This window comes from Oncorhynchus nerka, linkage group LG15, assembly GCF_034236695.1.
Source record: "Oncorhynchus nerka isolate Pitt River linkage group LG15, Oner_Uvic_2.0, whole genome shotgun sequence".
Lineage (NCBI taxonomy): Eukaryota > Metazoa > Chordata > Actinopteri > Salmoniformes > Salmonidae > Oncorhynchus > Oncorhynchus nerka.
This window is the reverse complement of record NC_088410.1, coordinates 46,943,526-47,004,473: the sequence shown is the minus strand read 5'-3', so window position 1 is coordinate 47,004,473 and position 60,948 is coordinate 46,943,526. Positions and strand designations below refer to the sequence as shown.

Here is a 60,948-nt window from a genome sequence, read left to right as displayed (position 1 = left end):
TAAGTTTAACCTTCTCATGGAACTAGGCTTGACAGACATAAACTATATGCTGCTTACAATCCCCTTTGCCCATTCAAGTGTTTTGTGACCGTGTTTGCTTACAAGTATACCTAATGTAAATATATCGTAGTTCATGTACAGAATATTATGTGATCTGTCTTCCTCCTGATTTTCTTTCTATAATGATTCTGTAAATGTATATCTATGTTATTCCTTACCTGCTTGTGTTGGTCAAAACCTATTTGTAAATTTGCCCATTTGTTTTATATATCTTATCTTAGAAATCAAATAAAGATATATTATTAAGACTTATCTCACTATTGAAGTTGGCAGATTATGTTTGTTCTTGGAGTTAACAAAATCATGCATGCTTTAAGAAAGGTAATTGCCCTGGACAGTGCATCTCATTCCCCTAAAATAGATCATCATATTCATTACTAATGTGCATGGTGGATGTCTGCCTGGACTGTAGTCTGTAACTATTTATGTGTATGCTTAATAGGCCTACATGGAAATCTGTGAATCTTAAGAGAAAGATTTCTGCCTTACAGTGAATTACTAATCCTGAAAGACTTTCATACAAAATAAAATACACTATTTAAAAAGTTAGAAAAAAAAGTTAGAATTTTGTTTCAACTATGTAACATCGTTTGGACAGTAAAGAGCTTATAGTGCCACCTAATGGTCCTCAATAATAACAATCTCCCGTAACCCATTAATATTTTTAGACCACATACAATGCAAAACTAAGTTTGCTTTCAAAAAAGATTCAATACAATAATAACATGAATGTAACGAGTATTTATTACGGCGCCGCAGGTCGTTTGAATGGTTTGAACTTTGCAATAAAGATACAAATAGTTCCATTCCATCGGTTTGTTATCCATCCATTCCGGCCACGGTTTACGATAAACTTTGGCGTTGCTTACCGACTCGCCTTCCCCATTTGTGGGAAGGGCGGGCCTTGTTTGCACTGCAGCCTGCTACAGGGATACCAAGATGGAAATCCAGGGGCTTTCTGATGCCCAAAACATTTACTATCAACATGGCGCCCCACGTAGAACAGGCTCGTCTCAGTTTAGGACAACGCCACTTTCTCGCTCCATTTCGAACGAGAACGAAGCAGAGGAGAATTTGGAATCGCACGAACTGCAAAGCAACAACAACAATAGGCAGAGGACATCTCCATTTCGCCTGCTGGTAGAAAATGGCAGCGGTGTTTGCCTGCCCGTCTGCAAGCAGAACGGTAAAAATAATAGCCCTCTTCAAGCCCAAACAGCGAGTGTGGGACTCCGTAACGTGAATACTTTGAAAGAAAGGGAGCTAAACACACAACTGCCTCCACAAGATTTGAGGACGGGTTACAAATATGATGTTGAAAGTGGGGATAGCATATTGCAAATGGCGTTGCCTTTCTTTGAGGGGGAAGAGGAACATTCGCAGCAACTGCAAACTGCGGTTTTACGGCAGCAACATGAAGACGGCGCCTCCCTGTTGCAGTCATTGGCGAGCGAGAGCACGGCGGCCTACAGGAGCAACACCACGGTTAGCGCGAATAAAAACACCGAGGGATTGTATGTGGTCCAAGAGGATGGAAATGACACAAATAAAGACAGACTGGGGAATCCATCCAAAGATGGAGATACAATAATCGGTAAGAAGCCTGAAGATTCCAAAATCATTCCATGTAATTCGATGGAGGTTCAAAACACCAATGCCCTTATTGAATCAGACGAGAATTTGAACAATTTAGCAGGCAGGGCCTTGAAAATAACTGCTCCTCAGTGTAGTGCATTCATTTCAAGTTCAAATAGTGAGGGTGAGGCAACTGTACGGAATGAAAAACACTCTATGTGTTATGAAACGGAGAATGAAAACGCTGTTTTGACAAACGAATATGGCGATAACATATGCGGCCACCTTGACAACATTGACAGTGGCGCGGCAGACGAATTACTTTCTCAGCCCGAAGCTAGAGAACGCAGTGCCTTGATTTCAGAAAACACCTATATCGTGGAAATGAGCGACACGATGGACACTTCCGACTTCATTTCCGACCCTGGAACGAGCCTCTCTGCTTGCGCCAATGCAGATGGGGCCTCTGCCAATGAGACTTTCTCTGGAACCATCATGATAAACAACCAAAGCATCATAGTAACCATAGAAAACGGGATACTGACTCTAGCAGCACCTCCAGAGGGTTACACCCACAAAGATGACGGAATGGTCGGCTTGAAGGAACACCTTGGAATGAAAGACAATGAGGACATAGTGCTTCTCAACTATGACAGCGGGACCAAATCCATTGGGAAAATAAGCAACGTGGCAGTTATTCGGACTGGTCACCACGAAGAGCCTAGGCTTGGCATGTCCGTAAGCGACTCCGAACTGGCTCTGGCTGACCACTGTTCATTGTCAGAGTTTGGCGCCTCTATGGACTCGTGCCCAGTCATCAAGCAGGAGAGTGGGACACTGTGTGCCATAAGCGAGGGTGACTTGGTGTCCCTGCGCCCAGAGGGTTCTTTCGTCGACTGTGTCGACAACGACGACTTCCAGCCTGTCAGCTTCATCGGTGCTTCAGGACTCTCCAGGAAAGGTGCCTTAGTCACAACGTACCGCTGCCCCCAGCCTGGCTGCCTCAGCACCTTCGACGCGCGCCAAAAGGTCAAGATGCACCTTCTCAACCACACTGAGGACCAGAGGCCCTTCAAATGCACCTTTGAGGGTTGCAGCTGGGCCTTCACCACCTCCTACAAGCTCAAACGCCACCTCCAGTCTCACGACAAGGTGCGTCCACACAAGTGCGAGTGGGAGGGCTGCGGCCGCCGCTTCACCACGGTCTACAACCTGAAGGCGCACGTGAAGCAGCACGACCAAGAGAACTCCTTCGTGTGCCAAATCTGCAGTGAGCGCTTCCGCAGTGCCACCCGGCTGACCAATCACCAGCGGGCCCATTTTGAACCCGAGAGGCCGCACAAGTGCGAGTTTCCAGGTGAGGCGAACGTTGTTCAGGTGAAATGAATGTTCAGAATGAGGTTTCAAGTTTCAATGTCCTATGCGCTTGTGGAGTCAAATGCCTTCAACTCGAAAGGCATTTCACTGTACTTGTGCATGTTACATTGAAACTTGAATCAACATTCTGAACATTCATTTCACCTGAACAACTATTTAATGGGCAATTCCTTGGTAACAGAATGATGTTGAGACTCACATTTTCACATTCACTTTAAACAGTCTATATGCACATGTATTCATATATATTGTCACAGAATGTATTAATTTTTTCTGTGCGTGGGTATTTATCCTCTGTGTGTGTGTGTGTGTGTGTGTGTGTGTGTGTGTGTGTGTGTGTGTCTCTCCTCAGGTTGTGAGAAGACCTTCATCACCTACAGTGCCCTATTCTCCCACAACCGCACACACTTCCGCGAGACGGGCCAGTTTACCTGCACCTATCCGGGCTGTGACAAGCGCTATGACAAGGCCTGCCGCCTCAAGATCCACATGCGCAGCCACACAGGTACTTCATAGTGATTGATATGTTTATATAGCCTTAACACTTTTCCAAAGGTCTGAGTGCACTTTACATTGTCATGAGTAGCATCCACCGGAAATGTTCCCATACTACATCACGTTCAATTGTAACATTTAAGGTTGCTTAACGCTTTTTATAAGCTGAGCGAAAACTGCCACAGATGAATTTTGATCCAAAGTGACAAAACTGTCAACACAAACTGCATGACCAAAAGTATGTGGACACCTGTTGTCGACCATCTCATTCCAATATTGTGGGTATTGATATGGAGTTGGTCCCTCCTTTGTTGCTTTAACAGCCTCCACTCTTCTGGGAAGGCTTTTCACTGGATGTTGGAACACTGCTTCATGGGCTTGCTTCCAATTAGCAAGAGCGTTAGTGAGGTCGGGCACTGATGTTGGGCGATTAGGCCTGACTCGCAGTCGGTGTGCCAATTCATCCCAAAGGTGCTCGATGGGGTTAAGGTCAGGGCTCTGTGCATGCCAGTCAAGTTCTTCCACACTGATCTCAACAAACCATTTCTGTATGGATGTTGCTTTGTGCATAGGGGCATTGACATGCTGAAACAGCAAAGGGCCTTCGACAAATTTTGAATGTCATTCTAGGCTGTAGTGTTGATTTCCCTTCACTGGAACTAAGCGGCATAGTTCAAACCATGAAAAACAGCCCCAGACCATTATTCTTCTTCCACCAAACTTTAGAGTTGGCACTATGCATTGAGGCAGGTAGTGTTCTCATGGCATCCCCAAAACCCAGATTCGTCGGTCGGACTGCCAGATGGTGAAGCGGTATTCAAAACTCCAGAGAACGCGTTTCCACTGCTCCAGCCAACATTTGGCATGGTGATCTTAGGCTTGTGTGCGGCTGCTCGGCCATGGAAACCCCATTTCATGAAGCTCCCGACGACCAGTTCTTGTGCTGATGTTGCTTCCAGTGGCAGTTTGAAACTCGGTAGTGAGTGTTGCAATCGAGGACAGACGATTTTTACGCTCTTCAGCACTCGGTGGTCCCGTTCTGTGAGCTTGTGTGGCCTACCACTTTGCGGCTGAGCAGTAACAGCAGTTACAGTTTACTGGGGCAGCTCTAGCAGGAAAGAAGTTTTGACGAACTGACTTGTTACAAAGGAGTAATCTATGACGGTGCCACGTTGAAAGCCACTGAGCTCTTCAGTATGGCCACTCTACTGCCAATATTTTTCTTTGGAGGTTGTGTGCTCAAATTTGTACACCTTTCCGCCACAGTTGTGGCTGAAATAGCCAAATCCACTGCTTTGAAGGCATATCCACATACTTTTGTATATATAGTGTATATTCTACTGCACTGTTGTAGCTAGTAACATAAGCATTTAGCTGTACTTGCTATAACACCTGCAAGTCTGTGTACATGACCAATAAATGCTCATATGATATTGATATCAAAACATAGACACAAATCCATATTATGTTGTCCGTGTTTCACCAGTAGTATAGTTACTCATGCCTAGGCTAAGTCTCCTCTTTCGGTTTCAGGCGAGAGGCCATTCATCTGCGATTCAGAGGCCTGTGGCTGGTCCTTCACCAGCATGTCCAAGTTACTTAGGCACAAAAGGTAACTTACTCAACGTTCCATCCCTGAGTTGTTTAGGTATTGTGATGGTGTGGGTCCTCTGTTCTAGTTTAGGGCCTCTCATAACTGTCCTACCAAATTGTCACTCTTGTTTGAAAGTGTTGGATTTTTAGTTCAGAGTCATACACTTCCCTAATTGATAATGCGGTAATAATAAAAAGGTAATTTATCATAAGTTTTATCCAAAGCATCTTGCCATTACAAAACACATCCAGTTTTATGTGTTCCTTTCTGGAATGCCAGCAAACTCATAGCTCAAACTCCCTGAGCCATAGGAGTAAGCATTCCATTATATTTGTATACATATGACGAAAGAATTTAACCTTGGACCACATAGACCGCACCAACCCCCCCCCCACCGCCCTCTGTTATTTCAGGAAGCATGATGACGACAGGCGCTTCACCTGCCCAGAGGAGGGCTGTGGAAAGTCCTTCACCCGGGCAGAGCACCTCAAGGGCCACAGCATCACCCACCTGGGCACCAAGCCATTTGAGTGCCACGTAGACGGTAGGTGTCATCATGAGATAATCTAGGATCAGCGTTTGCCATAGTGAATAAGATTAGCCGACATGGACAGGGGAGGCCCGATCCTAGTTCATCACTGCTATGGTCTATTCTGAGACGCTTTATGAATACGGGCCTTGTTCTCTTACCGTTGGATTCGTCCTTTTATCCATGTAGGGTTAATCAAAAAATAAATTTCCCCCTTTTAAAGTATTTTTGGACTGAACTGCTTTTGGTTGATCGTTGGATATGCCCTGCTCTCTAAAGCGCCTCTGATAAATGTGTCTTACGTATGTGTGTCTGTGTAGGCTGCAGTGCCAAGTTCTCAGCACGGAGCAGCCTGTATATCCACTCGAAGAAGCACAAGCAAGACGCGGGCAGCCTGAGGACGTGTTGCCCTGTGGCCAACTGCAGCAAGCACTTTTCCTCCCGCAGTAGCCTCAAGAGCCACATGCTCAAACACCACCACCTCAGCCCTGGTACGGATCACACACACATACTCTGTTCCTCAAGAAACACATACTCAAACACCCCCACTGCCTGTGTAATGACTTTGTCTCTTTCGTCCAATCAGACGTGCTAAGCCAGCTGGAGGCCACACCCACGCTGACCCCCAGCAGCGAGCTGGTCAGCGGAGCAACTGCCACAGGAACTGGTTCGGGAGTCACCGGAAGCGACCAGCTTGCCAACCTGGACCTCAGCTCCCTGTTCTCTGCTGTGCTTGGGGGTCCTGCGCCCACCACCCACGGGGTCGGGGTGCCCGTGGGCAGCGCAGGGCCAGCAGGCTCCTTCGCCATGGACTTGTCCCTGGTCAGCTCAGGCATCCTCACCATCGACCCAGCCTCGGTTGGCACCGCCCTGGGCACGTCTGGGCACGGTGCTACCATGGCCAAAGCCTCCGTGGACCCGCTAATACTGGCGGCAGGGGCGGACATGGGCCACCTGGAGGGGACAGTTGGAGTCCTCCCCCCGCAGGGCACACTCAACCTGGACGACGTGCAGACAGTCACCCCCGAAGCCCTCAGCTCCCTTACGGCCCTCACCATGCAGGCTGCCACATCCACCGCAGACCACCATACACTCACACACACCCTCAGTTCCTCTAGCACATTGGCTGCCGAGCCCTCACCCCTGGCTGCGCCCCCTGGGCCCAAGCTCCTCTCGTCCCCCTCTAAGGTGACTGAGGCTGGAGGGAGCAGGGGTGGCAGCGGGCCTCTCTTGGGCTGTGTGGAGGTGCTGGGGCAGCAGGAGGGGGGCAAGGTGCTGACCCAGTTTGTGTTCCCTGGCAGTGGCTGCACGTTCAGCCCACAGAAAGAGCCTGAGCTCAGCCACAGCTCGGCAGTCTCGCCCTGCTCCTTCCTGGTGAGTGGCTTACTAACTAACGCTCTGGTTACAGCATTTGAAGAATGAAATTCAAATAACCGTGTTTTCCCTTAATTTGACATTCAGTTGAGATAAGATGTTGTTTGTCCTCGTTTCTATACATGTTCCGAGTCACGGCAGTTGTTTCGTGTGTCACGTTTTTCCCCCATCTGCCTTGTAGGAAAGTAGTGGCTCAGCGCGGACTGACTACAGAGCTATCCAGCTGGCCAAGAAGAGGAAACAGAGAGGCCCCACCGCCTGCTCAGGTAAATTTATAGCCCACATTCCACTCACAATTTGGCTCATTGTTATTCATAGTCCTAAATAAAGAGCATCAGAGGAACTAGAGGTCGACCGATTATGATTTTTCAACGCCGATACCGATAATTGGAGGACCAAAAAAGCCGATACTGATTAATCGGACAATTTTTATTTTATTTTTAAAAATGTATTTATTTGTAATAATGACAATTACAACAATACTGAATGAACACTTATTTTAACTTAATATAATACATCAATAAAATAAATGTAGCCTCAAGTAAATAATGAAACATGTTCAATTTGGTTTAAATAATGCAAAAACAAAGTGTTGGAGAAGAAAGTAAAAGTGCAATATGTGCTATGTAAGAAAGCTAACGTTTCAGTTCCTTGCTCAGAACATGAGAACATATGAAAGCTGATGGTTCCTTTTAACATGAGTCTTCAATATTTCCAGGTAAGAAGTTTTAGGTTGTAGTTATTATAGGAATGATAGGACTATTTCCCTCAATTCCATTTGTATTTCATCAACCTTTGACTATTGGATGTTCTTATAGGCACTTTAATATTGCCAGTGTAACAGTATAGCTTCCGTCCCTCTCCTCGCTCCTCCCTAGGCTCGAACCAGGAACACAACGACAACAGCCACCCTCGAAGCAGCGTTACCCATGTAGAGCAAGGGAAACAACCACTGCAACGCTATTAGCGCGCTAACTAGCTAGCCATTTCACTTCAGTTACACCAGCCTCATCTCGGGAGTTGATAGGCTTGAAGTCATAAACAGCGCAATGCTTGACGCACAACAAAGAGCTCCTGGCAAAACGCACAAAAGTGCTGTTTGAATGAATGTTTGTGCGGTGGTAGGCAGAAGCAGGCGCGTAGTCAGATACTTAGATACTTGTATGCTTGTATGCTCAGTCAGATTATACGCAACGCAGGAAACGCTAGATAATATCTAGTAATATCATCAACCATGTGTAGTTAACTTCTTATGGTATAGGTGACGCTTGCCTCCCACTTGGCCAAAAGCCAGGGAAAATGCAGCCCGGCAAATTCAAATAAAATGATATAAATATCTAACTTTAATTAAATCACACATGTAAGACACTAAATTAAAGCTACACTCGTTGTGAATCCAGCCAACATGTCAGATTTCTAAAAGGCTTTTCGGCGAAAACATAAGAAGCTATTATCTGATGATAGCACAACAATAAACAAAGAGGGTAGAATATTTCAACCATGCAGGCGCTACACAAAAAGCAGAAATACAATATAAAACATGCCTTTGACGAGCTTCTTTTGTTGGCAGTCAATATGTCCCATAAACATTGCAATTGGTCCTTTTTGTTCGATTAATTCCATCCATATATATCCAAAATGTCCATTTATTTGGCACGTTTGATCCAGAAAAAAACAGCTTCCAAATTCCGCAACATCACTACAAAATATTTCAAAAGTTGCCTGTAAACTTTGCCAAAACATTTCAAACAACTTTTGTAATACAACTTTAGGTATTTTTAAACATTAATAATCGATCAAATTGAAGACGGGATTATCTGTGTTCAATACAGGAAGACAACAAACCAGCTACTTTTCAAGTCTTGCGTAACTCTCAACAGTGTTACGCAGATCCTAGATGGCCGTACTACTTCATTGCACAAATTAATAACCTCAACCAAATCCCAAAGACTGGTGACATCCAGTGGAAGCGGTAGGAACTGAAAACAAGTTCCTAAGAAATGTCGTTTCCCAATGAGAACTCAGTGAACAGAGACCTAAAAAAAAAAAAATGTTAGTCCTCGGTGTTTTTCCTGCTACATAAGTTCTGTTATACTCACAGACATGATTCAAACAGTTTTAGAAACTTCAGAGTTTTCTATCCAAATCTACTAATAATACGCATATCTTATATTCTTGGCATGAGTAGCAGGAAGTTGAAATTGGGCACGCTATTTATCCAAAAGTGAAAATGCTGCCCCCTATACCTTAAGAAGATAACCCACCGTTCCTAGGCCGTCATTGAAAATAAGAATGTGTTCTTAACTGACTTGCCTATTTAAATAAAGGTATATATTATTTTTTTTATCTGCGCCAAAAAATACCGATTTCCGATTGTTATGAAAACTTGAAATCGGCCCTAATTAATCGGCCATTCCGATTTAATCGGTCAACCTCTAATAGGAACTTCTCATATGATTATGCTCCTGTTTTATCTGTCGTAGAGAAAGAGAGCATCATTAAAGATACGGTGCTAGTCTCATATGATTTAGCCCCTAGTAGTAATAGTTTGAACTATTTCATCCTTTCTTGTTACAGGGAGCTCAGGATTGGGTCAGAGGAAGAGTAAAGGAGGGAAGGCCAGCAGTGCCTCAGCGCCATTGGTTCCCACAAGCGCCCGTTTTGGGGAAGGTTCTGCAACTGCCAATGGGGGGCTGACTATCCGTGACCCTGTCACCGGAGCCCAGTATGTGCAGATCCAACTCTTGCAGGTGAGAAGGTTCTCCTACCAGGACATTTGGAACGTTTAATTTTTTTAATTTATAATGCACAGACAAGAATACTGATGAGGAAGGCATGTAATTACAGACCAAAATAAAATATACGAGTGTGTCCATGCATGACCATTGGAATGTTTGAATCCTTTTTAATGTGATTTGTGGATTCAAATTAAGTATTTAAAGTGTGTGTGTGTGTAAGGACGACCCTCCCAGCGATGGGGATCTAGCCTTCCAGCTGAGCTCCCAGCCCTCCAGCTCCCACTCCCAACTCACCGTGGACCTTCCCGTCAACATCCTACAGGTGGGCTTTTTTTGCAGATAGAATTAGTAATACATTTGATTTTTGACTCGGGTTTTCAAAAAACCCAAAATGCCAATGACTGTGCAGCCAAATTGCCGCGGACTGAAGCAATGTCAATCTAAGCTGCGCGCGTGCTCTGCAACTCACTTCCTCCGAGACTGCTGCGCAGAAGAAATGCGCCAGATGCAATGTTTTTTTTGTGATTGAATCAACATTATATCAGCCCCTTTTCAATGCAACAAAACAAATCTAACTTTGCAAGACTGGGTCTGATTTTTGTTTCAGGGCCAGAGCACAACAGAGTGAATGTGTCACCCATGAGTGGCCAATGGTGTTATAGACCAAGTACAAAATCATGAATTAATGTCAACCCCTTTATAATGTAAAAACGTTTTTAAGCCTCATGCATTGTAGGCTTGCATTGAACACCACATACAGGCTATATCATAGAAATCAAATACTATTTCCATATGAAAAGGTTATGGGATTTGCGCCATTGGTTTTGTTGGTAGGCCTACATTATGCCCAAATAGCCACAATAGCCCATTGGCTACTGTCTAAAACTGTAAGGGTACAGCCTCAATGTTCACTGTAAACATGTCCCAGAAGTTGCTAAAAATTCTCACTATGTTCAAGTTTCTGCTCACAAGACCTCAAATTTGCTCAGTGCCTCAAAAAAATGGAGGGAACACCGGTCTGAGGGCCTGTGCCCATTCTCTTTTGATTTACTTAACTGGACAAGACAAACTAATTTCTCATAGCTAGTCAGATATCAAATTTTATTTATCACAAGCTTCGTTAACAGTAACAGCAAAATGCTTACATAAGGCCCCTCCCAACAATGCAGAGAGAAAAATATCAATAATAAAAATAACAGAAGGAATAAATACACAATGAGTAACGATAACTTGGCTGTATACACTGGGTACAGAGTCGGGGGTAATTGAGGTGGATATGTACATGGAAGTATGGATAAAGTGACTAAACAACAGGATAGATAATAAACGGTAACAGCAGCGTATATGATAACTCAAGAGTCAATGCAGATAGTCCGGGTAGTTATTGCTTAACTAAACACAAATATAAACGTAATATGTAAATTGTTGGTCCCATGTTTCATGAACTGAAATAAAAAATAATCCCAGAAAATTCCATAAGCACAGAAAGTTTATTTTTCTCAAATTTTGTGCACAAATTTGTTTGCATCCCTGTTAGTGTGCATTTCTCATTTGCCAAGATAATCCATTTAACTGACAAGTGTGGCATATCAAGAAGAAGATTATACAGCATGATCGTTACACAGTTGCACCTTGTGCTGGGGACAAAAGGCAGCTCTAAAATGTGCATTTCTGTCACAAAACACAATGCCACAGATGTCTCATGTTTTGAGATGGTGTGCAATTGGCATGCTGACTGCAGGAATGTCGACCAGAGATTTGCCAGAGAATTTAATGTTAATTTCTCTACCAAAAGCCGCCTCCGTCGTTTTAGAGAATTTGGCAGTACATCCAACCAGCCTCGCAACCGCAGATCACGTATAACCATGCCAGCCAAGGGCCTCCACTTCCGGCTTCTTTACCTGCGGGATGGTCTGAGACCAGACACCCGGACTGCTGATGAAACTGGTGCTCACACCAGATACTGACTGGTATTCTGATCCAGGCCCCTCTTTTTATTTTTTTATTTTAGGTACACTACATGACAATGTATGTGGACACCTGCTTATCGAACGTATTGTTCTAAAATCAAGGCCATTAATCTGGAGTTGGTTCCCCCCTATGCTGCTTTTACAGCCTCCACTCTTCTGAGAAGGTGTTCCACTAGATGTTGGAACATTACTGTGGGGACTTGCTTCCATTCAGCCACGAGCATTAGTGAGGTCGGACTCTGATGTTGGGCGATGAGGTTCATCTGCCACACCTAAAGCCTATTATCGTAGGAAGTTGCTATAGACCGCCAAGGTGCTAAAAGTCAGTATTTGGACTGTGTGAAATGTTGAATGTGATATCAACAGAGGTACAGTGGGGCAAAAATGTATTTAGTCAGCCACCAATTGTGCAAGTTCTCCCACTTAAAAAGATAAGTGGCCTGTAATTTTCATCATAGGTACACTTCAACTATGACAGACAAAATGAGAAAAATAGATCCAGAAAATCACATTGTAGGTTTTTTAATGAATTTATTTGCAAATGATGGTGGGAAAAAGTATTTGGTCACCTACAAACAAGCAAGATTTCTGGCTCTCAAACACCTGTAACTTCTTCTTTAAGAGGCTCCTCTGTCCTCCACTCGTTACCTGTATTAATGGCACCTGTTTGAACTTGTTATCAGTATAAAAGACACCTGTCGACAACTTCAAACAATCACACTCCAAACTCCACTATGGCCAAGACCAAAGAGCTGTCAACGGACACCAGAAACAAATTGTAGACCTGCACCAGGCTGGGAAGACTGAATCTGCAATAGGTAAGCAGCTTGGTTTGAAGAAATCAACTGTGGGAGCAATTATTATGAAATGGAAGACATATAAGACCACTGATAATCTCCCTCGATCTGGGGCTCCACGCAAGATCTCACCCCGTGGGGTCAAAATGATCACAAGAACGGCGAGCAAAAATACCAGAACCACACAGGGGGACCTAGTGAATGACCTGCAGAAAGCTGGGACCAAAGTAACAAAGCCTACCATCAGTAACACACTACGCCGCCACTACATGTCCAAGCCCGTCTGAAGTTTGCTAGAGAGCATTTGGATGATCCAGAAGAAGATTGGGAGAATGTCATATGGTCAGATGAAACGAAAATATAACTTTTTGGTAAAAACTCAACTCGTCGTGTTTGGAGGATAAAGAATGCCATACCTACTGTGAAGCATGGGGGTGGAAACATCATGCTTTGGGGCTGTTTTTCTGTAAAGGGACCAGGACGACTGATCCGTGTAAAGGAAAGAATGAATGGGGCCATGTATCGTGAGATTTTGAGTGAAAACCTCCTTCCATCAGCAAGGGTATTGAAGATGAAACGTGGCTGGGTCTTTCAGCATGACAATGATCCCAAACACACCGCCCAGGCAACAAAGGAGTGGCTTCGTCAGAAGCATTTCAAGGTCCTGGAGTGGCCTAGCCAGTCTCCAGATCTCAACCCCATAGAAAATCTTTGGAGGGAGTTGAAAGTCTGTGTTGCCCAGCAACAGCCCCAAAACACCACTGCTGTAGAGGAGATCTGCATGGAGGAATGGGCCAAAATACCAGCAACAGTGTGTGAAAACCTTGTGAAGACTTACAGAAAACGTTTGACCTCTGTCATTGCCAACAAAGGGTATATAACACAGTATTGAGATAAACTTTTGTTATTGACCAAATACTTATTTTCCACCATAATTTGCAAATAAATTCATTAAAAATCCTACAATGTGATTTTCTGGGGGGTTTTTTTCTCATTTTGTCTGTCATAGTTGAAGTGTACCTATGATGAAAATTACAGGCCTCTCGTCTTTTTAAGTGGGAGAACTTGCACAATTGGTGGCTGACTAAATACTTTTTTGCCCCACTGTATATTATATGGGTAACCTAAATATTGACTGCTTGTCATCAAGCTGCCCACTCAAAAATAATCTTCAAGCTGTAACCACTGCCTGCAATATGCTTCAAGGCATCAGTCAACCTCCCGGGGTATTTACAAACAGGAACTAAATCACCCAGGTGTATTGATCACACCTTTACTAATGTTGCAGAAATTGCCTCTATAGCAGTATCCACACCAATTGGATGTAATGATTACAATATCCATATCTAGCCCAAAGTTCCAAAGAATGGATCTAAAATTGTGTGTAAAAGATCATACGAGGTTTTGCTGGGATTCCTATATCGAAGATGTGAAAATGAATGTGTAATGAATGAGGAACATCCGGATGCTGCACTTGAAGCATTTATGAAACGGCTTCTTCCGGTTACTGCTAGGCAAGCGCCCGTCAAGAAACTGTTAGAACTGCCAAATCCCCATGGATAGATGATTCATTGATAAACTGTATGGTTGAGAGGGATGAGGCCAAGGAAATGGCAAATACAGTGCCTTCGGAAAGTACTCAGACCCGTTGACTTTTTCCACATTTTGTTATATTACAGCCTTATTCTAAAATTGATTAACAACAATTCCTCAGCAATCTACACACAATAACCCATAACGACTAAGCAAAAACAGGTTTTTAGACAGTTTTGCAAATGTATTAAAAAATAAACATACCTTATTTACTTAAGTATTCAGACCCTTTACTATGAGACTTGAAATTGAGCTAAGGTGCATCCTGTTTCCATTGATTATCCTTGATGTTTCTACAACTTGATTGGAGGCCACCTGTGGTAAATTCAATTGATTGGACATGATTTGGAAATTCACACACCTGTCTTGTTAGGTTCTAAATATCAGAGTAAGAACTCGACGGACACTATTGAAAGCTTAAACCAAGTTTATTCATCCCAGAGGATTGAACAGCTGAACAGACAGACTTGGTTCTATGGTTCTACCATTGGTGGCGGAGTCTCCGCTGTCTTGCTAAACATTGGATCTTTATTGCTAGGCAGAAAATAAAGAGATACAGGCAATAAATGGTTCATTCTCCATTAATGTGACTTCACCTCGACCCTCTTCATCACTAATCCATGGCTCTCCCCCCTTATCAGTGCTGCCACGTGATTGTTTTCCCTACACTCAGTAAATTCCAAGCTTAATTGCATTGATCATATGCATTCCTCCTACAGATACCCATTAACTTCTGGTGTAGACCATAGACTATGGCACACCTCATGTCTCTAGCATAACAAATTATTAATATTTAAAGTTTAGAAATCTGATCCATCACTATGAATTGCCCCACAGTTGACAGTGCATGTCAGAGCAAAATCCAAGCCATGAGGTCAAAGGAATTGTCCGTAGAGCTCCGACACAGGATTGTGTCGAGACACAGATTTGGGAAAGGATACCAAAATATGTTTGAAGCATTGAAGAACACAGTGGCCTCCATCATTCTTAAATGGAAGAAGTTTGGAACCACCAAGACTCTTCCTAGAGCTGGCCGCCCTGCCAAACTGAGCAAACGGGTGAGAAGGGCCTTGGTCAGGGAGGTGACCAAGAACCCAATGGTCACACTGACAGAGCTCAAGAGTTCCTCTGTGAAGATAGGAGAACCTTCCAGAAGGACAATCATCTCTGCAGCACTCCACCTATTAGGCCTTTATGGTAGTGGCCAGACGGAAGCCAGTCCTCAGTAAAAGACACATGACAGCCCACTTGGAGTTTGCCAAAAGGCACCTAAAAGACTCTCAGACCATGAGAAACTAGATTTGCTGGTCTGATGAAACCAAGATTGATCTCTTTGGCCTGTATGCCAAAGGTCACGTCTCGAGGAAACCTGGCACCATCCCTACGGGGAAGCATGGTGGTGGCATCATGCTGTAGGGATGTTTTTCAACAGTTGGGACTGGGAGACTAGTCAGGATTGAGGGGAAAAGATTAACAGGGTAAAGTACAGAGATCCTTGATGAGAACCTGCTCCAGAGTGCTCAGGACCTCAGACTGAGGTGAAGGTTCATCTTCCTACAGGACAATGCCAAGACAACGCAGGAGTGGCTTCGGAACAAGTCTCTGAATGTCCTTGAGTGGCCCAGCCAGAGCCCGGACTTGAACCTGATCAAACATCTCTGGAGAGACCTGAAAATAGCTGTGCAGCAACGCAATCACTGCCAAAGGTGCTTCAAAGTACTGAGTAAAGGGTCTGAATACTTATATTAAAAATAAAATAATCACAATTATGTATTTGCAAAAATGTCTTTGCTTTGTCATTATGGGGTATTGTGTGTAGATTGAGGTGGGAGAGAAATTATTTTAGTACATTTTTGAATAAGGCTGTAACGTAACAAAATGTGGAAAAAGTCAAGGGGTCTGTATACTTTCCGATGGCACTATAAGTCTGACAAAACAGCCGACTGGCAAACGTACAGAAAAATCAGAAATCACTTAGCTAAACAAAAAAGAAGAAACTATACTTTGGAACAAAGATGAATGATAGTAAAAAGCTCTGGAGTGCTTTAAATTAAATTCTAGGCAAAAAAATCCCAACTGCTCCATCCTCCATTGAGGCAGATGGCTTGTTGCCAACCATTTTAATAACTTGTTTGTTGATAAGATTAGCAGACTTAGGTATGACCTGCAAAAATCAAATGCTGAGCCTTTACATTCATGCATAATAGACCAAATAATGAAAGACAAGCATTGTAGTTTTGCGTTCCACAAAGTGGGACTCTATAAGGACAAACCACCTGGTACCAACAATCTGGATGGTACCTTTCTGAGGTTGGTAGTAGAATAGATTGTGAATCCTGTTTGCCACATATTCGATTTTAAGCCTATAAGACAGTGTGTGCCTTCAGACCTGGTGGAAGGCAAAGGGCATTCTGCTACATAAAAATAGAAGAGCACCCTTTAATGGTACAATCAGTCTGTTACAAGTGCTTAGCAAACGTTTTGAAAAAATTGTTTGATGAAATAGTTATTTTACAGAAAACAGACTTCCAGTATGCTTATAGGGAAGGGCACTCAACATGCTCGGCACTGACAAAAATGACTCCTAATTGGCTGAAAGAAATTGATAGTAAGGAGATTGTGGGAGCTGTTTTGTTAGACTTCAGTGCAGCTTTCGATGTCATTGATCATAACCTATTGCTGACAAAATGTGGGCGTTATAGATTTGCATCCTCTGCCTTATTATGGATCGAGAGTTACTTATCTAGTAGAACACAGGGTCTTCATTTAATCGAAGCCTCTCATGCAAATTCGGTTGTGTGGTGTTCCGCAGGGCAGTACAAATGACCTTCCTCTGACCTTGAATAAAGTGTGTGTGTGCGCTGACAACTCGAACAGTATACGCGTCGGCTGCAACAGTAAGACACGGAGACACTCAACAGTCAGTTTTGGAATGTGTAATTAGCAATAGGCTGGTTCTAAATATCTCGTACCAAAAGCATCATTTATGGGACAAGTCACTCAATGCTGAACCTAATTTAGAGCTATTGAATAATGTGGCGATTGAGCAAGTTGAGATTAAACTGCTGGGTGTAACCCTAGATAGCAAGCTTTCATTGTCAAAACAGCTGTGTGGTCATGTGCGGCAAAGAAGGACATGCTGTAGGTGAATTGCAGTTGGCCATGACTGCATGGAACTCTCTGCCACCCCAGGTAACTAACTCAAGTTAGCAATAAAACCTTCTTTTTTTTAACCAAAAAACAGCAAAAGAACACCTTACTGCACAAAGGGGGCTGTGAAGAGACACAGCCATTTTATATATCTTGTATTGTAATTTGCACTGTACAATGTATTAGACCTAGATATTGTGTGTGTATATACTGATATGTAGGCTGTGTGATGTTTTAATGTCAGTGAATGAATGTCAGTGATTGGTGTGTGTGTTTGTACTGTAGTTAACATAAGTAAATGAGTCATTTCTTTCTGCCTTTCCTCAGGAACCTCCTGCTTTGACCGAGGATGACAATGGCTCAGACAACTCCCAGTTCACAGGAAGCACCATCAACCTGCAGGACCTGGAGTGAGTAGAAGGGAGGAGATGGTCAGCCCAGAGCCAGGGATCAATGTCCTCTGAGAAAGATGAGGGCTAGTGGGGCGCTAGAGAAAATGGTGGATAATTGGGAGGCAGTGTTTTAACACAAGACATCCACCGTCCCCTGCCAACTCAACAGAGAAAACAACCTCACTCTCTCCAACAATGTTATGAGACTGATGTTAAAACAACATATTCCCCTACAAGAAGATGGTTTCTTAATCTTTCCTGCATTCAATGTTTCTGATTATCTCTGGTGTGGGGAAACGCGAGATGAGAAAGTTCTGTATATCTGGGGTGTGGATGAAGTGGAACCCAGAACCAAATGCACCTTGGGATGAATTGAATCATAAATAAGGGAAAGTTACATTTGGGGACTTTATTTCTCTCACTTTATACTGTATTTCAGAAATCCTGTTTTGTACCACAATCATTATTGCGAGAGACTGTTGTGTTATTGCACATCCAGTAGGTCCCTCGTCAAACTGACGTTTTGTCAGTCGCCGCTACGGTGCCATATTCTAGCCACTCAGTGTGCTGTTGTCAGAGCTTCTGTCTAGGAGGCCTTATAGACATGACATACTTTACTCCCAGAACCATTGAGCATATGCTTTTTGTTAGACTTTTATTTTGTTCTTACTATTTTCTTTTGGGGGGGGGGTAGATTTATTTTTCTACTGCTGTGTCTTATATGAACTACGGTTGAGTGAGACTTGAGCGGTCCTTGTTGAAAACATGTTGCCGGTCCACTTGTTTATAATGTCTAATGCTTATCAATATGTCATGACTTCCATCTACTTGTTATTTATTATCTTTGGTTTACCAAATGGCTGAATCCAAACGCCAAGAGTTTGAATAAAGGATCAAAGCACAATTATATTTATTTTGTACTGTCTTTTTTTTGGTGTGTTTTATAGTATTTCTGTAGAACTTAGCTAAATCTAGACTTGATTAAGATTTCTATCTGGCTTTCCTGGTTTCACTCTGAGGTTATAGATTATAGGTTTACATTGACTCCAAAGAGGCAAGAGCAGAACTTTTTATTGTGAAATGTTTATTAATTTGTTCATCACATGCATGCAGTCCATCTAACTGCTATTCAGATATGATCAGGTAAAGAAGCACAATAGATTATCAATAATATAACGGATAAGAAATGTCATAAAACAATCTGGTATGGCAAAATATTGTAAATCTGGTAACACAAAATAATCCAAGCCTATAAAATGTGTGGGGAGAGTACTGTTCACCTGCCCCAGAAAGCTCTCCACCAAAACAGTCCACATGCTCCCCACTGAGTCAATATAAACAACCACCCAGCACCAAAAAAGTAGGACCTATCCCATCATGTGACATCACCAGTGTCCAATGGAGACATTTGAAAAGTCTTACTTATACCTGTCATGTCATATCCAATTATTGGTCAGTATTTACAGTGAGTCAGTCACAGCCCCACAATAGGCCAAAACATATTGAATGAGTTCTGGTCAGTACTGTGACTGACTCTGCCCATTAGGTGAAGAAGTAAAGCTGCTCTTCTTTCTCCTTGTCTGAGATGTCATACACCTGGCTGGTCTTCAGCTTGCCGGCAGGGGGCTGTGATCTGGCCATCAATTTCTTGCCAGTCTGGAGAAAAGCATCGTCAAATAAAGGGAACACAATGGTATGGTTTCTGTAGTACAATTAATTATATGACATAAACTCCGGATATTTATCAAACGTCATGGTTATTCTCCATTTCTACCATATATTATAATAGAACAGTCGCCCAGGTAACTAAACCAATGGCTTAGGGCTGCATTCAATCCATATCGTGGAAGTATCGCAGAAGATCCACGGCATAGCTCGATTTAAATTTAAAGGTAATATTCCTGCATTCACCGTAAAATCTGCATATGCCGGCTCAATCAGAAATGACCTTACATTTTTTCATGCGGATCTTCTGCGATACAGACTGAATCCAGCCCATAGTTACGCAATGTAATCTGGGTTGTAGGCGTCTAATGAAAATGTCATGTTTCACACAGATTTTTTGGCGGATTGTAATGGTGTGGTGTTGAGGCAGATTGTGTGACTGACTGTTTTCTTGATGTCGGCCTGGGCTCTCTCCAGGGCCCTCTTCAGCCTCTCCTCCTGGTGCTGCTTCGCCTGATGCATCTTCTCATCACGCAGCCTAGGGAAAGGAAGCAAAGGATCATGGGCGGGAAAGGAGGAGAAGGGTCGATTAATTTAATCTAAACGGCTAAATCTCCAGTCTAGTTGTCAACTTCACAGAGATGTGCTTTAAACTGAAAGAAACTCAGCTCTGGCACCCAGCTACCACATGGAACAGGCAAAGCCTAAAGCTTAGATCCTTAAGACGTGTAGGTTGAAATGGAATGGGGCCAACCTGACTAGCCTATATGATGGTCCTACGAGGCTGTGTTCCAACTCTCCCCTACCTGAGCCTCCTTTCCTTCTCCTTGGTCCTCTCGGCCATCAGCAGTCGCTCCTTGGGGATCATCTCCACGTTCTCCAGCAGCTCGCCCAGGCGGCTCTCGATAACCGTCAGCATCTGCAGCGTGTTCAGGTTGGCCTCTGTGTCGCCCACGCAGCTCCGGTACACCTCCTCCACCTTAGCGCCCAGGGAGTCCAACATAAACTCCTACAGTGGAGGAACAAAGGTGAGAGAGAAAGATCTATATGATCTAAGGCCAATGACGGGCTCACTACTGACATTAGCATGTCCTCTGTGTGACCTGTCCCATTTCTCACTGTGAGTAGAAGTGTCATTAGGCACAGATGTAGGATTTGCTTACCTTCCCCAAATCTGAACATTGACCATTAGGGACGGACAGACTCTAAACTGACTTTAGATCACTGTCTCAAGGGTAGTCTTCTCTCTCCTACCTGGTCGGCAGATTTGTACTTCCCAAAGTTGAAGAGGCGGGCCCTCAGCTCCAGCTCGGCAGCCCGGTCCCTCTCCCTCTGGATGGTGTGGGTCATGATGTCTATCTGCTGGGTCAGCTGGACGGTTTCCAGCTCCCTGCAGAGAGGGGGGGAGCCGCGCAACACATAGAAACGAATGCAGGCGAGGAAAGAGAGAAAAGGAACTATGAAGGGACCTCATGACATAAAACATCCTAGCACTTGTCAATGTCAGTCAAAATAATTTACTTTCTACAATAACTTGGAATTTTTATCGCTAAAATCATGCTATTCTAAACATTTTGCCATGAGGCAGAGAGAAAATGTTGCTGTTTTAAAGCAAATTTCACACAATTCTACACATATTGCCATGGGGCAATAAGAGATAAACTTTTGCAGTTTTATAGCTAATCTCATGCTATTCTATACATTTTGCAATGAGGCTGAGAGAATTTTGCATTTTTAAAGCTAATTTCCTGCAATTCTACACATATTTACCCTTTTTGTTGGAACATCTGCCAAGTGCCTAAACAGGCTATTTCCTAAATTGTGCTGCACGTGTCCTCACCCACACCTCCCCCGCGAGCACATCACTCCAGTGCTGTTCAACCTCCACTGTTCAACCTCCACTACAAAATCCTGGTTCACACCTACCAAGCTACGAACAACTCTGGACCAAAGTACCTGTCTGACCTCATTCCACCCTTTGCTCCTCCAGGTCCATCTCCCTTCCGCAGCCCTTCAGCAGACTATAAACTATGGGTGACAGGGCTTTCAGTTACGCGGCTCTGTGGCTGTGGAACGCACTTCCAGACACTATTAGGACTGCAGAGTCTCTGTTCTCATTTAAGGCACAGCTCAAGACCGTGCTGTTCAGTAAAGCTTTCTAGGACCTCTGCTAATTCTGTTCTCATGTCCTCCGGATCCGACCACACCTGCATATAGCGTTGATTGTTGTCTGTGTTCTGGATTGTTTTTATTATCATTTAATCATTCTGTATTGTTATTATTTATCTTTTCGCCTCTGGTCTGAGAAAAGCACTTTACAAATTAAATTAATTATTAATATGAATTATATTGCTATTCTGCCCATTTTGCAATAAGGCTGAGAGAATGTTGTATTTTAAAAGCTAATCTCCTGCAATTCTACACATTTTGTCATGGAGCAGAGAGGAACATGTGCAGTTTTATAGCTAATCTCATGCTATTTTACACATTTTGCAATGATGTTGAGATAATTTAGAATTTTAAAACTAATTTCCTGCTATTCTACAAATTTTGCCATGAGGCTGGGAGAACATTTTGCCGTTTTACAGCTAATGTCCTGTAATTCTAAACATTTTGTTCATATTCTATCTGGAGATCCTATTACATTACCAGAAGGGCTTTGACATAAACCCTCAAAGTTCCCGAATGGAGTGAAAATGGCAGCCATATTGGTCAGGGAGAAATCCAAACCAGTGTAACTGGAATGAGAGGCATAATCCAGTGGTCCGAGCCACTGTGTGAATCTCTACATTCACTTCCATCTGTAGTACTCACTTCACTCTCTATCTACCTCTCACCTCTAACCCCAGCAGGTCTTACTTACATTTTCTTTCTTGAATGGTCCATGACCTTACTGAACACCTCCAGGGCCTCCTCCGTCTCCCTGGAGTTCTGGATCAGAGAGAGGTTCTGCTCCTCCAGCTCTGAAAGCAACTCCAGAAGCTGCCTGGGGTCTGTGAAATACAGCTCTGGGTGTTCCTGCAGGGGGCGACAATCACCACACACAGATAAGCATAGGGACATACAGAGAATCTCAATAGCATTTCCTTGATTCATCACGTCATCTCTCCTCACCTCCTTCTCAAAACCCATTGGATTAGAAGGTCAGAGGGGCGAGTTTTGAGAAGGAGGCGAGGAGAGTGGACGTGAGGAATCGAGGAAACGCTATTGATATTCTCTCATAGACTTAATCCAGGGCAAATTGAAAAGTAGGCAAAAGTTTATAAAAATGTACAGGGAAAGATATCCTTTAGCAGGAAGCTAGGTTGCCTGGATGGGCTAGTGGGGTTGAAGTTCAACATAATCAGATTTTGCTTGGTTTTCCCAGATCAATCCTAGTCATGGGGCTCGTTTAAGTAGTCAGGCTGAAGCAACCAACTGCAGACGAAAGTCGAGGAGTGAAGTCGGGGGAGGTGCATCTGCGACAGCCGAAAGTCGGACACAAATCAAATCAAATTTGTTACATGCGCCCGAATACAACAGGAATGGTTTTTCAACAGGAAGGCTCAGTTCAACATGGCAGTGTTGCCATTGTTTATACAAGCTTTTCTTTGTAATGTCGAAATAAACATGTCTCCGACCTCCATATTACACACTCACAAACTGTAAATATATGTGTGTACATTGTACTATCAATTAGTGATTGAGAGCCCCAAATATCACATTAATTTGTACATATCCACTGTATACATGAATCGCGGCAAAGTTGGTTTCGGTTTCAGTCACGTGTTTGGTCACTTTCGCGTGGAGCAAACAAAAACACCCTAATGATTGGTTGACAATAGAACCTCCCACAATCCAGGCTATGGCTGTAGGATGAAGTTGGTGAAGAGCAACTGCAGAAACTTGCAGTTGACTGCATTCAAAGGTTCATGAGTTCATGCAGTCGTCGTGTAGGCGCAAGTCGAAAATGTTTATTCCCTTAATGCGACACACTTTGGAAGGCAGCGACCAACGACGGTCAAAAGTGATCTGCTTGAACGCGCCCTTGGAGTATAGGTATTTTAGTCGAGACTGATCCATTAAGCATACCTTTTAGGCCTGAGCTTAATCTGTGTCCGGAAAATCGGCCCTTGACATTTTAAGTCATATATTTATTCAATTTTCACATTTTCCAGAATGCCGTTATCCTCCAGTGTAATTCTTACCTTCTAAGGTTGAAACTAACCTCATATTCAGAGCTGTCGGTCTCCAGTTCTGCCACAGGACTCCTGAAAAGACAGGAACTCAGCACAAAGATGTGCCAAAATTATAGCATAGAACACGGTCATATTCAAAACCCACTTCTGCCAATGGGTGACTCACATAGATACCCTGAGGCCCAATGTTGTACTCGTGATTTGTGACACACACACACACACACACTCACGGTTTGTCACTCTGGACTATCGACTGTCTAGAGGGGGCCCTGGCATCCCGGAGAGGGGGCAGCTCCAGACTCGCAAAGGACGCCCTGCTTTCCACAACTGTGTGCGTGTGCGCGTGCAAGTGTGTACGTGTGTGTAAGGGAGAGACAGAAAACGGAGATTAAAAAAGGGGCGCTTTAGTATAGACACAAAATAGCATCAAATGCAACAGCCCGTCACCATTTTACAGGCACCTACATCACAGTACTGAAGTCAAATGTTTATGCAACAATACATAACAAAACACTAAGAAAGAAGACATACTAGAACCTCTTTTCGGTGTGGCCCTCTCGTTTTTGTCTTTCTCTTTGGACTTGTCCTTGGTGGCAGACTTGGTGGTAGACTTGGCTTTGGGGGTCTTACCCTTGGCCCTCTGTGCCTCTTGCCACTCTGGAGGAGACAGCTTGAAGAGAAACTCCTTGTACATGGTGTACTCCTTTATGATGTCCTCAAACTTAGAGATGTCACTGCAGGAGAAGAGCATGCACGCACACACACAAACAAATGCATGAACACGCGCACACACACACCTTTGAGATATACACTTCCTTTCAAAAGTTTGATGTCACTTAGAAATGTCCTTGTTTTTTAAAGAAAAGCACATTTCTTGTCCATTAAAATAACATAAAATTGATCAGAAATACAGTGTAAACACTGTTAATGTTGTAAATGACTATTGTAGCTGGAAACGGCTGATTTTGAATGGAATATCTACATAGGTGTACAGAAGCCCATTATCAGCAACCATCACTCCTGTGTTCCAATGGCATGTTGTGTTAGGTAATCCAAGTTTATAATTTTAAAAGGCTAATTGATCATTAGAAAACACTTTTGCAATTATGCTAGCACAGCTGAAAACTGTTGTCTTGATTTAAGAAGCAATACAACTGGCCTTCTTTAGACTTTTGAGTACTGAGTTGAGTATCTGGAGCATCAGCATTTGTGGGTTCGATTACAGGCTCAAAATGTCCAGAAACAAAGAACGTTCTTCTGAAATGTATCAGTCTATTCTTGTTCTGAGAAATGAAAGCTATTCCATGCGAGAAATTGCCAAGGAACTGAAGCTCTCGTACAACGCTGTGAACTACTCCCTTCACAGAACAGCACAAACTGGCTCTAACCAGAATAGAAAGAGGAGTGGGAGGCCCCGATGCACAATTGAGCAAGAGTACAAGTACATTAGAGTGTCTAGTTTGAGAAACAGTCACCTGTCATTAAATAGTACCCGCAAAACACCAGTCTCAGCATCAACAGTGAAGAGCCGACACCAGGATGCTGGCCTTCTAGGCAGAGTTGAAAAGAAAAAGCCATATCTTAGACTGGCCAATACAAATAAAATATTAAGATGGGCAAAAGAACACAGACACTGGACAGAGGAACTCTGCCTAGAAGGCCAGCATCCCGGAGTCGCCTCTTCACAGGGTTTTCTAATGATCAATTAGCCTTTTGAATTAGCTAACACAACGTGCCATTGGAACACATGAGTGATGGTTGCTGAAAATGGGCTTCCAGCTACAAAAGTCATTTACAACATTAACAATGTTTTACACTGTATTTCTGATCAATTCTATGTTATTTTAATGGACAAAAAAATTACATTTTCTTTCAAAAACAAGTACATTTCTAAGTGACCCCAAACTTTTGAACGGTGGTGTACATGATGTGTAACCTTTATGACTTTTTCACGTACATCAAGCATTGACTATAGTTTATTTATGCCAATAGTTCCAATATTATACTGAGGCGGGAGGCCATGGTCATCCTAGCTGTAATGCTCTGTGTACTACCCACCTCTTAATGGTCACCATCCTAGTCGTGAGCCTCTTGATCTCAGTCACCTTCTCCAGTTTCACTTTGGTCTCTAACTCAGCACTGTGCAAAATGGAGACCCCATGTGATTTTATGAAGTAGAAGAGGAAGATAGATTGTACATATAGCAACCATATTGTTAGTTATTACACTTTGATGGCCTCCACAGAGTTCTTGTCATTCTCTTTGAGGAACTCGTCGAACATGATGGCGTCGTCCTCCAGGAACAGCTCGGCGCGCATCAGCTTCCTCTCCTGGCCAGTCGCCATTTTCTCCAGCTTCTCGATCTCTCCACGCTTCACAGCCAAGGAGTACTGGGAGAGAGGGGGAGAGAGATGAGGGAGATAGGGATGGGGAGAGAGAGATGGGGGATTAGGGATGAGAAGGGAGAGAGAGATGGGGGATTAGGGATGAGAAGGGGAGAGAGAGATGAGGGAGATAGGGATGGGGGATTAGGAATGAGAAGGGAGAGAGAGATGGGGGATTAGGGATGAGAATGGACAGGCAGGGTTGGAGGATGGATGGACAGGAGAGAGAAAGATTGAGGGCGGGAAGAAGGGAGATGTCAAGAGGTGGGAAATGCCACCAACTTGAGGGAGCTGGATAAACTTGTATTGACTGTACCTGCACACAGGCTACTCCTCACTAGTGGGAACCACTAAAGACGAATACATAACAATACATTTACTTTTAATTCAATGATCAAGCATTTCTGTATCGTATAAAGAACGAATATCTGTGGACACATTCCAGTTGTCATAAAGAGCATAACATGATCACCCGGGCAGTTTTAATGGACCTTCGTTCCCTTCTTACCTCCAGCAGAAACATCTCCCTTTTCTTGGTGATAAACTCATTCATGCTCTCTTTGTCAATATTGCGATCTGGGGAGAAACAGTATGGTTGGTTACACACACACATACATTCATGCCACACACATCACAACTGCTGATAACAGACTGCTAAATACTGCACAATTTAAACACTTGCCCCCCAATCCCCCTTTCCCCAATACACGTGTAAATATAGGACTATAAATTGTGCCTTCCTGTATTATACTTTTGCTAAAATGTTTATTCTACTGAGTCATTTACTTTTTGTTCACAATCTTATATTGTATTATTTCTTACTGTTGTTGCACTGTCAAGAAGGAACCTGCAAGTAAGCATTTGGTTGGACGGTGTATACAGATGTCGGATCTTAATTTGACCCATTTCATCGCCGGAGGAAATTAGTCCTGCAGCAGGAGGACGTGAATGAATACTGAATATTTAGACTTGGCGCCAGGGGGCAGCTGGAAGCGGTCTTTGTAGGCTATTATAATGCAGTACCGTACCTACCATAAGCTGGGTATACAGCATCTTCAGTTCCAACAGCCCCGAACCCAACTCATTGGAATGACCCAACTAGAGTTGAATGGCAGGAACCCGGTTACCAAGATTTACTGGGATTTGTCGCCTAAAACCACTAAATAACTGTGAGAAAACGGTAAATTATAATTCATTATTTATATGAACAGCATGGCGTGAAATGGAACTTTTCAATTATACAGCGGCAAGAAAAAGTATGTGAACCCTTTGGAATTACCTGTATTTCTGCATAAATTAGTCATCAAATTTGATCTGATCTTCATCTTAGTCACAACAATAGATGAACACAGTGAGCTTAAACTAATAACACACAAATGATTGTATTTTTCTTGTCTATATTGAATACATAATTACAAAATTCACAGTGTAGGTTGGAAAAAGTATGTGAACCCCTAAGCTAATGACCTTTCCAAAAGCTAATTGGAGTCAGGAGTCTGCTAACCTGGAGTCCAATCAATGAGACGAAATTGGAGGTGTTGGTTAGAGCTGCCCTGCCCAACAAAAACACTCACAAAATTTGAGTTTGCTATTCACAAGAACCATTGCCTGATGTGAACAATGCTTCGAACAAAAGAGATCTCAGAAGACCTAAGATTAAGAATTGTTGACTTGCATAAAGCTGGAAAGGGTTATAAAAGTATTTCTAAAAACATTGATGTTCATCAGTCCACGGTAGGACAAATGGTCTATAAATTGAGAAAGTTCAACACTGTTGCTACTCTCCCTAGGAGTGGCCTTCCTGCAAAGATGACTGCAAGAGCACAGTGCAGAATGCTCAATGAGGTGAAGAAGAATCCTAGAGTGTCAGCTAAATACTTACAGAAATCTCTGGAACATGCTAACATCTCTGTTGACGAGTCTACTATATGTAAAACACGAAACAATAATGGTGTTCATGGCAGGACACCACAGAAGAAAAAAAAAACATTGCTGCACGTCTGAAGTTTGCAAAAGAGCACCTGGATGTTCCACAGTGCTTCTGGCAAAATATTCTGTGGACAGATTAAACTAAAGTTGAGTTGTTTGGAAGGAAAACACAACACTATGTGTGGAGAAGAAAAGGCACAGCACACCAACATCAAAACCTCATCCCAACTGTAAAGTATGGTGGAGGGAGCATCATGGTTTGGGACTGCTTTGCTGCCTTAGGGCCTGGACAGCTTGCTATCATTGACGGAAAAATGTATTCCCAAGTTTATCAAGACATTTTTCAGGAGAATGTTAGGATATATGTCTGCCAATTGAAGCTCAATAGAAGTTGGGGGATGCAACAAGACAACGACCCAAAACACAGAAGTAAATCAACAAAGAAGAAAATACGCCTTCTGGAGTGGTCCAGTCAGAGTCCTGACCTCAACCCGATTTAAAATGCTGTGGCATGACCTCGAGAGCGGTTCACACCAAACATCCTAAGAATATTGCTGAACTGAAACAGTTTTGTAAAGATAAATGGTTAAAAATTCCTCCTGACCGTTGTGCAGGTCTGATCCGCAACTACAGAAAACGTTTGGTTGAGTTTATTGCTGCCAAAGGAGGTTCAACCAGTTATTAAATGCAAGGGTTCACATACTTTTCCCACCCTGCACTGTGAAGGTTTACACGGTGTGTTCAATAAAGACATGAAAATCTATAATTGTTTGTGTGTTATTAGCTTAAGCAGACAGTGTTTGTCTAGTGTTGTGACATAGATGAAGATCAGATCAAATGGTATGACCAATTTATGCAGAAATCCAGGTAATTCCAAGGGTTCACATACTTTTTCTTGCCAATGTATGCAATGTCTAAATCTGGTTTCTCTGCGGTGCCTGCATGATGAATCATCAACACTCAGGGTGGGGACAGACAGCCCATCTCAGAATGGAGCGCAGTTCACAATGCATGTAGACCTACCATAACTTTTATTCTCGGAACAGGTAGGCCTGCATTTGCTGCGGCATAGTCTATAGTAGCTACAGTAAAATAATGCCTGAATGTGCATCTAATTTATCCATCTCTATCTGGCTTTCAGGGGCCACCAAAAGTTTTTATTGTAAAGATATATATTTTTTAATGCAGCTGCAGAGTTTTACAACAGCCTAGCACTTGAATATCGTTGCTTTAAATCAGTGAACGTGCGAGCACTTTCTCCATCAACTCCATTCAAATTGCATCCAAAATAGATACTCCTGTTCTATACAGAACAAATATATAAACGCAACATGTAAAGTGTTGGTCCCATGTTTCATGAGCTGAAATAACAGATCCCAAAAATGTTTCATACACACAAAAATCGTATATCTCTCAAATGTTGTGCACACATTTGTTTACATCCCTGTTAGTGAGCATTTTTCTTTTGCCAAGAAAATTCATCCTCCTGACAGATGTGGCATATCAAGAAGTTGATTAAACATCATGATCATTATACAGGTGCACCTTGTGCTGGGGACAATAAAAGGCCACTCGAAAATGTGCAGTTTTGTCACACAATAGAATGCCACAGATGTTTTAAGTCTTGAGGGAGCGTGCAATTGGCAAGCTGACTGCAGTAATGTCAACCAGAGCTGTTGTCAGAGAATTTAATGCTAATTTCTCTACCATAAGCTGCCTCCAACGTTGTTTTAGAGAATTTGGTAGTATGTTCAACAGGCCTCACAACCGTAGACCACTTGTAACCACGCTTTCCCAGGACCTCCACATCCGGCTTCTTCACCTGCGGGATCGTCTGAGACTAGACACCCGGACAGCTGATGAAACTATGGGATTACACACCCGAAAAATATCTGCGCAAACTGTAGGAACCGGCCTCAGGGAAGCTCATCTGCGTGCTGTTCAGCCTCACCAGGAACTTTATCTGACTGCAGTTCGCCGTCGTAAACAATTTCAATTGGCAAATGCTCACCTTCAATGGCCACTGGCACGCTGGAGAAGTATTCTCTTCACGGATGGGCAGTATGGCAGTACCGGGCAGTATGGCATTGTGTGGGCTAGTGGTTTGCTGACGTCAACGTTGTGAACAGAGTGTCCCATCGTGCCGGTTGGGTTATGGAATGGGCAGGCAGAAGTTACGGACAACGAACACACTTGCATTTTATCAACAGCAATTTGAATGCACAGATATACCATGATGAGATCCTGAGGCCCATTGTGGTGCCATTCATCCGCCACCATCACGGCGGCCCCATGTCGCAAGGATCTGTACACAATTCCTTGAAGCTGAAAATGTCCCAGTTCTTCCATGAGCTGCATACTCCAGACATGTCACCCATTGAGCATATTTGGGATGCTCTGGATCGACGTGTATGACACCGCGTTCCAGTTCACACCAATATTCAACAACTTCGCACAGCCATTGAAGAGGAGTGTAACAACATTCCACAGGCCACAATCAACAGCCTGATCAACTCTATGTGAAGGAGATGTCTTGCTACATGAGGTAAATAGTGGCCACACCAGACACTGAGTGGTTTTATGATCCACGCCCCTACCTTTTTTTTTAAGGCATTTGTGACCAACAGATGCACATCCGTATTCCCAGTCATGTGAAATCCATGAATTAGGTCCTAATGAATGTATTTCAATGGACTGATTTCCTTATATGAACTGTAACTCAGTAAAATCTTTGAAATTGTTGCATGTTGTGTTTATATTTTTGTTCAATATAGATTGATATATAGCCCTAGTCCTCCCAGGTAGTTTTAAAGAAGAGCGAAGGCTATAGCAGTTATTTATTCAGACCCATAACCATTCAATCTTCATGAAGAGAAGTGAAAGCCTTCTGCATCTAATTCTAGTCCTATATTATTCAAGGATGTCATTAGAATGATGAAGATAAGGACAATAAAACTTGTTTCCTTTACCTGTTGAAAGCGAGGAAAGAATGAAGCAACAATAGAGAGAGAAAGAGGAGGTAGGCTAATAACATTAGGGGAAAAATTATGAAAGATATATATATGCATGAGCCTACTGTTCCATAAGGTGTTTTTTAATCTGTTTTTTAAATCTAATTTGACTGCTTTCATCATTTACTTGATGTGGAATAGAGTTCCATGTAGTCATGGCTCTATGTAGTACTGTGTGCCTTCCATAGTCTGTTCTGGACTTGGAGACTGTGAAGAGGCCTCTTGTGGCATGTCTTCTGGGGTATGCATGGGTGTCCAAGCTGTGTGCCAGTAGTTTAGACAGTCAGCTCAGTGCATTCAACATGCATTCAACCTTTCATAAATACAATTAGTGATGAAGTCAATCTCTCCTCCACTTTGAGCCAGGAGAGATTGACATGCATATTATTAATATTAGCTCTCTGTGTACATCCAAGGGCCAGCCATGCTGCCCTATTCTGACCCAATTACAATTTTCCTAAGTCCTTTTTGGTGGCACCTTTACCACACGACTGAACAGTAGTCAAGGTGCGACAAAACTAGGGCCTGTAGGACCTGCCTTGTTGATAGTGTTGTTAAGAAGGCAGAGCAGTGCTCTATCATGGACATACTTCTCCCCATCTTAGCTACTGTTGTATCAATATGTTTTGACCATGACAGTTTTACAATCCAGGGTAACTCAAAGCATCTCAACTTGAGCAATTTCCACATTATTTATTACAAGATTTAGTTGAGGTTTAGGGTTTAGTGAATGTTTTGTTCCAAATACAATGCTTTTAGTTTTGGAAATATTTATGGCTAACTTATTCCTTGTCACCCACTTCTGAAACTAACTGCTTCTCTTTTTTAATAGTGTTGAGTCATCCGCATACATAGACACTCTGGCTTTACTCAAAGTCAGTTAGTAAAAAATAAAAGCAAGGCATAAACAGCTACCCTGGGGAATTCCTGATTCAACCTGGATTATGTTTGAGAGGCTTCCATTAAAGAATACCCTCTGTGTTCTGTTAGACAAGTATCTCTTTATCCACATTATAACAGGGGGTTTAAAGCCATAACACATATGTTTTCCAGCAGCAGACTATGATCGATAATGTCAAAAGCTGCACTTAAGTCTAACAAGACAGCCCCAACAATAATTTTATCATAAATTTCTCTCAGCCAATCATCAGTCATTTGCCATTTGTGTAGGTGCTGTGCTTGTTGAGTGTCCTTCCCTATAAGCGTGTTGAAAGTCTGTTGTCAATTTGTTTACTGTGAAATAGCATTGCATCTGGTCAAGCAGGTATTCAGACCCCTTGACTTTTTCCACATTTTGTTACGTTACAGACTTATTCTAAAATTGATTATATAATGTTTTTCCCTCATCAATCTACACACAATATCCTATTATGACAAAGCAAAAACAGGGTTTTAGAAATGTTTGCAAATTTATTACAAATCAAAAACAGAAATACCTTATTTACATAAGTATTCAGAAACTTTGGTATGAGACTCGAAATTGAGCTCAGGTGCATCCTGTTTCCATTGATCATCCTTGACATGTTTCTACAACTTGATTGGAGCACCTGTGGTACATTCAATTGATTGGACATAATTTGGAAAGGCACACACCTGTTTATATAAGGTTCCACAGTTGACAGGGTACATCAGAGAAGAAACCAAGCCATGGGGTCGAAGGAATGAGGTCGAAGGAATTTTCCGTGGAGCCACCGGACTATTACTACTCCACCAATTAGGCCTTAATAGTAGAGTGGCCAGACGGAAGCCACTCCTCAGTATAAGGCACATGACAGCCCTCTTGAAGTTTGCCAAAAGGCACCTAAAGGACTCTTAGACCAGGAGAAAAAAGATTCTCTGGTCTGATGAAACCAAGACGGAACTCTTTGGCCTGAATGCCAAGCATCCCGTCGGAAGGAAACCTGGCACCATTACTACGGTAAAGCATGGTGGTGGCAGCATCATGCCTTGGGGATGTTTGTCAGGGACAGGGACTGAGAGACTAGTCAGGATTGAGGGAAAGATGAACGGAGCAAAGTAAAGAGAGATCCTTGATGAAAACCTGCTCAAGACCTCAGACTGGGGAAAGGTTCACCTTCCAACTGGACAACGACCCTAACCACACAGCCAAGAGTGGGAGTGGCTTCGTGACAAGTCTCTGAGTGTCCTTGAGTGGCCCAGCCAGAGCCCGACTTTAACCTGATCGAACATCTCTGGAGAGACCTGAAAATAGCTGTGCAGCGACGCTCCCCATGCAACCTGGCAGGGCTTGGGAGGATCTGCAGAGAAGATCGGGAGAAACTCCCCAAATACAGGTGTGTCAAGCTTGTTCCGTCATACCCAAGAAGACTCTAGGCTGTAATCACTGCCAAAGGTCCTTCAGTAAAGTACTGAGTAAATGGTCTGATTACTTTTTTAGCAAACATTTCTGAAGGGGGGGAAAACGATTTAATCCATTTTAGAATAAGGTTATAACGAAACAAAATGTGGAAAAAGTCAAGGGGTCTGAATACTTTCCGAATGCACTGTATGTATTGGATAATGACGAAATAATTTGGCCATGTAATGTCTTTAATGTAGGGCTTTTAAATGTATTTAATGTATGACTCATCAGGCTCAGGTAGCATCAGGCTTGAATTTTCAATCAAAGCTCTAATCAAATCCAGACATGAAATGCTTTTGAATGACACTTCCGGTTTTGGCGGGAAATACTGGGTTACCCAGGAGAAAAATGATTTACTCTCGGGGTGGAACATTTGTAAAATACCGGGAAAATATTCAACCCTAACCCCCACACCATGACCCAACTAGAAATTTGTGCAATTTATGCCAGTCCAATGGTGGTCCCGACAGCGTGCAAAAAAAGGGGCAGGGGCGGGGGGGATTACTCTTAAATATAGGATGGTATCCATCATTCGGCTATGCATATTGGGAGAGAACACGTGATGATGATGTTTCATTGATTTGTGCAGGACAGTGATTTAATAGGCTAAGCCTACTGAAATAGATCTCCCCTCATTCTGAATTTTTAACAGATAATATGTATTTCCATCTCTGTCATATGAAACTGCTGGCATGTGTGGTGCCAGCACATTGACGCGTAATTACCATGTTTGCATTGCTGCGCTGATAATGTGAAAAAAATATTTTTTAGCCACTTTCTAAGAATTCTATATATATGGGGCATAACAATCTCAGCTCTGTAGATTTTGCTGCGAAGTGACAGAATCAATAGATCATTTATTCTGGTATTGCCCCTATGTAGCTTGTTTCTGGTCACAGGTTCAGGAATGGTTAAAAAATCACAACATACACTTATAATTAACCTTACAAATAGCAGTGTTGGGCGATATGGAAAGCCATAGTCAGTCCATAAATAATACTCGTAGGAAAAGTTTTCATCTTTAGCTCACAATCTGGATACCATACAATTAGAAAGGTTTAAAAAAGTATGTAAAACATCACAGCACAATTGAAAAATATGTGGCACATGGAAACCAAGCGAGGGTGGTCTATGGTGATAGGTGGGATGGGCTGAGAGTGGCTGAGGGTTGGGGTTAAATAGATTATATTTGGTCATGTTCTATTGTTATGTGACTGATTTATATAAAACTAAAAGTACCATGTATGCAAAATGTACTGCTTATGTCAAATGTATATGTAAAATGAATATGTAAAATGTATATGTAAAATGTATGTATGTGTAGCAGCAAAGCTTTAAAATATATATATTTGTCCTCTGGAGATTAAAAAAACAAAAACATTAATTGCAAATATTGCAAACATTGATGGCACTAGATTGTCGCCAGCTGATGTCTCAATAAACCATCTTTAAATTCTAAATTAATCTGCACAGCTGATCTAAATTGCAACCATTATTGGTCACCTCATTACCATTCCTTATCAGATGTCATCGTTACCTTAGTCCTGCTTGCAACCAAAGTCTTTCAAGATATGTTCGCCCTCTGGTTAGTACTGTCAACGTTTTGAACAGACTAAGTGCGATTGATCTACTGTATTTGACAAGCATTCCATACAATTGAAATAAAGTATTTTCTCACTTACCACGGCAAATCTACTGTGGCAATTTACCTGACACTTTGTATGACTGGAAACTAATGTTGGTGTTCTTATTTTATTAGTTTCCTATTTATGATATCTGCTAAATACAACTGTCTATAAAAGTGTCTGGTATGGTCATTTCTTATCAAGATCAGGGTAAAATATCTGAAATGTGTAACTAAATCAAGTCAATGGGGAGATTGAGTTATTTGTGCCAGAAGGGTATGGGCCAGAATCAAACCCATGCCAACACAGTAAGCCTACATGTGCACGCTGAAGGAAGCAGCCCTAACCACTAGACCACCCCAGACCACAATTGAGCTACATTGTGACAGTTGATTGGCAACATTAGGTTCGCTAGAACTCCTAAGCTGTCCTCTTTTTTGATAACATATACTGTAGAGCTAAAAAAAAAATCATGGGCTTTCACGCGCCATTGTGCTCCATTCCGTAGGCTACCTCATTATTCTCAATTTCATCTTGTCTTTACAGCTGATATTATAGGCCTATGCGTGCAATTAGTTTTGACAGGCTACAGTAGGCCATAGTTTAGGTGAGGCCTACTGTACAGCTGCATTTCAGATACACTTGACACCTGTATGTCATAGCCTAGTGGAGACCAATATAGCTTGTGTTAATAAGCTATATGAAACGACGGTTGTTGATGTGTATGGCTGAATGTTGCAGTAATAGGACCTAGGCCTAGCATTTGAGCGAGAGAGAGGATGATTTTGATAGCAAGCCCTGATCCCAATGACTCAACTGTCCCTGCACGGAGAGAAAGAGAACTGCTCATTTTGACGCAGTAGGGAAAAGGTTGATCATGGACTCTGTTCCACACAGCGGTTGTTTTGGTGGTGTCTGAGGTGGAACTGTGTTAGAGCTGTCAAATCCACAAGTGGCTCCCGGCATTATACCTAAAACGGACATTGCCATTGGCTGCACAAGTCACATTAACAGAAATCCCATGCAAAGGAGTCACATTAACAGATATATCATGCAGAGGAGTCACATTATCAGAAATCTTATGCAGAAGAGTCACATTAACATAAATCCCATGCAGAGGAGTCACAATAACAGATATCCCATGCAGCCTTGTTTACAAGTTTGAACACTAGAATGTGAGATTAGGATGATGGAAAATCCTCATTATTTGGTTTAATGATTTTTTTATTTGAGTGTAATTATTTCTATATAGGCTATACTTTCTCGCTCTGAACTTCTAACAAGAGTGGGGCGGGCATGGCTTCGTGACAATGATCGCAAGAGCAGCTGCTCACCGATTTGATGGCTCCAACTGCAGTTTCACCTCTGACACTGCCAAAACATCTGCTACGCAGGTGTCTGCTATCGCCGGTTAACACTTGATCTGATTGAATCTAGGCCCAAGTTAAGATCTGTCATCTGTACCACCAACATGAAATAGCATGGCATTGTCAAAAGATGGGCCTGGGGTTAGGTATAAAGGCCGAGGCGAATAAAAAGTGTTGTTTTGCAGTGTGTATTTTCAGTGCACTGGATTGACCATAATAATTATTTCAGTTGTGTCAATGACTCCAGTGTAAGCCTAAGGCCTTTGTGTTTAGGCCTAGACTATACAGTATGTGTGTGTATGGACCTAAAGTGTGTGTCATAACATGTCAATTATGGTGAGGCAACATAGTGTGTGTTGGTGTGTGTGCACCTTTGATCATGGCCACCCTCCAGGCAGGGGTGTTTTGTTGCTGGGCCAGGCTGCTCTCCTCCCCTCCTGGCTGGGCTGTATCCTCCTCCAGACCCTCTCTCAGTTCCCTGAGGAGGTCACCCTGCTTGGCCTTCATACGGCCCGCATAGGTCAACTTCTCATGGACCCGCAAACTCAACTGGCTCTGCAGCTCCTGGAATGAAAATAGGTGCATTATTTGACATGATGTTGGACAGATACCAGTTGGACAGAGGTAACTAAACAGTAACTATATGTGTAATGCATTGAATAACACATGATTTTGGAGATCGCATTCACGGAAAACACTGCATATGTAGGCTCAATCGGAAATTGCCTTTAAAAAACACAATGCCAGGTACCCCATGATCAGATTGATTCCTGGCCAAAGTTGCATTGTCAACAATTGTATTTAATCTATAATAATGACACTAAAATATTTATTGTCACACACACGTGCACACACACATACACACCAGTTTCCTGCGCTCCTTTTCCTTGTTCCTGATCAGAAATATGTCGCTGTTGTCAAGCACTTTAAAAGGGTTCGCCCCAGGCATCTGTTTACATACATCTTCACACATAGCAATAAAAAACAGGGACAAATGTCAGAAGAAGAGTAGCCCATAGACAACTGTGGCTTGCATTTAAACCAGTACCAGTAAATGGACCTCTCAAAAACAGCATGCATGTTGCACCAACACAATACCAAGAATAAACTAGTAGGGGAGAGTGGGGTAAGTTGAGCCAAAGGAGTAAAGGCGTCAGCATGCTTCAGTTCAGTTGGCGCCTAGCCGAACTCGGCTAGCCAAACCGAATGAGTGTGCTCCCATACTCCATTAAAAGACCTTCGCTTGAAAATTCTAAAAAGCAGCAATAGTACTGTTTGTCCATTTTGGAATGCCGTAGCCAGTATACACTTCCTCAAAATATTCAGAATGAATCCAAGATAACTCATGAAATGTTGAAGTTTTTGCCGAAATCTTATTTGCGCAATTTCACATCGAACTAAGATGTTTGGTGAAAAATTTACATGAAAATAAGTCGTCTTTCGTTGAATGATAACAAAGACTTCATTGAAGAATCCCTACTGTTGACCAATCGCCGACTAAGGGGCGGAGACTTTGGCTCCGAACTTTGGCTCGCCTGCAGAAAAAATGTTGTGTGTCTGAATAGCTGAAAAAACAGTCACTGAAGTCCAAAGGGAATTAAACGTCAAAAAATGTCATCATAATATATACACGAACTCTTCCGAACTGTTTCGGCTAGGAAGCATGCGTTTACGAGACCATAGACAAAATGAATAATTTGTCCAAATATTTAGGAAGAGCCCATAATTTTATGGAGTTTGTGAAGGAAGAAACCATATAGAAAAAGTATGCAAGTTAGATACATAAAACTGTTTTTCACCAAGTCAATTTAATTTATTGTGTTACAGGTTTCATAATGCTAGGATCTAAACCAAAGTACTGTATATAATTTTAAGATTGTTCAATACATCAGTTGGAGTCTCTATAAGCTTCAATAGGTGGTCCTAAACCTAGCATGAAAGTGCATCCTTGTAGCTGTGTGGGCTAATATAGTTAAAATGTTTGCCTTGGGGTAAATTGAGCCAATGACAAAATGAGCAAATTTAAGTGTTTTATTCCCAGGTGTAATGCAAGGCATTATCGCTGGGATATGATGTAACAACAGGTCCTGGCCTATGGTAAAAGTGTTGTTTTTTTAGTACAAAGTGTTTGTTTTGTTAAGCCTGTGTTAATTTATTTTTATTTTTATTAAAAGACAAAAAAAAAGCAATTGTGATTGTGTTTAATTGTATTTGGGAAATAAAGATGATTTTAAAAAGATAGTGGTAATATTTCATTCAGTACAGGAATTTGTAGGCGACTTAACTGACTCTGTCCCGCAGCTCAACTTTCCCCATAACCGGCTACGTTTTTAAAACTGTAAAGTTTACATGAATTCGGAGTATTTCCACGGATATACAACATCCTGAAATATATGTAGACGTCTTTGTTAGAAACAATACTATATCTCCTTTGGCAGAGTGATGCTGAATGTAAAAAATGTTTCAATGTACCCCACTCTCCCCTACTACTATTTTACTGTCTTTGTGCATCTAGGATGGTGTCATACATTTCTGAACCAGTTGATTGAACTGTTGATTACATTTTCTATACAGTATTTATTTAATTATGTTATCTACAGTAGTTTATAACAGGTTAACCCTAGACTGGAATGAAGTGGGATTAGAGGGATGTCATCAAAGTCAAATGACTAAGTGAGATGAACGACATGGAATTGGAACAGGATTTTTCCATGACTTCTTCCTAGTCTATTTTATGACAGAATCATTCTAGGGGTAACCTCAAAGTGACTCATCATCAATATTACAAGTAATGCTAAGCAGTTAGTTAGATGATATGTACAATAGCTACTACCTGTAGAGATCACTGACTTGGTGGCACTCGCCGACTGGGCAACTATTATGGGACCTGACAGCATGTTTCGTCCTCCTGTCGAATAGAATCGCATACAAAATATAGAAAATCAAAACTAGAATTCACACCCAGTAGAAACAGTAGGTTTATGATGTGTAAAGTAGCCTAGTCTTGCATGGCGAGCCTTCACAAAACATGTCTCATTCACCATGGGAGAGTGGGGTAACTTGAGCAAAAGGGGTTGAGCCATCCTTGTTTCTAAGAAACTATACACAAAATGAATCGGTTATAATTTCATGGAATCTGTGAAGGAAGAAACTACATTGAAAACGTGGTAAGAAAGTTAGGTCCATAAAACTGATTTTCACTAAGTAAAATGAATGTACTATGTTAATAAGAGGTTTCATGGTGCTTGTATCTAAACCAAAGTAGATAATTTAAAGATTTCTCTAGACATCAGTTGGGTTCTCTATAAGCTTCAAAATGAGGTCCTAAACCTAGCATGAAAGTGCATCCTTGTAGCTGTGTGGGCTAATGTAGTCAAAATGTTTGCCTTGGGGTAAGTTGACCCAATTGTTGAGCCAATGGCAAGTTGAGCAAATTGAAGTGTTTTCTTCCCAGGTGTAATGCAAGGCATTATTGCTGGGATATGAGGTAACAACCGGGCCTGGTCTATGTTAAAAGTGTTGTTGTTTTTAAGTACAGTGTTTGTTAGGTATTAAGCCTGTGTTAAAAGATGCTTAAAATTATTAAAAGACAAAAAAGTGATTGTGATTGTGTTGAATTGTGTTTGGGAAACAAAGATAGACATAGTTTTTAAAAGGTAGTGGTAATATTTAATTCAGTACAAAAAATGTGCGGGCGGCTCAACCTACCCTGTCCCATGGCTCAACCTACCCTGTCCCATGGCTCAACCTACCCTGTCCCATGGCTCAACCTACCCTGTCCCATGGCTCAACCTACCCTGTCCCATGGCTCAACTTACCCTGTCCCATGGCTCAACCTACCCTGTCCCATGGCTCAACTTACCCCATATCCGGGGTAAGTTGTGCCAAGAGACCACTTGTTTTGTTTTCAAGCTCTGTTTTCAAAACTTTCATGTTTACATGAATTCTGGTTATTTCCAGGGATACACAACATCCTGAAATATATGTAGATGTCTTTGTTAGAAAGAATAGTATATATCCCTTGACGGGGTGATGTTGAAAGTAAAAAATGGCTCAATTTACCCCACTCTCCCCTATGTGTTTAGTAAAAGCTATTGTACAGTATCAGCGTGTCAAGATGAAGACTTATATGACTGATACTTACTGTGCCTTGATGTTGGTGACAGCATCCCTACAGTAGAAAGTGAATGCAATTTACCACAATTAGGGTTGCTAAGACTGATAAATAGGGGACAGGTTTTTTCACACATTGCATGTCAACTATAAGTCAATCGAATCACAATGGTGAATGTGGTAACAAGTGAATTCTCTAAATGGTGAGTAACATCATAGGCTATTTTCTGTCCACATTCTAACTGTGTAAGACATGTCTATAGTTTTGCCTAGTTGTTTTCATCAAGAGAATGTTACAATAATGTTTCGTTTAAAACGGGCCAAAAGACCTTTCTCTTTCATAGGAAGGATTTATGTTAGTAGCTGTTCTCCTTGGTATCCTTGTCCTTTATAGCGTCATCTGTGTTCTTTGTGTCAGTTGCCCTGTCAATTTGGTTTCTATTTGGTTTTAATTTGATGCACTTTGAGATGATTTTGTATAATGAGAAGCGATTCACAAATTTAATAAATTATTCTTATTATTTATGTTTCCAAAAGTTTATCAAAAATGTCGCCCAGAAATGGAGCCAAATTGGCTTGTTGTAACATACAAACTATTTTGCAACCTACTTTATCTAATATTATGTCAGAGTAAAATACGGTTTTGTTTTGAACATCTTTCCTTACCTTCAATTCGATGAATCCCTTTACGGTGTATTCTGCTGAAACACTTTGTCAAATGAGCATCTTGAGAGAGTTCTACCCCTTTTCTTCGGAACTCGATTGTCCTGAGTTTGCGTTCTGTTGCCGTGGTAACATTATTGTTCAGCAGGTTCTATTTTCTTACCACTCGATGACGCTGTTTCCCAACATTCTACTCAGTCGTCAAACGCTTGTGTTCTATGCTACTGCATTTTATAAGATTTTGGAGTTAGATTGCTTAGCATCAAATTGCCCGGGATGTCTCATTTGTTTACATTGGGCACGGAATAATACTTGATATGTTATTATAGCACAACTGACCATTTTGGGTATGGGCCAGACCACCACTGATAATTCTATGATATTTGTACCCATATTTGCATAGTCCGTGTGCTCCTCCATATAGGCAAAACAAAATCTAAATTCAAATTTTTGAGTGTGAGAGGGTTGATATTGAGGAAGTATTTATATTTTCTCATGTGTCCAGTGAGGGTCAATAGTTTCTCAAGCTAAAGGTCTCTGCAAGTTGATCTGCTGCCCACAGCCTATACCCCAAAGAGGATTTGTGCAATCCCCTCTACACCTCACCTTATTGACACCCAGTGTACTGAAATGTCCTGGCTAACTCAGGATACTGTAGAGTGCGTTGTGATAATACTCAGATTATGCTAGCCAATCGATTTGTCTCTACTACAGGTCCCTCCTGTCCATGTAATCTTTATCAATTTGATCTGAAACGCAAAACTGATCCTATATTAGCACTCTGACTGTTGAGACGCTTTATGATTTCGGCCCTGATTACATTGATTAAGAGTTAAATTGGCAACATCTACTCTTGGAATTGTTAAGATTTTTGAAGAAAAACATTTTTTTTTTATAGAAGTGGCAGTGGCTTAATTTCTCTACCTACATTTATTTTTTTATTATGTTATGGGTAAAGTTTGAAGGGTTGTTCAAATCCTTACAAATGCTTCTGACAGGACTGGAGTTGTGCCATGCTGGTCTTGTGTTAATAGTGGCCGACAAAAGTCAGACCGCCAGTCTAATACTGGTGTTTTGTCAAAGCTCACACACACGCACAGTCTCCATTTTTTCCCCTTAATTTAATCTCCAATAGATTTTAACATGAACTGGATGGTCAGTTATCATGGTCAAGTCATATTGTCAAAGGTGTTGTGAAGGTGGAAGAGGTATGTCTGTTATAAAAATATGTTCTGCGTTTTTGACACAAAGATCAACTGCTCAAGTTGTCCAGGCTTTGAATTTGTCCCATCTTGATTACTGTCCGTTAATATGGTCAGGCGCAGCAAAGAAAGACCTAGTAAAGCTGCATCTGGCCCAAAACAAAGCAGCACGCCTTGCTCTTAACTGCACACACAACACTAACATCAACAACATGCTTAATAGTTTTTCATGGTTGAGGGTTGAGGAGAACTAACTACTTCTCTTCTAGTCTTTTTAAGAAACATTTGTGTGTTGAAAATGCCTAACCGCTTGTACAGTCTGTTTGCAGACATCCTGTACATACCCCACCAGACATGCCACTATGGGTTTCTTCACAGTACCCAAACCAAAGACAGATTTAATGAGTCACTCAGTTATGTATAGAGCCATGTCATCGTGGAATGCTCTGCCACCAGAGGTTACTCAGGCAAAAAGCAAGTTTAGCTTTAAAAAACAAATAACAGCCATATTGTGTCACAGCACCTCTCCTCTTTCTAAAGATCTACTTGAACTGTGCTGTATATAAGAATATGAATACTACTCGCTGTAAGCTATCAGTCATAGTTAGTAACCGTCAATGTATTTCTAAAGACAAAAAGGTTTCTACCTGGAACCTAAAAGGGTTCCTCTGCTTTCTCTATGAAATAACCCTTTGAGGATACTTTTAGGTTATTTCATAGAGAAAGCAGAGGAACCCTTTTAGGTTATTTTATAGAGAAAGCAGAGGAACCCTTTTAGGTTATTTCATAGAGAAAGCAGAGGAACCCTTTTGTGTATATGCAACTGTGTATATGCAACTGTGTATATGCAACTGTGTATATGCAACTGTGTATATGCAACTGTGTATATGCAACTGTGTATATGCAACTGTGTATATGCAACTGTGTATATGCTGCAGGACGTGTGTCACTGTTTTAGCCCTAGATGGCTAGATTGAATATAGGCTGTATGTTTTTGTTTCTTTGTTGTATGATTTTCTGTGTTTTATACTGGATCTGCTTCCTTGGCTATGGTCTGCCTTGGCAAAGAGATGTTAGATCTCAATGGGATTCTTTGAATAAAGTAAAAACATATATTTAAAAATGCATGTATCATTTCAACTTATTTGTCAAAATATTAACACATACAGTATATGTCACTGTGACATCTTGTCCACACCATGTATGTTTTAACATATACGGCTACAGTTTTCCACAGTTATTCATATGTACCATATCCTTTGGCCTGTCATTAAGGATACAGTTAGTTTAACACATTAACCAACATTCTCTGGCTCCAAATATGATCGCTATCCGGTCCCTCAAGGGCCAGGAAGTAGGACAAAGGCAAAGTGACTAATCTGTGGCTCAACGCCTCTCTCGATCCCCCTCTGCATCCCTCCGGGGTATCATCCATTAGGGCAGAAAACCTTTTAAAACGTTTTGCAGCGGAAAGCTAAAATGATCATTTCTTAGGGAATCTCCCTGTTTCAATTATGTTGCAGTCCTTTGACGCCTAATGAACACGGCCCAGGTCTAATCCAGGGAGTGACCCGGAGCACAACAGGTCTCCCAGCTGTTTGATGTGCGCATTAGAAGGTCAGAGCAGGTCAGCCATGGCCTGCTGTTTGCCTTCCAGACAGACCAGACAGGCTGGCATGTTGTACAACACGGTATTACATTCGCACTAATACATTCCTACCAGCCAGACGCCCGCTGACAGACTGTGACAGTGGTCAGGTCCCATACTGTGCACTTGAGCTGATGAGGGAGAGAGAGTGGTACTGATAGTGATGTCAGTTGGCCTCAGGCCAAGTACAGAATGATATACTGCATAGAAATATATTCATGTTGAAGAAATATATACTGTAGAAATATTTTAATGTAGAAGAATAGACCCTGTGGTTATTAACTGCTTATTCAAATGTATATTATTTCCTCCAAAAAAAGAGATAATGAAGAAAACATTCCACCTTTCAGGTGGTATGTGTAATGCACTGTATTCTATCCACTACCAGCAATATATCAACGGCAAGAAAAAGCAAATGCGTAATTTTCAGGATCACAAAGATATTGTTGGGGAAATTCTTACAAAGGGACAGTCAATCTTATATGAATCATTGTTTATTGTCAGAGCGCTGGAGAGGTTCCAACACACTTAATGCACCATAGTGTGTCAGAATCTCTGCTGCGGCCATCCCAGCAGTTGTCTTATATACGTCTATACACAGACAAGTTATATGTGCATGATTTAGCATAATTATATCATCATTACAGTTTTGTTTCATTCATGTGACCGACCAATACTGGTTCATAACATGTGACAGACCAATAGCTCACAAGGCTTTTTTTTCTCTAAGCTGAGACCTTGAAACCCGAGATATCTTTCGTTCTCAAAACAAGGTCTGGGCGTACTGCCAAATTGTAGATACTGATAAGTGAGGATTTGTTCAATCAGTCAATTGCATAAACACAGAAATTGGTTATTAGAACAGCACATGAATAGAACACAGAAATTAGTTATAAGAAAAGCACAGTGTCATTGGACACTGTGCTATCTAACCTCCAAACGAGCTTCAATGCCATACAGCACTCCTTCCGTGGCCTCCAACTGCTCTTAAACGCTAGTAAAACCAAATGCATGCTTTTCAACCGATCGCTGCCTGCACCCACATGCCCGACTAGCATCACCACCCTGGATGGTTCCGACCTTGAATATGTGGACATCTATAAGTACCTAAGTGTCTGGCTAGACTGCAAACTCTCCTTCCAGACTCATATCAAACATCTCCAATCGAAAATCAAATCAAGAGTCGGCTTTCTATTCCGAAACAAAGCCTCCTTCACTCACGCCGCCAAGCTTACCCTAGTAAAACTGACTCTCCTACCGATCCTCGACTTCGGCGATGTCATCTACAAAATGGCTTCCAACACTCTACTCAGCAAACTGGATGCAGTCTATCACAGTGCCATCCGTTTTGTCACTAAAACACCTTATACCACCCACCACTGCGACTTGTATGCTCTAGTCGGCTGGCCCTCGCTACATATTCGTCGCCAGACCCACTGGCTCCAGGTCATCTACAAGTCCATGCTAGGTAAAGCTCCGCCTTATCTCAGTTCACTGGTCACGATGGCAACACCCATCCGTAGCACGCGCTCCAGCAGGTGTATCTCACTGATCATCCCTAAAGCCAACACCTCATTTGGCCGCCTTTCGTTCCAGTACTCTGCTGCCTGTGACTGGAACGAACTGCAAAAATCGCTGAAGTTGGAGACTTTTATCTCCCTCACCAACTTCAAACATCAGCTATCTGAGCAGCTAACCGATCGATGCAGCTGTACATAGTCTATTGGTAAATAGCCCACCCATTTTCACCTACCTCATTCCCATACTGTTTTTATACTGTTTTTATTTATTTACTTTTCTGCTCTTTTGCACACCAATATCTCTACCTGTACATGACCATCTGATCATTTATCACTCCAGTGTTAATCTGCAAAATTGCAATTATTCGCCTACCTCATGCCTTTTGCACACATTGTATATAGACTGCCCCTTTTTTTCTACTGTGTTATTGACTTGTTAATTGTTTACTCCATGTGTAACTCTGTGTTGTCTGTTCACACTGCTATGCTTTATCTTGGCCAGGTCGCAGTTGCAAATGAGAACTTGTTCTCAACTAGCCTACCTGGTTAAATAAAGGTGAAATAAAAATAAAAAATTAAAAATGCATAAAAAAATCCATCACAATATCTATTTTCACTCTCCTCTGACAATCATGCGGATACAGCCACCAGTTTCCCAGGATAACTTGTTCCCGCCATGTGTTTCTCTCAGAATGTTGAAGTGACTGAAACAAATAAACAGGCACGTTCACGCACATTCTAATGGTTTTTAAACACTTCCTGTCTGAGTATGCCTGGCTGCACTGGTTAGCCGACATTCTTCCTGAGTGTGGGTTCCTCTCTTTGTAACTGAACTTGAATCATGTTTGTTCAAGGATTGGTGTCTAGAAGTACAGGACATACTGCTGTGTATGATGTTCGTCAAGTTCATTCACTATCAAAGAACTACACAGTTGTAGTGTTCAGTGTTTTGCTGCATCAAAATGGCATGGACAGAGAGGATGACTGTAACACTGTAATAACAGTAGGCTATATTGTAAAAACGCTATACAGAATATTCAGTCTTTCCAACAGTTTCATAGCCTACATAATGAGAACACTGTGTTGTGAACTTCTTTCGAGAAAAGCAAAATCCTTCCATTGAAATGTGTTCAAATGAATTCAAATAAACTCCCAAGAATTGACCATTTTCACAGCCATATCCAATATCCATCTATGATCAATTATTATTTTGCTTTCTATTGGGAGTCATATGAGACTCCGGTAAATAGGCTACATTGTTCAACATCCCAGTCTCATTTTACCCCAACAGTTATCTGCTCTTCAGGCGATGGGTAATAAGGATGAGAGGAAAACTAGGAAATTTCTGTCTTTCTTTAATAAACATCCCACATGTAGGCGCACACATCCTGATTGACATATTCAGAGACCAGCCTCCACGTACTGTTGGCCAATAGCGGCGCAGAGCTGGGTCGAGCCTTCAGATCCAACCTCTTATTTTAACTCATATAACACACACACCAGCAGTCATGTGACGGTAATATAGTACAACTCTGCCTCGCCGCTAGTCAGTCTGAACCGTGCTGCATGGCAAGTCTCAAGGGCAAGGCATGCATTAGAGAGAGAGATTCTCCAACGAATGCAAAGGAAAAGTAAATACATTGGAATTAAACTGGGATTTGTACATGCTTGATGAATAAGGTAAGATCAGAGATTATTTTTCCCCGCATATTTTCTTTGGGAATATATTCTGCAAGAGATATTGGGTGTGCGTTTCTCCTCCAGCCTACCACCATATGCCGCAGCACACTGCTGGACAAAAACATGTTTACGTTGGAACGTTGGAGCTGCGCTTTCTTACACGTTCTATAGCTGCTGAGATAGGCAAAATATGTGCTCGTTTGCTTCAAAACTATAATCTGTAGATTATGAGTTATGATCAAATGAGACAAGCACATGTTTAGAAATGTGTCTTTTCTGCCAATAGTAGTTTGAGAGGTAATTGATTTTCAATTGATTTACATTTCATTGAAATGTAGGCCTATACGTTTATTTTTGTTAAATCTAGTTTTATACGTTTCTTATTAGTATGTTGTAATTATACAGTGTTTATTATTGAAATAGCACGTAATTGCATGAACATAATTTGCACATGCGGCTTTACTAGGCAATAGCAGTGGTGTCCTGTCAAAGATATGGCCCGCGGGCCGGATTCAGCCTGCAAGTGGGTTCAATCCGGTTCCAAACAATACTTTAAAATGACTAAAACCAGATTGAAACTGTGTAGAAATGATAATGGACTTACATCCATACAGTTTCTTGACTGTGTCTAGTTTATAATCACTGAAATGAAAGCTACAGTCAGGGAGCATCAACAATTCCGAAAACGATGAATAAAGGACCGTTTTTGGCTAATTTTGACTGCAAGGAAATGTAACACATTTTCAAGGCTGCCCCCCCCCCTGGACCTCATTAAAGACTGAATTAGGCCAAAATGAGTTTGACACCCCTGAGAGATTCTAAAATCATTAATGTATCTAGGTGAACAATATATACATGGTCAAGCAGAACAGATGAATGGAGCAATTATGCACTGGATATGTCGCAACAATTGCATGTCATTCCCATTCAAGTGAATTTCCAGTAATTGGAGTTGATTTATTGCGTTTTGCATGTTCTGTAAGTAGCTTGCAGGTGATTTATGTACTATATGGATTGCTCAGTGCTCTTGGCTGCCCCACACAGTGCTTTATGTTAATCCTTTGACAGTTCCTTTGGTGGGTTACAGTCGGTCACTGAGCCAAGAGCCCAGAGAAGGCGAGGGTGAAACATCCATGCTCAGCGTTGCCTTTTCTTGACAGTGTTGCAAGTAACAAATGAGTTACAAATTCAAATAAAGAAATTCCTTGCAACGTTTAGAATCAAACAATTAGAATAATTCAATATAGTAAAACATTTGTTCAAATGAAAGAATATCCAATAAATTCATTCAATAAATAAAATGCACTAAAAACCTATTTAAATGTAAATGTGTGAGACAAAAGTGTGCTTTGTCAGGAATAATTTACATTGCATGACGTCATCAAGTTATTTTAAATGATGTTTACTCCTGAAATACAGGTAAAGGAATGTGATAGCCAACAGCCGCATAGCACTCTGGGAGTCACTTCATCTCTCACAACAACCGCTTCATCTCACGCCAACCGCGATCGAACTCGAAATGGAAACATGCACAGCATTCCATATTTTTCATGTGCAAGCTAGTAACTGAGTGGCTGAAGATAATTTGGTTCACAGATGGTGCATTGGAGATTCATGACTTGTGATTAGGTCTTGGCTATCTGTAATTTTCCCTGTAGGCTTTTGTCTGCTATTACAGTGAAAATGAGTTTAGTAACCTTCTCTCTCTTCTTATCTGCTTATTTATGTTTGTCTAGATATACAGTATCTGGGCTGGAAACCTTGGAATTTAAGACTTTTTCTACCCAAGCTTTTTTTATCTTGAGAGAGAACAACAGGTGTTCTCTATCTCTCTGCGAAGCACGACCTTGCTGTGGTGACCCATTTGTGGGTTTATTTGGTCCCAGTCTCCCGACAACAAGAGGAATAACCCTAACAAACTGCTGTATCAGAAAGACAAATTTCAACACAAAGTGGGAAACATTCTCTTGGCCCCTAGCCAGGAATGGTGGATAACTTCCTAGTGAGCGGCGAGGACACTTTTTTACCGTACGGTGGCTCCCCACCGGCATACCGCCTGTTGGACATGGTGACGGACGGGGGGACCTACCATGTGATGCCTTCGCCCTTCTCCGAGGATGACCTGAGCGAGTCGTCCAGCCCTCGCTCCTGCTCCAGCCCCGACTCCCAAGTGCTCAGTTCCAGCTATGGCAGCAGCTCCAGTGCCGAAAGCTCAGACAGCATCCTGGACCTTCTGCTGTCCCAGACCTCCCTAGGCGGGGCAGGGACCGGGGCGGCCATCCCCATGTCACTGCCCACCTTTCTGTGGGACTCACAGAGGGACGCGCCATCCCACCCCCACCCAGAGGCCTTGAAGGAGGAGAGCGTGGACTTCCCGGTCTGGTCCTTAGTGGACATGGAGGAGCCGTCCTTCCATCCCACCTTAGAGGAGATAGAGGAGTTCCTGGAGGAGAACATGGAGGTGGTGTCGTCCATGAAGCAGGAGGCCCAGGAGGGGGCGCTGGGGCCGGGCCTGGAGGAGATCTTGGGGCTGGGGGTGGGACTGGAGGTGTACAGGGAGTCCTCATCCCCAGGGCCGAGGCTGGAGCCAGAGGCCAAGCATTCAGACCAAACTGTGCCGACCGCAAATGCTGCCACCGTCACCGAGACCAAAAGCACACCAGCCACATCGTCACAGGAGTACAACGAAAGCCCGCACAACGACGTGTTCAAGAGTGAACACGTCGAGAGATTATCCAGCAGGCCAGGATCAACACAGAGCTGTGAAAATGGTGGCAGCGCTGGAATGCCGGTCATCCTGCAGATCCAGCCCATTCAGATCAAACAGGAACCTGGTGCCACGGTTCCTCCTCCTCCGCCTCCTCCCACAGTTGTCCAGCCTCCTCCTCAGTCGGCATCGGACATAAAAATTGCCCAGCTGCTGGTCAACATCCAGGGGCATACCTTCGCCCTGGTGCCCCAGCTGCTTCCCTCCACCAGCCTCAACATCTCCTCTAAGTTTGTGCGCATCGCACCGGTGCCCATCGCGGCCAAGCCCCTGGGCCTCGGTGAGGTGGCGGTCGGGGGCCAGGGCCATGGGCTGCTGGTGGGGGGTCAGAAGTTCCAGAAGAACCCGGTGGCGGACCTTATCAAAATGCATAAATGCACTTTTCCCGGCTGCACCAAGATGTACACCAAGAGCAGCCACCTGAAGGCCCACCTGAGGAGACACACGGGGGAGAAGCCCTTTGCCTGCACCTGGCCGGGCTGTGGATGGAGGTGAGTGGGTGCTCACTGACAATGATGATGATGTATTACTTTATGATTATGATGATGATGATGATGATGATTTATTGCTTTATGGATTTTCTATGTCAAAAAGCTTCCGCACATTCAACGTAGTAAACATACCTATAGCAAGCTTCCACCGTTGACCACATAACGTGATCATTCTTCCCAATATATCGAAATAGATCATCTCAACACACTCGCTCTCGTAATTGTATTCGACAGGTGTCAGGGTTTTGAAGCTCAAGAATTTAAGATCTCGTTATCTCGAGAGATTTGATCAACGTTGCTTTATGGTTCTGGCAGGTTGTTTAAAGAATGCTTAGGGGGTTTTGAGTGAGAGACCAGTCAGTGAACACATGCTTTCACAATCATGTGTGAGATATGGATTATACCCTATTGTTACCGTAAGGCCTTTCTGGACGCAGTGAGGTAATTATATGTCTGTCCACTATACAGTACACGCAGGGTGTCATGTTCCTCAATGGAAGGAAGCCTTTGCACCACAGACCGTGGCTGGCACCCGAATTGACCTGTCTGATGAGGTCATCAATTAGCCCCAGCGAGGGGCTTAAAGTGAGACTTTACAGGATCCACAGGCTCCATTACTTATTTGTAGAGGCTCATTCTCTCGCAGCACCAAGCTAGCCGATGAGGCTCAGCGTTCATGGCGCTAAACATGGAATTGAGTTGCTTGTTTCCTTATGGCTATTTGGCTGTCACTCAACATGCTATTTCTTTATTCCAGTGCCACGATTCATTCGCCACAGTAGCAGTGCTGTGAACCATTATACATGTGTCTAGCACTAAGTGATATTTCCCCTTGTGGAGTAGTTGGATACCACTTAAAAGGAAGAAAAAGTATTCAATAAAGGAACATATTTGGGGCAGCAGGGTAGCCTAGTGGTTAGAGCATTGGACTAGTAACTGAAAGGTTGCAAGTTCAAATCCCTGAGCTAACAAGGTGCAAATCTGTCATTCTGCCCCTGAACAGGCAGTTAAACCACTGTTCCTAAGCTGTCATTGAAAATAAGAATTTGTTCTTAACTGACTTGCCTAGTTAAATAAAGGGACCAGGAAACATTTGACTTGCAGTACAGCCCACATGGTCATCTACAGATATAGTCAGAAAATAGAAAGCAAGGAAGAAATCTATATCAAGTCATTGTTTGCTTTCTTTCCTCATCTGCTTTTCCAGAGCTCTTGCAGTCTTAATGGCTGTCAGGCTGCGTTCAAAGTGTTAATTGGAGGGTTGTCAAGAGACATTAACATGTTCCCTCAGATTCACACTTTTTTCAGGCAGAGAGATATCTGGGATATGTGAGAATGGCGGGGGTGTCATATTTCTGCTGGTGTAAACTAAAACTGAGCCGAAGCATGTGGGTCGAGGTCACATGGGCGCAACTCGGGCGCCTCCTGTACTGACTCGACAGCTGTGCAGGATTGTGCATGAGTAAGAGTGTGTGTGTGTGTGCGAACGTGTGTGATTGACTGTGTGACTCTTGTCCCCCAGTACAACTGGCTGATTTCCTGAGGACACAGGGTCAGGCAAGAGAGTGACAGTATCAGGTGAAATTGGCTTTCTAAGCCAGGGGAAATGTTATCCATATGCCCTACACAGACCTCACTAAGTACAGGTGGCTAGAAGAGCAGGGACAAGCCAACACATGGGCAAAGTAGGGATCTGTTAGTGGTGTGTGTGAGTGAGTGAGTGTATGTGTGTGTAACAGAGTGCATTCTGTTCTGCCCTGACCAGGGATCGAACTAACAACCTTCTATACAACATCACACGCAATTCAACCATTTGAGCCACTAGAGAAAAATACTAGTTTGTCACTGTGTGAGCGACAGTTGCCTTTAGATCTCATGGAAGGTGTGATGTCACCAATGCATTCCAGTCAACATCCTACAGATGACTTTGACATCCCCTACACGTACAGTACGTGTGTATGTGTTTATACATGTATTGTCAACACGCTCCATACAGCATGTTAGTTTGTAGTGCTGAGTGATTAGTGCTTTTTGAGGTTGGTGTGATTACGGTTAGATTGTAAAAAAAAAAAAAAAATCACAGTTTTCTATTTCGGGTTTCAATCAGTTTTTAAATGTATTTTGAATGCTGTAACAACACAGAATAAAACAATTAATATAAGTCCCATGGTGGTAGTGACTGCATATTATACTGCTCACTTATTAACCATAATTTATTCATATTATTTTCATAAAATATTTTAGCTGTTGTGTAAATTACATTTGTTTTATTTGATGACTTTATTATTTAATTCCAAATCATCATCTCATCTCCATAGAGCTGCTGCCTATGCTGTCTGACAAAATCACTATTTTAGTAGTTCTTCAAAGTAAATAAGGCATACTTTAATGACTGCTGAATACCAACTATCAATCCCTTAGATCATAATTTTTCTTCAGGTAGAGATACCTCGCGAAGCAACTGCTCTCTATCCCTCTCAATCGCAAGTTCTTCTGTCTCTTCCCTGCCTCTCCCTCTCCAGGACTGGCCCACACAAACCGGAAAAGTAGGCGCGCACAATGGGTTGTCATTGTAGTTAATTACCAAGTTTTCTGCACTAAACTTTGTAGAATACTGGCCTGTTGGAAACTACAACTCCCTACTACATCGCACAGTTCAGGCTTGATCTGATTTCTCTCCAGAGAAATTGCTCATTGAGCTTGCAGAAGAAAAATAATAATAATTGGAGTTCCAATAATTTAACCGATTCTGGTTAATTAGTTGTTTAAAAAATGAAAAATTACAAAAATGTTGGTTAATCGCTCAGCACTATTATTTTGTATAGCATCATTACATATTTAATAAAAAATAAAAAAACATTTTAGTAAATGCTCTTATCCAGAGCAACTAGGGTAAAATACCTTGCTCAAGTGGATATCAACAGATTTGTCAACTAGTCAGCTTGGGATTTGAACCAGCAACCTTTCAGTTACTAGCCCAATTTGCTTAACCACTAGGCTACCTGTCTCGCTCCCTCCCTTATATCCTCAATCGTTCATGGACTGCAGTCCACTTCTTCTCCTCTTGCACACACTGAGGAATCGATATTCCTGAAAAGGGTACTGCATCAGTCAATTTATTTATGTTGACTTTGGCATCAACTTGGCAACCTGCCAGTGGCCGCGTATTTGTAATGCTGCAAGTCTGTTCCAGTAGATGAGCTCGGCTGCAGCAGAAATCTCTCTAGTAGTTATCCAGGCGATGCATCTCAGCCCAACAAAAGGGGTCTTGTCTGGACACAAAAGACAGGATTTAGTTAGAGTGGAGGCAAGATGGTGGGTTGGATGAAGGGGGGGGGTATAGAGAGAGAGAGGGAGAGGGAGAGAGAGAGCGAGATAGAGAGTGGGCTAGTGAGAAAGGATAAAGAGAGTGAGAGGGAGAAAGAAGGAAGAGCAAGAAAGAGAGAGAGTGTGTATGAGTAAGGGGCCTGTTTTGTGTGAGGGGCCTGTTTTGCACACAATCGGGCTGAGGGAAACTAGTGTGGAAGTGAGACGAACAAAGGCTAAGCACTGAATAGTTACCATGACTGTGCGATAGGAACGTCTAGGCTGGCAGTCTGCTTGAAAAGGGAGAAGGATCGGGGTGAGGTTTCTGTGCTAAGGCTGAGACTTTTACAGTTGGACGGGGACATGCATGCATACACTCTTAGGGAAAAAAAAGAGTTCCAAACGGGTTCTTTGGCTGTCCCCATAGGAGAACCTTTTAGGTTCCATGTAGAACCATCTGTGTGAAAGGGTTCTACATTAAACCCCAAAGGGTTCGACCTGGAACCAAAAATGGTTCTTCAAAAGGTTCTCCTATGGGGACAGCCGAATAACCCTTTTTAGGTAACACCTTCCTTTTCTAAGAGTGTACAGACACACGTGCAAACAGGTAAGGGAACGTTGTGAGCACACACAAACACATACACACCCATGCATGCACACCTACAGAATTCACCCTTACGTACACATAGTCTCGCAGTATTTCTCTCTTTCTCCCTCTCTTTGTCTTATATGTCTTGTATGTGTACACACGAACACGCGCACAGCAAAATCCAATTAAACCTCCCCATATTTTCTCTGGAGCTGACATTGATATCATAGCATCACAAGGCCAGGGGCACTCACACTCCACACACTGTTATTCCACTGCTTCCAGTCAGTCAGTCAGTCAGTCAGAGGAACGAATCAGGGGGACTCCCTGGGTAGGTGGGTGGGGGGGTGGTGGAGTTATTCTCAGAGTAGTGTGCCTACACACGAGGCACGAGAGGACTGCTGAGCAGGAAGGGGCCAGAATGAGAAACAACCTTACTGTACACACGACTTTTCAATAGCCACTACCATTGGCAGTATTACTGTAGTAGAGCTTGTGTCATCTTGTGTTCGAAACGTGTGCTCTATAGTCATACTCTTGTATTATTACCCTACTGTTATTAATAACAAATAGTATTATTTTATTACTATCATCAGACTGAGCCCTTATTTTGAGAGTCACGGCAATAGCCCCTCTATAGTGGCCTATTTAGTGTCCTACTAAGCTAGCTATCTGAGCCCAAACCTCTTTTCTCCTCGTGGTGTGGGGACTCATGTTTTATGTGTTTGCGTGACAGATAGTAAAGTGGTTTTTATTCGACTCCTTGAGCATTGCTGCATAATTACAGGCTCGAGATTGTATCCATTCATCATCATGTCAGCTCTGGCTGTAACATCTGGGAGACTGACAGAGCTAGGCTTGGGAGAGATTGCTGCGAGGCCAATAGTTGTCATGCCTTAACCTTGATCATGTGTTTCAAGCTGGCGCTAACTAGTTAACACTGCCACGTAAGCATTGCTTTAAGACTATAGCCATGTACAATTGTACGAAAGCTCCAACTACTTAGCATTTCCTAATAGGATTTCGCCGAGGTTTATCCTTGGGTTTTAAGCTAGCGCTAACTAGCTAGCGATGATCTTCATAGCACTGGTAAGGTCATGTGTTTAAATTAAGATAGCTTTAACCTTTTTTTGCATTGCCTTTGCACCCCCCCATGCCCAAAAATGTTTTCATCTGACCCTCCCCTTCTACTGTAAAATAGCACCCTCCCACTCATAAAGTTAACTCAAAATAATGTTTGCCACCACGAATAACAAGCGACCCTGTGTTTATACACGTGGATACAACATTGTCACTTCAGCATGCTTTTGTGGAACAATCGATGCCATGCAGGTGCTACGGGCCAGAAGGTTGAGGGTTCGCCGACCACCACAGACGAGCTCGCTCTCGCCGTGTCTGTTTCATTACAATGCAATCAGAGCCGGCTGCATACAATGATCAGCTAGGGGGGAATCAGATTTATAATTATATATAATATATGCAACAGATTTTCCACCAACAGGTTTCTGTGCGAATGCACCACACAACCAATAAACAAAGCATACCAACTTTGGCACGTCAATATCATGAGTTGCTTTTTTTAACACCACAATAAATAGACTATGTCAATCTCGGCAAACAGAAAATGAATCTCTCCCTTACCCAGTATCGAGGGTTTGTCATTAAACCTTTTGGTGTTTTGTAACAGATGTATGTTTCTAGTCATCAATTGGTCACTGCACAGTTTGGATTGATTGATTGATTTTATTTGTCAGTTAAAAAAATACATACAGGACCAATCAAAAGTTTGTACACACCTATTCATTCAAGGGTTTTTCTTTATTTTGATTATTTTCTACATTGTACAGTAATAGTGAAGACATCAAATCTATGAAATAACACATTTGGAATCATGTATTATTAACCAAAAAAGTGTTAAACAACGTCGATTTTAGATTCTTCAAAGTAGCCACCCTTTGCCTTGACCTAGTTAAATAAAGGTTCAATAAAAAATAAAATAAATAAAATGACAGCTTTGCACACTCTTGGTATTCTCTTAACCAGCTTCACCTGGAATGCTTTTCCAATAGTCTTGAGTTCCCACGTATGCTGAGCACTTGTTGGCTGCTTTTCCTTCACTCTGCGTTCCAACTCATACCAAACCATCTCAATTGGGTTGAGGTTGGATGATTGTGGAGGCCAGGTCATCTAGTGCAGCACTTCACTCTCCTTCTTGGTCAAATAGCCCTTACCCAGCCTGGAGGTGTGTTGGGTCATTGTCCTGTTGAAAAAACAAATGATAGTCCCACTAAGCACAAACCAGATGGGATGGCATATCTCTGCAGAATGCTGTGGAGGCCATGCTGGTTAAGTGTGCCTTTAATTCTAAATAAATCACAGACAGTGTCACCAACAAAGCACTCCCACACCATAACACCTCCTCCTCAATGCTTCACGGTGGGATCCACACATGTGGATATCATCTGTTCACCCACACCGCGTCTCACAAAGACACAGTGGTTGGAACCAAAAATCTCACATTTTGACTCAAAGGACAGATTTCCACTGGTCTAATGTCCATTGCTTGTGTTTCTTGGCCCAAGCAAGTCTCTTCTTATTATTGGTGTCCTTTAGTAGTGATTTCTTTGCAACAATTGGACCATGAAGGCCTGATTCATGCAGTCTCCTCTGAACAGTTGATTTTGAGATGTGTCTGTTACTTGGACTTGCAATTTCTGAGGCTGGTATCTCTAATGAATTTATCCCCTGCAGAAGAGGTACAGTAACTCTGCGTCTTCCTTTCCTATGGTGGTCCTCATGAGAGCCAGTTTTATCATAGCGCTTTAAAAGTTCTAGACATTTTCTGGATTGACTGACCTTGACTGACATGTCTTAAAGTAATGATGGACCGTTGTTTCTCTTTGCGTATTTAAGATGTTCTTGCCATAATATAGACTTGGTCTATTACCAAATAGGGCTATCTTCTGTAAACCACCCCTACCTTGTCACAACACAACTGGTTGGCTCAAACACATTAAGAAGGAAAGAAATTCCACAAATGAACTTTTAACAAGGCACACCTGTTAATTGCAATGCATTCCAGGTGACTACCTCTTGATGGTTGAGAGAATGCCAAGAGTGTGCAAAGCTGTCATCAATGCAAAGGGTGGCTACTTTGAAGAATCTCAGATATAAAATACATTTTGATTTGTTTTTTTGGTTACTACATGATTCCATATGTGTTATTTCAAAGTCTTGATGTCCTCACTATTATTCTACAATGTAGAAAATAGTAAAATAAAGAAAAACCCTTGAATCAGTAGGTGTGTCCAAACTTTTGACTGGCACTGTATATACAAAAAATATGTTCTAAGGTGACCGGACAATAAAGTCTGGGACTTATTTTCATTGTTGTCCCTATTTTTTACATGAATACATACACAATTACATAGATACAGACATATTACAGAGATAGAGACAGAAAAAATGTTCAACCTCCAGATGAGTATAAGGGGGGGAGTTTAAATACAATTCTTACAAGCTTGTTTGGTTGATAGCTTTTTTTTTTTTTTGATGTTTGGGGCTGCTGGTGAACCATGATGTGCAGGCATAATAAAAAAGATACTAGAGTGGTGCATTTGCCAGAGTCTCTAGGATGTCTATCTCTAGGATGTCTATAGCCATCCAATTGGCGACAGATTTTCATATGAATATTCGGAAGTCTTCATTATAAACAATATGCTATTTCAGTTTCCTTTTGGAAAATTTGGCATTGGACAACATGACAGGAATGATTTGAATCTACCAGACTTTTGAGATAAGTAATGGACGTCCATATGCATTCAGATCCAACCTGGCGCAGCCAGCGCCATCCATTATTGAGCGATTTTGGCCAAATGAGCCACATTTTGTTGTGTGTGTGTGTGGGGGGGGGGGATAATTGTCCATCTCACGGCTCAGCTGTCAGAGATTTGAGCTCTAAATGTATCAGGTTATTGCATGCGTAGGCCTTTAGGCTTTAGGAGTTCACTGTATGATATTCAGATTTGAATAAATGTATATATGTAGCCTATATAAAGGAAGAGAAGCTTAGGCCTAACCCCAGAGAGACAGAGATATGCCGGTGGCGTGCTACCACAGTAACATATATTTATTTATGTCAGATTCTTTCATTTTTGATCCAAATATTTTGTTTAAAGATAAGCATTATATTGTTAGATTATAGGAGTTACTCTTGTAGGCCTCTTCCTCATTTCAAGTTCAACTGTCGGAGTCAGTCTGCAGTAGCTAAGGCTTAGTAATAGCCACACCATACCAAATCTTCACAGATGTTTTATTAGGGTAATATCAAAAGTAAGTCGAGCCATTGTTTATAGGGAAAATACAAGCAGAAGAGTGATTGCAAACCAGGGAAAAAAACGCACCTGCCTCCCCTCTGCCCAATAAAATAAAATAAAAAACCTCCCTAAAGCAAAAAAATAAGTTGGACATCCCTCCCCTATTTTGGACCACCCCTCCCCCCAGTAAATTTCGATCTGTCCCTTAGCTCAGCCTAGCCATGTGTTTTAAGCTAATTATTTAGCATTGCTAGCATTACTTTAGGGTTCATCCATGTACTTTAAGCCAGCTCTAATGACATATAGTCTGGGATATTACATAACTAGCAAGGCTTGGTGAGATGCAGTAGGTCTTGCAAGAAAAGGGAGAAGCCCAGATTTACTGCAAAATAACACACTGGTTCAAGCAGACGTGGTGTAGCCAGTCACTTATTATGGTATACACTGCCCCAAGACTGCTAAAGGCAAAACACATTGGCTACTTGCTGTAAGATGACTTTTACCATCACGACTATACACAAATCTGTATATCCTACCATTTCGGAATCACTGTCTCAAACATTTGACAATAATATGGAATGAAACTAAAACCAAATTCTCTTGTCTGTACTATGTCAAGGAACATTTAAAATATGATAAATGTTTTTTGTTTATCATGTTATTTAAACAATAATGTTTTATTCTATTCTAAAATGATTGACATCTCTCTCCTATCTATGTGTGTCTCTCCCAGATTCTCACGGTCGGATGAACTGTCGCGGCACCGGCGGTCCCACTCAGGGGTCAAACCCTACCAGTGTCCAGTGTGTGAGAAGAAATTTGCCCGCAGTGACCATCTATCAAAACACATCAAAGTCCATCGCTTTCCCCGAAGCCGGACGCTGCGCACAGCAAACTGACCCCATCCTGATCACTCTTCAATGGACATAGACCAAGGGAGCACGGAATGTGTGTGTGAGATGTGAATATGTATGTGTGTCAGAGTGTGGTAGGAGTTATGGAGAGAGAGAGAGAGAGAGAGAGAGAGAGAGAGCGAGAGAGAGAGAGAGAGAGAGAGAGAGAGAGATGGAAATAGTAGGTTTATGTGTGTGTGTGCCTTGCCTTTTAGAGAAATATTGTGCTATAATTTATTGTAGAAAGCAAAAACAATGAACAACCATGTGAAACCAACAAATTACACTTACCATCTTCTCATTAATCAACATATCTTGAGATTCTTGTTGCTGTTGGTGATTTTGCATGTTGTACTCTTTTTATTTGTTTTTATGTTCAGTCTTCATCTTCTATTTCATTAATAGGTAAGATAAGCTTTTTCATTTGAGGTGAAATGTATAATTGCTTCAGTAACAGCCTTCTATTTTACCTGGATATGACTGCCTTTTATCATGTTAAGAGCCAATGTCTTTGACATTCCTCATCTGTCAGGTTAAAGTTTTCCTGGAACTTTCTCCAAGTCAGGTTGAAGTTTCCCCAGAAACGTTGTCCTTGTTTTTTTCATTGTCACTCATAGCTCATTGACAGAGAGGGTAGAGAATAGTTTACTCATTCAGCACACTGTTTATGCAAAGGGAGGAGCAGAGCCTATTGTCAATTCTGTACATGAACTACTGATAACAAATAAGAACACGTCACTATAAGCTACTGGGACTCTCAAGTTTCAGAAAAACTTCACCGGCTCAGATTCTGATACAAGGTGGGTGAAAGTAAAAGAATGGCAGAGAAAATGCAAATCGAAAAGCAAAAAAAGAAAGAATTGTGCACGGTAATGATTGTTGATTGTTTTACGTCTAAACAGGCCTTCCAGGCAGTGTTGTGTATTTTTTGGTATTTTTCGTGTAAGTGGCTCAAGCCATTTGTTAGACACTCGTCTGGCCTTAATCCACCACAGCATCCTTACCAGGGGAGAAAATAGTAATATAACAAGTTATTCATCACAGTTTTATGGAGAAATGGTGATATGGTTTGAGACAATGAGGAAAGGGAATTGGAAATGTATCACCCTTTACTCGCTCAGCATACACGTCCATTTTGCTCTCCGTTTTACTATTGACACAAAATCTGCCTCAACTCAACTACCCAACCTGATCTGTTACTGGAATACCCACAAGCCTATGTTGGCGTGAGGTCATCATGTATGTGGATACTACTACACCACGGTGCTGAACACCCAGAAGAACTGCTTTCTGGGAACTGTAGTCACAACACTTATTTAGGCCATGACACAGTCATTACTTTTGATGTCCTGTTTTCTCTTGAAACTTGTTTGTTATGTATGCCATGCCCTGTTGTGAATATGTATGGTGAGAGAGATACCGTCCATGCAGAGTTTATGTACTGTTCGCAGATTAAAAAGCAGGGGTACACGATATTGTACATCATTCCTTTCATTCAATTTTTGAATTTTTAATGCTTGTTTAAACACAGGTGTTTTATCGCATCCTATGAATGTATGTTAATACGCAGGAGTGTACATAGCTGCATCCATGCG

General features: G+C 42.1%; 3 protein-coding genes across 5 annotated transcripts in view; 2 read left to right on the top strand and 1 right to left on the bottom strand.

Annotated features, from left to right (window-relative positions):
* The first annotated feature begins 936 nt into the window (after positions 1-936).
* Positions 937-18,553, top strand: si:dkey-156n14.3 (zinc finger protein ZXDC). The gene is made up of 10 exons (XM_029682563.2): positions 937-2,992; positions 3,365-3,517; positions 5,041-5,119; positions 5,515-5,645; positions 5,951-6,121; positions 6,217-7,004; positions 7,186-7,270; positions 9,582-9,754; positions 9,963-10,064; positions 17,580-18,553. Exons 1-10 carry the CDS (start codon positions 1,000-1,002, stop codon positions 17,664-17,666), a joined length of 3,762 nt encoding a protein of 1,253 aa, XP_029538423.2. The 5' UTR covers positions 937-999; the 3' UTR covers positions 17,667-18,553.
* Positions 18,554-18,708: 155 nt separating this feature from the next.
* Positions 18,709-41,059, bottom strand: LOC115142806 (cilia- and flagella-associated protein 100-like). Of its 3 annotated transcripts, none has more exons than XM_029682562.2 (16): positions 40,945-41,059; positions 40,310-40,336; positions 38,999-39,073; positions 37,031-37,128; positions 36,537-36,729; positions 26,380-26,447; positions 25,714-25,877; positions 25,546-25,626; positions 24,019-24,221; positions 23,718-23,814; positions 23,517-23,559; positions 22,173-22,327; positions 20,564-20,699; positions 20,116-20,318; positions 19,754-19,847; positions 18,709-19,300 (listed from the first exon to the last, which is right to left on the bottom strand). In XM_029682562.2, the coding sequence occupies exons 2-16, from the start codon at positions 40,332-40,334 to the stop codon at positions 19,187-19,189; spliced, it is 1,749 nt and encodes a 582-aa protein (XP_029538422.2). In that variant the 5' UTR covers positions 40,335-40,336; positions 40,945-41,059; the 3' UTR covers positions 18,709-19,186. The 3 variants fall into 3 exon arrangements, with proteins under 3 accessions (XP_029538422.2, XP_064857711.1, XP_064857712.1); XM_065001639.1 differs by having other exon boundaries at positions 24,025-24,221; positions 40,945-41,026; XM_065001640.1 differs by lacking the exon at positions 38,999-39,073 and having other exon boundaries at positions 40,945-41,026.
* Positions 41,060-46,836: 5,777 nt separating this feature from the next.
* The window catches only part of LOC115142805 (Krueppel-like factor 15), a 14,282-nt gene continuing 170 nt past the window's right edge, over positions 46,837-60,948 (top strand). Inside the window, exons 1-3 of the mRNA XM_029682561.2 lie at positions 46,837-46,991; positions 48,728-50,249; positions 59,194-60,948. The exon at positions 59,194-60,948 is cut by the window's right edge and continues 170 nt beyond it. Of these exons, the coding sequence (XP_029538421.1) occupies positions 48,976-50,249; positions 59,194-59,359 (1,440 nt within the window). The 5' untranslated portion in view covers positions 46,837-46,991; positions 48,728-48,975 and the 3' untranslated portion in view covers positions 59,360-60,948. The remainder of the gene's footprint in view (positions 46,992-48,727; positions 50,250-59,193) is intronic.

What these genes read in the sequence shown, in the direction of transcription:
- si:dkey-156n14.3 (XM_029682563.2), top strand. Translation starts at nt 1,000, where the DNA reads ATGGAAATCCAGGGGCTTTCTGATGCCCAAAACATTTACTATCAACAT. An exon ending in AAGTTACTTAGGCACAAAAG is followed by an intron (nt 5,120 to 5,514) that starts GTAACTTACTCA and finishes CTGTTATTTCAG; the next exon opens with GAAGCATGATGACGACAGGC. An exon ending in ACACCACCACCTCAGCCCTG is followed by an intron (nt 6,122 to 6,216) that starts GTACGGATCACA and finishes TCGTCCAATCAG; the next exon opens with ACGTGCTAAGCCAGCTGGAG.
- LOC115142806 (XM_029682562.2), bottom strand. Translation starts at nt 40,334, where the DNA reads ATGCTGTCACCAACATCAAGGCACA. An exon ending in GTCACCAACATCAAGGCACA is followed by an intron (nt 39,074 to 40,309) that starts GTAAGTATCAGT and finishes TCTATTCGACAG; the next exon opens with GAGGACGAAACATGCTGTCA. An exon ending in CACACCGAAAAGAGGTTCTA is followed by an intron (nt 23,815 to 24,018) that starts GTATGTCTTCTT and finishes ACACGCACACAG; the next exon opens with TTGTGGAAAGCAGGGCGTCC.